This window comes from Alnus glutinosa, chromosome 3 (genome assembly GCF_958979055.1).
Source record: "Alnus glutinosa chromosome 3, dhAlnGlut1.1, whole genome shotgun sequence".
Classification (NCBI taxonomy): domain Eukaryota; kingdom Viridiplantae; phylum Streptophyta; class Magnoliopsida; order Fagales; family Betulaceae; genus Alnus; species Alnus glutinosa.
In genome coordinates, this window is record NC_084888.1 from 2825282 (window position 1) to 2896695 (window position 71414).

At 37.8% G+C, this 71414-nt stretch overlaps 5 protein-coding genes, 1 long non-coding RNA gene, 1 other non-coding gene and 1 pseudogene across 9 annotated transcripts; 5 read left to right on the forward strand and 3 right to left on the reverse strand.

Moving 5' to 3' along the window:
* The first annotated feature begins 2072 nt into the window (after positions 1–2072).
* On the forward strand, positions 2073–4607 carry LOC133862587 (uncharacterized). Its single transcript, XR_009899251.1, has 2 exons — positions 2073–3026; positions 3764–4607. It is a non-coding gene; the product is annotated as an uncharacterized LOC133862587 (long non-coding RNA).
* A 7511-nt stretch (positions 4608–12118) lies between these two features.
* LOC133862619 (protein FAR-RED IMPAIRED RESPONSE 1-like) lies at positions 12119–13648 on the reverse strand. Its single transcript, XM_062298462.1, has 4 exons — positions 12875–13648; positions 12502–12615; positions 12329–12412; positions 12119–12148 (listed from the first exon to the last, which is right to left on the reverse strand). The coding sequence occupies exons 1-4, from the start codon at positions 13646–13648 to the stop codon at positions 12119–12121; spliced, it is 1002 nt and encodes a 333-aa protein (XP_062154446.1).
* A 1912-nt stretch (positions 13649–15560) lies between these two features.
* Positions 15561–30964, reverse strand: LOC133862622 (G-box-binding factor 1-like; annotated as a pseudogene).
* Positions 30965–33091: 2127 nt separating this feature from the next.
* Positions 33092–36794, forward strand: LOC133864666 (dolichol-phosphate mannose synthase subunit 3-like). 2 transcript variants are annotated; one of them, XM_062301069.1, is made up of 4 exons: positions 33092–33153; positions 35212–35328; positions 35428–35535; positions 36435–36794. In XM_062301069.1, the coding sequence occupies exons 2-4, from the start codon at positions 35227–35229 to the stop codon at positions 36492–36494; spliced, it is 270 nt and encodes an 89-aa protein (XP_062157053.1). In that variant the 5' UTR covers positions 33092–33153; positions 35212–35226; the 3' UTR covers positions 36495–36794. The 2 variants fall into 2 exon arrangements, with proteins under 2 accessions (XP_062157053.1, XP_062157052.1); XM_062301068.1 differs by having other exon boundaries at positions 33099–33153; positions 35206–35328.
* Positions 36795–37698: 904 nt separating this feature from the next.
* LOC133864665 (mitogen-activated protein kinase kinase kinase 20-like) lies at positions 37699–39810 on the forward strand. The gene is made up of 2 exons (XM_062301067.1): positions 37699–38154; positions 38253–39810. The coding sequence occupies exon 2, from the start codon at positions 38275–38277 to the stop codon at positions 39439–39441; it is 1167 nt and encodes a 388-aa protein (XP_062157051.1). The 5' UTR covers positions 37699–38154; positions 38253–38274; the 3' UTR covers positions 39442–39810.
* A 5095-nt stretch (positions 39811–44905) lies between these two features.
* Positions 44906–52796, forward strand: LOC133862350 (uncharacterized). Its single transcript, XM_062298133.1, has 2 exons — positions 44906–45417; positions 51227–52796. Exons 1-2 carry the CDS (start codon positions 45170–45172, stop codon positions 52638–52640), a joined length of 1662 nt encoding a protein of 553 aa, XP_062154117.1. The 5' UTR covers positions 44906–45169; the 3' UTR covers positions 52641–52796.
* Positions 52797–62222: 9426 nt separating this feature from the next.
* LOC133862233 (uncharacterized) lies at positions 62223–65130 on the reverse strand. 2 transcript variants are annotated; one of them, XM_062298005.1, is made up of 3 exons: positions 64701–65130; positions 62762–62896; positions 62223–62683 (listed from the first exon to the last, which is right to left on the reverse strand). In XM_062298005.1, exons 2-3 carry the CDS (start codon positions 62885–62887, stop codon positions 62387–62389), a joined length of 423 nt encoding a protein of 140 aa, XP_062153989.1. In that variant the 5' UTR covers positions 62888–62896; positions 64701–65130; the 3' UTR covers positions 62223–62386. The 2 variants fall into 2 exon arrangements, with proteins under 2 accessions (XP_062153989.1, XP_062153990.1); XM_062298006.1 differs by lacking the exon at positions 64701–65130 and having other exon boundaries at positions 62224–62683; positions 62762–64005.
* A 328-nt stretch (positions 65131–65458) lies between these two features.
* LOC133865074 (U5 spliceosomal RNA) lies at positions 65459–65577 on the forward strand. Its single transcript, XR_009899609.1, has one exon. It is a non-coding gene; the product is annotated as a U5 spliceosomal RNA (small nuclear RNA).
* Positions 65578–71414: the final 5837 nt, after the last annotated feature.

Below are 71414 nucleotides of genomic sequence, written 5' to 3' on the forward strand. Positions count from 1 at the left end.
CAGTCAATTAAGAGGTTGTGTAGCCACTGCATAAACACATCTTTTTGAGATATATTTCTTAAACTACCCCACTTTCTTCCATCTATGAGGTTACTTCCAGATCTAGAGCCAAAAAGGTGACAATAATGTACCTAAATGGCTACTGTTTAGTTCACCAAAGCAATAGCATATTTGTTTCCCTAAACAGGAGCCATAAATATTGCCAACAGAAGATTACACAAGTATACCTTAAGAATTGGGCAAAAAAGGTGAGGGTTGAAGTCTGGAAGCTGAATCTCGAGCCCTGTCACCAACCATTTTCAATCTCACCAGGAGGAAGTACTTTATCTTCTAAATCAGGCATGTCTCTAAGCCAAAATGATGTCTGGAAGCCGACTTCTGTACTTTGCACCATGACAGCTTGCTTCAGCATCCATAGCCATATGGCACCAGTTCTTGCAGCTCCAAGACTAGAAAAGGTTACCATAGACAGACTTACCATCACTGGTCCAGCTTCACCATGCATTGCGAAAGGAAAAAAATATCATTGACAATTAAGTTTACAAGACTTTAAAGAGGCAACCAATTCCACACAAAGCCACCTCAGCTTGGGCCTGGAGCTCTTCCAAGAAATTGCTTATGAAGTTTTATGCAAATCACTTTAAAAACCATACATCATTCCAACTATCCAACATTTACAAAAACCATACACCACAATCAGACAACTACAGACTCAAAATCTTGTAACATTTACTAAAAGAACTAGCTCAAAATAAAAGAGTCCATACAGACAATCTAGCAGGTTCAATCGCTTAGTCAAAGAGGATGATACCCATATCCTGCAGCAAAACAAATTCGTAAGTTAGCAAAATAAATGAACATGTCTAAATTATAAGAAAATTACAACAAGAAAAGAAAAGGGAGAATAACAAGGACATAACAATGTAATTTGACAATAGCACGAGAAAAAAAAGAATCAATCTAGGTTCATATAAGCAAAACATTACATAATCAATAGTGCCACCACCAGAAGGTACTAATGCCAACTTCTCCCTCCCAATTGCAATCAACTTTGTGATTCCTTAAGAGCCCTGCAAGAATTTAATACTTTTGACTCTTACAAACATAAAAATCGATAAGAATAAAACATTCCATCAAGCCTAACAATTGTTTTGCATACATAAGTAACTACATTATCTTGAGTTCCAATTATATAACCATGTTTAGTATCAATTACCGAAGACAATGGAGCTTCACTTGTGTTCACTTCATCTTCTTGTGTTGCTCACAGGTCTTCAATTAAAAAATGTACCAAATGTGTTACAATACGCATGAAAAAGTTAGAATGTGGACATATTTTCAGTAAGTATAATTAAACAGGAGTAAAGGAGAGAAAAATAAGCAACCTGATTTTTTCTTCTCTTCTGTTTGGTATTGTTGTCACTCGGTTGTTTCTTTTTTGCTTGCAATATCTTCACCACATTTTCTATTGTAGGCACCTCTCTTTTAGATGGTGGCTTTCTTTTATTTCGAACCATGAGAGGACTAAGCACCTTATTATTTTTCACCGCCACGTCATCGATGGCTTCATTACATATAGAAGATGCATTTGGAAGGTGATGGGAAGGTGGACTGGGTTCAAACCTTAAGCCACATAATTTCAGCTTTAACATATTTATATGATGCATGACTTCCAAGTAAAGGTCCTCCCTTCTTGATGCGATTAATGCTAACTCATGAAAACTTTTCATCAAGGAGTCATATCTTTGTACATCAGGGTAGTCACTCAAATCATCATATTTTCTTCGATTCAAGTCTTTCCTCCATCGGTCAAGAATACATTTTCTTGGCAATGATCTAACATTCCTTATGTAGCGCCCCAGATTTTAAAACATATTAATATTTTGAGTAAAGATGGAAAATAATTATTTTGACACTTTATTATTTAGTATAATAAATACTATGTCTATTAAACTTCGTAATAAAATGTTTTCATTTATGAAACGAACTAGACTCAAAACGGGTTTAAAATGTTACTCTAATGATTTATTAAATTGATAAAGACCTAGTGTAAAATAATTACCTACTAAATAATTTAATCTACACCGAATGCTTTATTTTTCATAAACTAATCAAATCTATTCACATCCCCATCTTTGAAATACAACTCATTCATACACTACGGTAGTAATGATTCCATCCACTCATCACCCTCACATTTTTAAAATCCAACTTATTCTCCACTTTGATTTTAATATGCCTCCCTCATCATTTTGCCTCTTATTCTAAATATTTTATTACCCTCTTTTCTTCAACAACTTCCTTATTCTCGACTTCTTTCCATTCTCCCACCAACCTCTCCAGCTCCTACACTCATTACAGCCATTTACTCTCCAGCTCATGCACTCATTATAGCCATTCACAATTCCTGCCTAAGCCTTTTCGGGCCTTTATAACTGACTGCCTCTCTTCAGAAAAGACTGGCACCTCTTGAGTACTAAGCTCTTCCTTCTTCCTTATTTTCTCCTTTCTCCTTCTTTTCTATTCTGCTTCTTCTCTATTCCTTTTTGTTACTCAAAACCAAGAAGACCTGATTTGGGCCATGTTTCCAGTAGGCCAGAAGAACCTACAGATTTATCCAACCCAATCTAATCTGACCTGCAAGCCCAACCCAACAGCAATCCACAAACCGATTTCAGCCCAGACCCGCAAGCCCATCAACCCAGACCCAGCAGCCCAAAACCCATAAGCCCCACAAACTAGTTCTAAACCAGCAACCCACGGGCCAAACCTAGAACACTCAAGCCCATTCAGCAAGCCCGAGATCCATAAGCCCGAGACCCATCAACCCGGAACCCCGACCCGCCGGCAACCCGCCGCCGGCAGTTTCTCCGGCGACTTCTCCGTCGACTTTTCCGGCCACTCTCCGGCGACTTTTCCGGCGACTTTCCGGTCACTTTTCCGACGACTTTCCGGCCACTTTCCGGCTATTTTCCCCGGCGACCAAACTCACCGTTTCGCTGGATTTTCGAGTGGAAATCCTTAATGTGAGTTTCTAAGTTTTTAATTAGCCTAAAAGTATATATTTTCATAAAATCAAGTAACTAGTATATTAGAATATAACTTTAATAATTATAGAATTGAATATTCTTATTATAACTTATTTATGTATATTATATTTTGAAAAATATATATATACTCTAAAGTATTGATTATGTTTGATTATTGATAATTAATGAGTGATGTTGTTTAAACTAAGGGCTTGATTAATTATAAAACTCTAGAATTAAAGAACGATTTCATGAGTTTAATCATGTAATGCATTGCTTTAGAAATTGAGTATTATGGAAATTGAGCATGCTGTATTATTATGATTTCTCAAATATATTGGTTGAAATAATTGTTAATATGTTTTGTTAATTGGTTTGGTAATTGGATTGATGTTCCCTAAAAGTGATTAGGTTTTGTTAGAAAAATACATAGGTTTCTTGTTGGTTGATTTCTCTATACTATAGAGAACGATATTAAGAATTTTAGATTGTACTATAGTGATTACTTGAGACCTAGATTAGATGTTATTCCAAAGTATTGATTTGCTAATTGATTAAGTAAATATTAAGTTTTAACCATGTTGAGTGTTCATAAATGTAAGTGATTTTCCAATTAATAGATGATCGCTTCTATGTATGTGTCTATGTATAAAAATAGAATTCATGTTGAGGCATGAGTTTCTAGAAAGTAATGATATTGACCTTGTATGCACATGTATATGTGTTTGATGCAGATGATGAATTGAGACAGCACAAAAGGGACTGTAAGTATTTTTATACTTACTGAGGGTAGCACTGGATTTCAGTAATGTTGTGTTTATGTTTTATTTTAATTGGATGCGTGTGACTGATTATTGCATACTGTTAATAATCAACCTATTAATATTGGGCGCGACGTCTCCCAAAGGTTCATGATAGAGTTGAACCGGAAACCATAATAATCATATTGATTGGGACGGCTTTCAAAGTACTAGAGGAGGGAGGTCTCCAATAGTGCGAAAATCAGTTAATTAAAATGTAATGTAGAGGGGACGGCCTCGAGAAACACGATTAAACGGGGGGACGTGCCCTTACAAGAGAGGAGTGTAATCACTATATAAACTGTTAAACTTTGCATGAAAAACTATCACCTCATCATTATGTCATATCTGTACCTTAAAATAACGCATAAATCATGATGTTGTTGAATGACAGTTAGCTCACTTATGGAACTATGGGATTGTGGTTATAACCACCTTCTCATAGATGACTGTGCAGGCACAGACACTGACGAGTATCAGGATTATCAGGAGCCTTATGATGATTCTGGTTTCATAGATGAGACTGTCTAAAGTCTCATTCTTATGATAGACTTGCTGAACAGTTTATCTCCCATGTCGTTATTAGGTTTTATTTTATGTACTTTCTAGACATCTTATGCTTTATTTTATGGTTTGTAATATGACTACTATTACATAGAACGTGTGCCGTGGTGGCCCTTATGTTATTGCTTTTATGTGTATTTATTTGTAAGACCTTTTATTATTATTTTAATGTAAGTTGAGGTATTTAATTTAAAGGCTCTAATGTGTTATTTAATCCAAGCCTGTTGGATAAATTATATTTTCCGCTGCCAATTTATACTCTGATGATGTAGTAATGTCACGTGGAAATCGAAATTTTCACTTACGCCTTTTTGTAAAAGGCGGGGCGTTACACCTTATGTCCAATACAGTAAGAGCATGCCTACACAAGATTCCTCTAAATTCAAATAACCCACAAGTGCATTTCACTTCACATTTATCTTCATTGAAGTAAACACAAAATCTTATTTCTTTTATGTAGTCATCAATTTTAACCTCATCAGACACTTGATAGGTAGAAATTGCACCTTCACTTTTAAGAAGAGAGCAATTACGATACATGAACCACATAAACTCCTTCCGGACTTCTTTGAACTTTGCATTAGTGTAAACATCTTGAAATTTCTTCTCCATAGGGTGATCGGATACACATGGAATGGTGCAATTAAAAGATTTGAAATCAGCTGCTCTCTCATTCAAAACCTTTTTCCTCAAAGCATTATCAAATTGGTCAACAAATTCTTTTAACGTGCTCCCTGAGTGCACATAACTATCAAAAAATGCATTCATACTTTCACTTTTTTGTGTAATACTCATTCCTGCCCAAAATGTATCTTTCACATATGTTGGTACCCAATGAGTCCGCTCACTATATAACTCACACAACCATGCATTATCCCGAAGATTATAACTCTCGAGTAGACTTTGCCAATTCTCATCGAATTCAACACATGTTTGAGAATCATACACACAAGTTTGTATGGCACTCTTCAAGCCACAAGTGTATTGAGCATGTGATCCAAGCTTTTCCAAGAGTTTTCTCATAATGTGCCATAAACAAAATCTATGTAGGGCTCCAGGAAAAACTCTTGCAATTGCACTTTTTATAGCCATATCTTGATCTGTTATAATTGCTTTTGGAGCTCGGCCATTCATACATTTCAACCATGTTTCAAACAACCAAACAAATGTGTCTGTATCGTCACCTGATAGTAATCCAGCCCCCAAAAGTATTGACTGACCATGATGATTCACTCCCACAAAAGAAGCAAATGACATTCCATATATATTAGTCAAGTACGTTGTGTCAACTGTAATGACATCTCCAAAATACTCATATGCTGCCCTACTTCGTGCATCAGCCCAAAACACATTTCGTAACCTAGATTCATCATCCAAATCCATCACAGCGTAGAAGCCATCATTCATTTCTCGCATTCTAGTAAAATAGTCACGAAGTACTCCAGCACCTCCTTTGCCGAGTCGAAGATTTCTTGCCTTGTTAATAAAATTCAAGCCATCTTTCTCTATAAATGGAAGATTCTCATACCCCTCAACTTCAACGAGAGAGTTGAAGTTCTTCCTCGTACCTACTTCAGCTATATCATTTAGTTCATATTTTCTTTTCTCAATAGGAGCTAACTTCCTATTGCATCGAAAAGATCTTGCTTTGCTCAGGCTTAAGGCATGATTATGGTCAACCTCAACAGTAGTCAAAAACCACGCTCCATCAACTAACCGCGCATTAATCTTGGCCTTACACCCTGTTTCCTTTGTTGGATTTGGCTTACCGATATTACTTGTGTTGATTTTTGTCTTGCCATAACGAGCACATGCAAGGGTGAGGTATTTTACACTCCCACCTAGTTTCTTTTTAATTCCTTTATATATCACCCCAAAACCCACTTGCTGAGCATACTGCTTATAATATAAGAAAAGTTCTTGTTCGGAACTAAACCTCATTCCGTACGTGGGTTCTTTAACATTTTGATTGTACTGCACATCATTGTCCTCCTTATCATCCAACTGTAAATTACATTGAGTTTCATTTTCATCTATATCAAAAAGAAGAAAACAAAGTTTAGAGGAACTCATAACAAATGCTACAACCATGAATAATAACATTAACTAAACGACATTCAACAAATATTGAGTAAAATCTACTAATGAGAAAGAAACTCAATGATATTAAAGGAAGAGTGTAAAGCATAACTAACCAATTTGAGGGACAACTTTGAGGACCAAAGCATCGTCATTTGGAATCTGTGTAAGCACAAAATCATTAGGTTCATAACTTGCAACTTGGCCACAATTTACACGTAATATATTTTAACTTTTGAAGCAGCATGTATATACTTTGCATTTGCAGTAACGCATAATTTACACTATTTACATTTAGAATTGGAATGCAAAATGAGAACTTCAAGGAAATCCTTTAAGACTCATACCTGCATCCGCTGATCAGGCATTACATCTTTAGATCCAATCAAATGTGTTGATGAGACACCAGACAGATTTTGTCTCACTTTTACAGCTCCAACACCACTAGCAGATGCATTCCATAAGTCCATTCCAATATTCAAATTAGTTTCAGGCATAGAGACAGGCTTCTCAAGTACTGAAGCTTCAGCAATGGCCCCAACAGTGTTACTCTGTGCATTAACTCCTAAGGAGGTTATAGTGAGTACAAAACTATCACACCCAAAGTAAAACAAGCAAGAGCCATTTAGGTTGAAGATGAAAAATATACCATCTGCAAGCATATCGTGAAAAAATCCCTTCTTACTTCCAGCAAAATCCTACAGAGTTGGGAACGTTTTCATTAGACCAAAAAAAAAAAAATACATTATATCAACAGGTCAATGAAACTCCAACACTATAAATCTTTCAATAATTAGGACATAGGCATACATAAACCAGCCAACATGGTCAAGTGAGAAAGCAGACCTATTGATATTGATATAATGTACCTTTTGGTCATTATTCTCATCTCTTGCATCTGATGCACCCTCGATACCACTTTCAGCACTATTAACCAGAGGGGAAGATAAAACAGGGAGAAGCAAATTTCTGATCAAAATGTCGTGGGGATTTAAAAAAAAAAAAATTAACAAAAGAAAAAAAAACATTAATTTAAACCCAGTGCAAAGGAGAAATGATGCAAAAATAAGTCAAAAGAAGATCCAAAACTACACTAAGGTTGCTGAACCTTTGTGACGCACCATCATTTCCTGCACTTGAAGCTGCTTGTGCACTTTCTTCAGCCTTGCCTAAACTTCCAGAAGTTGATTTGAATTTTTTAGCAGACACTCGATCCTTTCCATAAGGGCCCTTCTCTTCCAACTGTGCATTGATCTGTATTGGGTTTGGAGTCTAGAGAATATATAGTAAACAAACTTAGATAACAAATTCATAAACTCTTAAGTATTTAACAGCAGCAGGGGTGTGCTTGTTAGACGTGTGAGCACATGCGTTTGTATAGTAAAATAAATGGTGTAAGGAAAATGAAAGTGACTAGGAATCTAGGATTACCGTAGTAATAATTGGATGAGCATAAACTCCCCATGGAGGATATAAACCAGGGTAGAGAATTGGCAACCCATACGGTGAGATCAACGGGTGCTGAAAAATTGCCAATAAGAATGAAAATAAGAACCTTTTATCTTATAGAGAATGTATCCCTCCACATGATCCAAAAAAGAGATATATTCACCTGGCTTCCCCATAGGTAGGGGTGGGGAGTTGGAGAAGCAACCGTTGAGACAAAAAATGGAGGTGGCATAGCTCCAGGACCATAATAAGCCTAAACAGGAAGCTCATCTATAAGCTACTAACATTGATTATCTGTATAACTAATCTATATAAAGTCAAAAATCAATTAAAAAATTCAAGGTAAAAAAACAATTGAAAAAAAAAAAACTAAACATATTCTCATCACGAACCTGCATAGAGCTTGACCAATCAGGATAAGGCGGTGTTGGTATTTCCTGTAAATAGAAATGAGAATGCTTTACAACCAAAAAAAAAAAAAAGAAATGTAAAAAAATAAAATAAGGGTTAAGAGGAAGACGAGGATACTTGAGCTGAAGAAGCTGGTTTGGAAGGCTTAGAAGGTTTGCTCTCTTCCCCTGTCCCCATCGAGTTGTTTCAAAAAATCCCCTTCAAGTTCTACATTTTATGACTAGATCGCTTCTATCCACAATAATATTTATGAAGCGCCTGAAAATCCCATATTGAATAACTAACAAACAAGTTGGAACAGGCCAATATTCTTTCAAATAGCCAACCACCACAAGCGTACAAATCTAAGTGCAACTCAACTCAATCTAATCCCAAAAGTATACGAGACTCTTGGCAACAGAACACGTAAGTACTAAGAACAAAATTATTTCGAAGTTAATCAAAGGAGCGGATGATGAAGAAGTGGTCCGGCGAATTAAAAAGTCATACAGGAGACAAATAAAAGTCTGCATGACATTGTTATCATCTGACCGTCCATTACTAGTTTCACGCGGAGATGCGAGACCCAATTGATGACGAAAGGGAGAAATGCTATACTTTCAATTTTTTTTGCGTCTTTTTGAATAAAGTTCGAGGTGTATTCTTAGAGGCACAGGGCCACCTCCATGTTGAAGTTTGCAACAGTTTCCTCATTATTTATTGTAAATCAAGTATTAATAGCTGGTTTTGTAAATAATTGGTTTTCTCTTGAACTATAGTGTTTAGTCACCATTGCTAAGTTCACCTCAGGACAAGCAAGACCGCGAGCAAGGTCCAACCTTAAGGTCAGGTACACTCCCCAACAACAGACAAGCACCTCAGAACACTGGCTCGTTTAAGTTGGATGGGATGGTTGGCGCTTGGCGGCGACAGCCAAAGTGAATTATTGACACCTCAAGGCTCGCCTCTTGACTAATCGGACCAAACCAGCAACAAGGGGTTTAGGACTTGTAGACCGGCAGCATTGCTCAGTTGCATATCTTGTTTTACTCTACTTTTTTTCTTCTTCTTTTTGAGGGGTAAGGGGTTCAGGACTTGTAGACTTTCTTACGACACCGAAAGAGGACCAAATAACCATCGAAAGAAGAATCCAAGCTCTGGTTTGAAAAAACTTTGCCCACAGTCCAATCATCAACACAACCCAACTCAACCCACTTCAACCACACAAGAATTACACCATGAAACAGTATATCTCATCAGAAATAGAAACACATCAGATTTTGAAGAGAAAACTCATCAGGCGTCCTCGACGGCAGCGTACCTGGCGGTGTGCTGTGGTTGTGGCTCGAGAGTGAGAGAGCTGGGGCTTGAAATTTGGGCGGAACTAGCGGCAGCGTCGCAATTCAGCTTACAGGTCGCCTGAGAATGGTGGTTGTGGTGGAGGAGGGGTCGCATAGGGAGAAAAATTAGAGCTGAGCGGGGAAGGGAAATATGGGGGGGAATTTTGTGGGGAGTATTGTTTTCCCGCGAATGAATTTTGGGAAGTAGCCTTTTTCCCGCGAACGAATTTTGTTTTTTATTTTTTTTAAGCGGTTGATGTGGCATGGCTAGTAGGCCTGCCACGTCAAATTCGTCAATAAAGGTCGTGTGAAAAGTAACATTTTTTTTTTTTTTTTTTTTAGAGTAATGATATCTTCCTTCGGCAAACAAATTGATTGACCATGATATCACCAACCATATTTGCCGGATATTGTTTATGTTACTTGATGAGTGACATGCTACAAGAAGTTCATCGAATCAAACAGAGATTTTCATCAATTTTATTATTTGAATAGCTAATAATTTAAGCAATAAATATGAAAGAATTAATATGAGACCCATTTATGTAAAACAGATGGGCAAGCGATCCAAAATTAATTTGGATAGGTGGGTCCATACCGACTCTCTCACATTTGCTAATAATCTGAACAACAAAATTGTTGAAAATCCGAATCTCATGGAAATGCTATCCAAGCCTAAGTAATTGACTCTCTCACATTTGCTAATAATCTGAACAACAAAATTGTTGAAAATCCGAATCCCATAAAAATGCTATCCAAGCCTAAGTAATATCTCCTGATTGGCCTATTAGCTTCTACCTTCAAGCAACTTGGCTCTTCAACCTTTGGATGGGCAATGATACACAAGAAAGTCTCAATGATGGTATATCCTTGGAAGTCAAAAATTATAGAAACTCGTATAACATTTTTTCTTCATTCACTAGGTACCAAAAAAAAAAAAGGAAGGAAAAAAAGTAAAGAAAAATACTCCTTGTATCTACCTTTGTGCATTTTTCATTTGGCATATGAGTTTTCGCAGCACTTGAGGAGTTTATTCTCACTTATGTTTTGATGTTGATCGATATTTGTAATTATCTCAATCTTAATTTGCCTCTTTACTTCAAAATTTGGAAAAATGATTCCCTTACAACTCTTACACAACCCTTTCTCACATTGTGTGGGACCCATATGCATGGGTCCCACACAATGTGAGAGGAGTTGGATGAGAGCTGTGTGGGAGGAGTTGTGCACTAATCACTTCTCTTAAAATTTGTCACATTTCTAAATGATATTCGGAGGTGGGCGTTGGGTGGAGATCTTGCCCCTCTTAAAAAATAAAAAATAAAAACCTTTAAAATTATGAATGCATGACGTGTTTTATCACTTTTAACCTACACCTTCAAATTTTTCTTTCTATCTTTCTCATTGTGATTCATCAAAGTGCAAGTTCTGTTAGTTGTTACAGTGTTACTCGATCAGTCTCTTCCATCGGACAAGGAAGAGCACAGGTGCAGCGAGTCGTTGACGTTCACTGCACGAGTGGAATACTACTTAGTCAAGTAGAAGGGCCAACCTAAGAGCGAGACAAGTTGGGAATGGGCTGAAACTTATGATTCGATGGCCAAGTCATTGAGTACTGGACGTCCGGCAGAGCGACTCTCAATGAGGACGCTGAGACTTCTCGAAAAAAAATAAAAAAAAAATTGGCTTTATCCGCCTTTACTAAAGATCTCTTCCAAGAAATTAAAAGAGGAAGGCCTTGGGGTAAAAAGTATTGAAACTTGGAATCTGGCAGCCGTGACTCATGAGACTCTGGACTGAGGTACGTAGTGCTACACTGTAAGTAAGCTTATTTTCATATAAATCTTCCCTCCTTTAACACATGGGAAGTAAACTATGTGTTAGTGTCAAAGGATATGGCGATGGCGGTGTTACTTGTTAGGGTAGACTAGCAGTAAGTTTGTTTGTGTTAAAAAAACAAATTACTTGTAACTGTGTAAGTTTCTAACCTGTAGGCTTGTAGCTGTAACAAGTAACAACATCCCCTTCTCTTTTACGGATCCAACCCCTAAGGTATAGCTAGGCTGCCCCATAAGCACTCGTAACGTTATTTCAATATTTTTTTTGCACTGAAGCCTATTTTCGATATGCTTGATATGCAAAATGTTATTGTATCGGCCTACAAAACACAAAGCCACCTCAGCTTGGGCCCGGAGCTCTTCCAAGAAATTGCTTATGAAGTTTACTGCAAATCACTGTAAAAACCATACACCATTCCAAATGTTATTCGCTTACAAAAACCATACACCACAATCAGCCAACTACAGACTCAAAATCCTTGTAACGTAATAAAAAAGCAAAAAGGCACAACCCAAGTACACAAAGAATATACAAGATAGAAGCCTAGCAAGTAGCGGATAACATCTCCTAAAAGCACTAGCTGAAAATAAGAGAACCTCCATACAAACAAACCAACAGGCTCAATCGCTTAGTAGTCAAAGAGGCTGAAACCAATATCCTGCAGCAAAACAAATTCGTAAGTTGGCACAATAATCAAACATGTCTAAATTATAAAAAACTAAAAAAAAAAAGAAAAAGAAAAGAAAAGAAAAGGGAGAATGGCAAGGACATAACACTGTAGATTGACAATAGCACGAGAGAGAAGAATCAATCTAGGTTCTTATAAGCAAAACATTACATAATCACTAGCGCCACCACCAGCAGGTATTGATGCCAACTTTTCCCTCCCAACTGCAATCAACTCGGTGATTTCTTGAGAACCCTGCAAGAATTTAATACTTTTGACTCTTACAAATATATAAATCCATAAGAATAAAACATTCCATCAAGCCCACTAATTGTTTTGTATACCCGAGTAACTACATTATCTTGAGTTCCAATTACATAAACAAGCTGAGTATCGCTTACCAAAGGCAATGGAGCTTCACTTGTGTTCACTTCACCTTCTTGCGTTGCTTGGAAAGTCTTCAATAAAAAAATGTACCAAGTGTATTATAATATGCCTAAAAAAGTCTGAATGTACATGTGTTTTTAATAAGCATAATCAAACACATGTAAAGGAAAGAAAAATAAGTAACCTGAGTTTTTCTTCTCTTGTGCTTGGCATTGTTGTCACTCGGTTGTTTTCTTTTTGCTTGTAACCCCTTCACCACTTTTTCTACTGGAGGCATCACCTTTCTTTTTAAAGGTGACCTTTTCTTCGAACCACGAGAGAACTAAGCACCTTATTACTTTTCACTATCACACCATCAATGGCTTCATTACACATAGAAGATGCACTTGGAAGGTGATGGGAAGGTGGACTAGGTTCACACCTTAAGCCATAGTATTTCACCTTTAACATATCTACATGATGCATGACATCCATGTAATGGTCCTCGCTTGTTGCTGTGATCGATGCAACTTCACAAAAAATTTTCATCATGTGGTCATATCTTTGTACATCAGGGTTGCCCCTCAAATCATCATATTTTGTTCGCTTCAAGTCTTTCCTCCATCGGTCAAGAATATATTTTGCTGGCAACGATCTAACTTTTTTTAGGTTTAATACAATAAGGGCATGACTACACAAGATTCCTCTACATTCAAACAACCCACAAGTGCATTTTACTTCACATTCATCTTCATTGAAGTAAACACAAAATCTTAATTCTTTTATGTAGTCATCCACTTTAACCTCATTAGACACTTGATAGGTAGACATTCCATCTTCACTTTTAAGAAGAGAGTAATCACAATACATCAAGCACCTAAACTCTCCCTGAACTTCTTTGAACTTTGCATTGGTGTAAACATTTTGCAATTTCTTCTCAATGGGGTAATGGGATATACATGGAATGGAGCAACTAAAAGAATTGAAATTAGTTGCTCTCTCATTCAAAACCTTTCTCCTCAAAGCATGATCAATTTGGTCAATAAATTCCTTCAACATGCTCCCCGAGTGCACATAACTATCAAAAAATGGATTCATACTTTCACTCCGTTGTGTAGTACTCATTCCGGCCCAAAATATATCTTTCACATACGTTGGTACCCAATGAGTCCGCTCACTATATAACCCACACAACTATGCATTATCCTAAAGATTATAATTCTCAAGTAGACTTTGCCAACTCTCATCGAACTCAGCACACGTTTGAGAATCATACAGACAAGTTTCTATGGCATTCTTCAAGCCACAAGTGTATTGAGCATGTGATCCAAGCTTTTTTGGAAATTTTCTCACAATGTGCCATAGACAAAATCTATGTCGGACTCTAGGAAAAATTCTTGCAATTGCACTTTTCATAGCCCTATCTTGATCTGTTACAATTACACTTGGATCTCGGCCGCTCATGTATTTCAACCATGTTTCAAACAACCAAACAAATGTGTTTGTATCCTCACCTGATAGTAATCCCGCCCCCAAAGATATTAACTGACCATGATGATTCACTCCCACGAAAGAAGCAAATGGCATTCTGCATCTATTAGTCATGTGGGTCATCTCAAATGTAGCGACATCTCCAAAATACTCATACACTGCCTTATTTATTGCATCAGCCTAAAACACATTTCTTAACCTAGATTCATCATCCAAATCCATCACAGCATAGAAGCCATCATTCATTTCTTGCATTCTAGTGAAATAGTCATGAAGTACTCCATCACCTCCTTTGTCGAGTCGAAGATATCTTGCCTTGTCAATAAAATTCTGACTTGCATTTTTTGGTGCGTGTGGAAAGAAAGGAATCGAAGGTGTTTTGAAAACTTGGAGGGTTCCTTGGAGGAGGTGTTAGAGTCTTTTTTGCTTACTTTGTATAATTGGTCGATGGCCTTTTTGTACCCTCTTTCAGTCAGCTATGCTGATTTTATTGTTCGTTTTTCTCTTTCTAGTTAGGTGTTTCCTTTTGTATACGTCCAGTGTACTGAGGGGCGCCTTACGCTTTCAATAAGACTATTATTACTTATCAAAAAAATAAAATTCTGACAATTTTTCTCTATAAATGGAAGATTCTCATAACCCTCAGCTTCAACAACGAGAAAGTTAAAGTTCTTCATCATACCTACTCCAGCTCTATTATTTAGTTCGAACTTTCTTTTCACAATAGGTGCTAACTTCCTATTGCATCGAAAAGATTTGGTTTTGCTCGGGTTTAAAGCATGATTATGGTCAACCTCAACAGTAGTCAAAAACCACGCTCCATCAACTAACTGTGCATTGATCTTAGCCTTACACCCTGTTTTTTTGTTGGATTTGACTTACCAATATTACTTGCCTTGGTTTTTGTCTTGCCATAATGAGCACATGCAAGGGTGAGGTATTTTACACTCCCACATGGTTTATTTTTACTTCCTTTATGTATCACCCCAAAACCCACTTGTTGAGCATACTGCTTATAATATAAGGAAAGTTCTTGTTTGGAACTAAACCTCATTCCGTTCTTGGGTTCTTTAACATTTTGATCGTATTGTACGTTATTGTCCTCCTTATCATACAACTCTAAATCACATATAGTTCATTTCTATCTATATCAAATAGAAGAAAACAAAGTTAAGAGGAACCAGTCACAAGTGTTACAACTATGAATAATGACATTCACTAAACGACATTCAACAAATAGAGTAAAATCTAGTAATAAGAAAGAAACTCAATGATATTAAAGTTAGAGTGTAAAGCCCAACTAACCAATTTGGGGACAACTTTGAGGACCGAAGCATCGTCATTTGGAATCTATGAAAGCAAAGAATCATTAGGTTCATAACTTGCAACCTGGCCACTATTTACATGTAATATATTTTATCTGTTGAAGCAGCATATAGATACCTTGCATCTGGAGTAACATAATTTACACTATTTACATTGAGAATTGGGATGGGAAACGACAAATACTTGAGGGGAAACCTTTTAAGACTCCTACCTGCATCTGCTACTCAGGCGTTGGATGGAAACCTTCAGATCCAATCACAAGTGCTGATGAGGTACCAGATGGATTTTGTGTCACTTTTGCAGCTCCAGCACCACCAGCGGATGCATTACAGAAGTCTATTCCAATATTCAAATTACTTGCAGGCATAGAGACAAGCTTCTCAGGTACTGAAGCTTCAACAATGGCCCCAACAGTGTTACTTTGTGCATTGGCTCCTAAAGAAGTTATAGTGAGTAGAAAATTATCACAGCCAAAGTAACTTATGCAGGAACCGTTTAGGTTGAAGATGAAATATATACCATCTGCAAGCCTCTGGTGCAAAGTTCCCTTCATATTTTCAGCAAAATCCTACAGAGTTGGGCATGTTTTCATAAGACAAAAAAATACATCATTTTTTTTTGTTTGGTAAGTTTTAATTTTTTTTATTTTTTTTGTAAGTACAAAAAAAAATGCATCATATCAATGGGCCAATGAAACGCCAACACTATAAATATTTCAATAATTAGGACATAGGCAGGGGCAGAAGCACGTATACCCTAGTCCCCCCAAAATTTTAAAATCTGTCACGGGTGCATTATTCTACGGCTAGTTTCTTCTACGGCTAGTTGGGAAGTGAAGTTGTTGGTGCGAAGGCTTGTGAAGGGAGCTTGATGGCAGCACACGTGGAGTCTATTAGTTGGTGGAGTGGATTACGCTAATGGCAGATGTGACGTCCCACATCGCCTAGGAATGAGGATGTGCTTATATGTATAAATGCACCCTATATGACACAACGCGTTTTAAAGCCGTGATGGCAATGAACCTATCAGAACTCCGCAGTTAAGCGAGCCGATGCGAGAGCAATTCCAGGATGGGTGACCTCCTGGGAAGTCTGGTATGGGGAGCCAAAAGCGGACAGTATTGTGTCATTGGGGGTGGATCGTTACAAATGGTATCAGAGCCATTGCCCAGCCTGAGATGGTGGGAGCGTGCACAAGCCCAAGAGGGTTGTCGGCGGGCACTCGCTGGGATGCCAAGAATGGGGTGATCCCATGAGGGTCGTCAGCGAGGACGCTGGGTCCCAAGGGGGGGTGATTGTGACGTCCCACATCGCCTGAGAATGAGGATGTGCTTATATGTATAAATGCACCCTATATGACACAACGCGTTTTAAAGCCGTGATGGCAATGAACCTATCAGAACTCCGCAGTTAAGCGAGCCGCTGCGAGAGCAATCTCAGGATGGGTGACCTCCTGGGAAGTCTGGTATGGGGAGCCAAAAGAGGTCAGTATTGTGTCATTGGGGGTGGATCGTTACAGCAGCTGTAATCCGGTTGAGTTTAGTTACGCACGTGTTAAGAATTGTTAGTTAGTTTAACTGTATTCTAGTAGTTGTTGTAAGTAATTGAAAGAAGCTTTATAAGCTGTAGTTAGCGTTTGTAATTGATATCTTGGATCATTGTTGTTCATTGAACAAAGGAGATTTGCACTCTCGAACGTGCCTGGAGAGTAGCCTTCTCGAATTTGGCTGATTCTATAAAATTTCAGAAGTTCATTCTTTTCTTCCTCAATTCTTCTTCTTTTTTACATTTTATACACTGATTTTTCATAACAGTTGAAGACAACTGTTACAAGTGGTATCAGAGCCCACTGATCTTATCACGCTTATGAGAACAAGATCTACGGGTATGGCAGACGAAGGACTGGTTTCAAAGGAGATGAAAGCTCTTGGGAGCCGAATGGATCAGATGCAGTCACAATTGTTGATGGTTCAGACAGTTGGTCAAACGGAGCTGCTGCAGCAGGTGCAGAAATTGATCGATGCGAACAATATGAAGCTCCAGGAGATGTGGGGAGCTACACAACGACAATCTCAGAAGGATAAAGGTGTTTGCCCAGATGTTATGGGGCAGAGTTTCTATGAAGGGGAGCCTTCAGGTCAAGAAGGGCATCATTCCGGTGATGGGTTCCAGACTAGGTCTATGAAGTTCGATTTTCCTCGCTTTGATGGGGAGGATCCGGAGACTTGGAGTTCTAGAGCGGGGCAATTTTTTGATTATTATTGCACACCTGATAAACAGAGATTGTCTATATCCTCATTCCACATGGAAGGTAAGGCTTTATCTTGGTTTCAAGAATTAAAGTCTAGTGGTAGTTTATCTTCTTGGGATGAATTTTTACGGGCCATGAAGATTCGGTTTGGTAAGGGGTCTTACGATGACCCCATGGAAAATCTCACCAACCTTAAGCAAGTTGGGTCCTTAGAAGATTATAAAACTCAATTTGACACCTTAGCCACTAAGGTGCATGCTTTGCCTGATTTTCATAAATTGAGTATGTTTCTTTGAGGGTTAAGGGATGAAATTCGGTTGCCTGTTAGAATGTTTAATCCCAAAACCTTAATCGATGCTTATTCGTTAGCTCGGATTCAAGAGGAAAATGTTAAGGCTAATCGAAGAGTCAGTAGGCCTGCTTGGCATAATTCCTCTTATAATCAGTCGTATTCAGGGGGAAATATTGATTTTATTGGGGGATACCCTAAAGGCAGTGGGTATAATGGCCCTAGAATGAATTTGTCTGTTCCACCAAGACAATCACATGGTCAGTCATGGGCTGCTAATCAGGGTAGCAAGGAGGGGGGTACTCAAGGGAAGCCTCAGCCCTTAGTCCCTATTCAGAAAATTTCCCAAGCCTAGATGGAAGATAGGCGTAAAAGAGGGTTGTGTTATACATGTGATTCTAAATGGGTTCGGGGGCATGTCTGTAGTGTTCCTAAGTTGTTCTTGATTGAAGCTATACAGGAAGAAGTTAATACAAATATTGGTGAGTTACCTCAAGAGGAGGAAGATCCGGGTGAATTTTTTTTGGAGGAATTTCCAGAAATTTCCCTCAATGCTATCATTGGGACACCTAGTCCCAAAACAATGAGATTGGTAGGCATTGTAAAGTTTCATAACTTGACCATCCTTATTGACTCGGGGAGCACTCATAACTTCTTAGATGTGAAATTTGCTGCTAGTTTGGGTTTTAAACCGTTGCAAGGGGAAGAAATTTCAGTAAGAGTAGCTAATGGTCAGAAGGTGCTTAGTCCAGGGAGTTGTAAGGCTGTGTGTATTAAGTTGCAAGGGTTCTCTTTTCAAACCGATTTGTTCATCCTCTCGTTAGCAGGGTGTGATATGGTTTTAGGGATTCAATGGTTGCAAACATTGGGCCCTATATTATGGGATTTTGTTGCATTAAAGACGCAGTTTTCCTTTCAAGGACAGCAGTATGTATTACAGGGTATTCAGCAAGGACCTCAAGTGAATATGATAGAGGCAGATACTTTTAAATTTCCTAGAGCCGAAAGTAAAGGGGTATTGCTTCAGCTGATGGCCACTGAACCTCTCTTGCATTCTAAACCTCCTGCAGTGCATGGACCTGTGCAGGATCTTTTACAGCAATTTGAGGACATTTTCAGAGAACCAAAAGGGCTGCCTCCTCTTTGGTCGCATGATCATGCTATACCTTTACAGGATGGTGTCACTCCAGTTTCTGTGCGCCCTTACAGATACCCCTTTTATCAAAAGGAGGAAATTGAGAAGATCGTCAAGGACTTGCTCAAATCTGGTGTCATTAGGCCCAGCCACAGTCCCTTTTCTTCTCCAGTTCTGTTGGTCAGGAAAACGGATGGTACGTGGAGGATGTGCATGGATTACCGAGCACTTAATAAGGTAACCATTAAGGATAAATTTCCTATTCCTATAGTAGATGAGCTGTTGGACGAATTGTGGGGGGCTAAAATATTTTCGAAATTGGACTTAAGGTCCGGATACCATCAAATTCGAGTGGTTGAGAAGGATATCCCCAAGACGGCTTTTAGAACTCATGAGGGACATTATGAGTTCTTAGTTATGCCTTTTGGCTTAACTAACGCCCCCTCGACTTTTCAAAGTTTAATGAACCATATTTTCAATCCATACCTTCGAAAGTTTATACTAGTATTTTTTGACGATATTCTAGTATATAGTAAGGATTTGAAATCTCATCTGGAACATTTGCAAGTTACTCTAGGGTTGTTGAGACATAATCAGCTCTATGCAAAGTTGTCAAAATGCAGAATCGGGGTGGTTGAGGTGGATTATTTGGGGCATATAGTATCGGCTGAGGGAGTATGTGCCGATCCGGGTAAAATCAAGGCTATGGTGGACTGGCCTCTGCCCTCTAACATTAAATCTCTGAGGGGATTTCTTGGCCTTACGGGGTATTATAGAAAGTTCATTAGAGGGTATGGTTCAATTGCAGCCCCCTTGACTGCAATGCTTAAGAAGAATTCGTATTCTTGGAGTGATTCAGCAAGGGCAGCTTTCAATGCTTTGAAGACTGCAGTAACTCAGGCACCTGTCTTGGCCTTGCCAAACTTTTCTAAACAATTCACTATTGAGTGTGATGCAAGTGGACTTGGTGTTGGGGCTGTATTGATGCAGGATAAACGTCTGATTGCCTATCTCAGTAAAGCTTTGAAAGGGAAGGCTCTTCACATGTCTACATATGAGAATGAGCTCTTTGCTTTAGTCACAGCCATTCAGAAGTGGCGTCCTTATTTGTTAGGGCATTCATTTGTGGTAAAGACAGATCAGCAAAGTTTGAAGTTCTTGTTAGAACAAAAGATTGGCACCACTTTTCAGCAAAAGTGGCTCACTAAGCTGCTCGGCTATGATTTTGTTGTTGAATACAAAAAAGGGGTCGAAAACCGAGTGGCTGATGCCTTATCACGGAGGGAGTCTTGGGAGCAGGATGTCTCCTTATTTCTGCTGTCCAGTCTTAGTGTTACGTGGGTGCAAGAGTTAAAGAATTGTTATAGTTCTGATGCTGACTTAAAACCATTGTGGGAAAAATGGTCTCTTCATGAGTTAGTGGTAGTCAACTCGACTACGTGGATTTTAAATTTATAAGTTTACCACTCGCAATAGTACGAATCGGTTGTACTATAGTAAGGGTGATCGAACCACAGAGAAATATTGGTTGTTTTGCATAATAGGATATGAGAAGAGCGTATCTAACTTAATTTATCAACAAAAGTAAAAACAAAAGTTGTAGAATTGAAGCTACAACGACAAGGTGAAAGAAATGCAAACGGAAATGAAATTAAATTAAAAGAAAACTTAGGGTGTTGATCATATCCAATCCTCAACCTATGCAATGCTTAAAGTCTATATGAATCTTCCTAACATGCTTGATATGAGCGCGTAATGGGCGTCAACCATTACGACGACCTCGACATGAAAATACTTTCGTTAAGACGTAATCATAAAGCACCTAGATTTACGTTAATCAACTCCACATAAAGATTAAACTATAATTGAAAACATTTTACTCTACCAAAGGTGTGGAGTGATTAATGTGCCCTAGCTTACTACTCTATAACACATCCTAATAAGTATACACAATACACGAAAACCCTAATTAGGCCACAATGATAAGATATCTAGTTTCACACCAAATCATTCCATATAAAATTAAACTACAATTAAAAGACAATTAGACTACCAAAGGGATGAAATGATTGGTGTTCCCTAGCATACCCTATAAGGTAACTCTAATGAGAAATCATACATCTGTCAAATAGCACCATTGAAAAAGACATCGTTCTTGTTTCCAAGAATGTTGGTTTTACTCAAGACTTCAAGGAAAACTCATAGACAAGTTAAACTCTTTTTCATGAATAAATTTGATTGGAATCTTGATACCAAAACCTTTTAGCATGGGTTTTGATATTCCCTAGCCCTCAACAATCATCAAACATCTAAAGAAAATCCTAAGAACATCAAGAACACTACATGATTTTGGATAGGACTTTTGATCAAACCCTAAGGACTAAATTAGCTAGACATGAATTGAATCTAAGTTAAGCATGAATTTAAAGGAAAGCAGTAAAGAAACAAGAAAGAAACGAATTAAAAACAACTATATTAAACTTAAAGAAAATCGGATTACAAGAAAGAAAGAAAATGAAGAACAAGCTAAACTAGAACTTGAAATTAAAGAAAGGGGACAAGCTCTCTGGAACTAAGCCCAGAAATCGTGCACTAAAGGAAACTAAAAACGCAAGGAATTGAAGTGATACATCTGAGCAAATCCGAAATCTCAAAAGATGCATGTTTTAACCTACAACCCTAATCTCATATATATAGAGAATTGGATTTACAAGAGATCATCAAGAGTGAATCCTACCCGCACAAACAGAGTTGGTCGGCGTCCATTTCTGTCCACAAAATCCAACTTTTAATTTGGATCGCACAAAGAATGAAAAGATCTGAAAATATCTGAACTTTCTGGAAGACACGAATTCGCTCGATCGAAATTATGTCGATCGATCGAGAAGTCGATCGATCGAATTTATTGCTGTACAAATAATCGATCGATCGAAATGCCTTGGACAATTTTCCATTTTCTCAGGATCAGTTTCGAGCTCTGGAAATGACCAAAATACCCTTGATGTATTTTCAGGTCTAATTCAAGTATTTTGAATTAGATTTCAACTAAGACCTGAAAATAAGAGAAAACACTAAAACATAACAAAACGTTATATATACAATACGAACTAGGTATAACAAATGCAAATTAAGGGGTCTTGAATTGAATAATTCAAGACTTATCAGTTAGACACAAGGAAATACTCTGTTATGGGTGGACTTATTCTCTACAAGAACATAATAGTTTTGGGCCAATCTCCTGAATTGAAAACTCAAGTCTTAATGTTTTTCCATAGTGATCCTCTTGCTGGTCACTCGGGTTATGAAAGAACTCTTCAACGGGCTAAAAAAGACTTCTACTGGAAGGGTATGAGGAAAGACTTAAAAGCTTTCATTCGGTTATGCCCTACTTGCCAACAGAATAAACATGACAATATGTCTCCTGCGGGTCTCCTTCAGCCGTTACCTATTCCTACAAGGGTGTGGTCTGATATTGCTATGGATTTTGTGGAAGGGCTGCCCCTATCTCAGGGTAAGTCTGTTATCATGGTGGTGGTTGACCGGTTGTCTAAGTATGCTCACTTCACAGCCTTGGCTCATCCCTACACGGCAGCTTCTGTGGCTAAACTCTTTATGTCTCAGATTTTTAAGCTCCACGGTATGCCCACATCTATAGTTTCTGATAGAGACCCGGTGTTTACTAGTTCTTTTTGGAGGGAATTTTTTCGTCTGCAGGGTACTTCACTCAAAATGAGTACAAGTTACCACCCGCAGACTGATGGCCAGCCGGAAATAGTTAACAAGTGTTTGGAAACTTATTTGAGATGTTTTTCACAAGATAGACCAACTCAGTGGTCTTCATGGCTGCCTTGGGCGGAATATTGGTACAATACCAGTTGGCATGCTTCAATTAAACTTACTCCCTATGAAGCAGTTTATGGGGTTCCTCCACCAAGGTTGCTTTCTTATGTTCCGGGGACGACTCAAGTTGATGCAGTTGAGGAAGTCCTTCGCACTAGACAGCAGATTTTAACTCTGCTTCAGCATAATCTGCAACATGCACAACAGAGAATGAAGAGGTATTCTGACTTGAAACGCACTGAGCGTTCCTTTGAAGTGGGTCAGATGGTCTACCTGCGGTTACAGCCTTATAAGCAGTCTTCAGTTGCTGCTCGTCGGAACCTCAAGTTATCGCCTCGTTTTTACGGGCCTTTCTCCATTATTCGGAAGATCGGGGCTGTAGCTTATGAGTTAGATTTGCCTCCTACCTCTCGGATTCATCCTGTTTTCCATGTTTCCCAGCTTAAGCTCAAGCTGGGATCTTCTTCTTCAGTGTTGCCTAAACTACCTCCGATTGATTCTCATGGGGTTTTTTCGCCTGAGCCCGTGGAGGTATTGAGTCGTCGAGCTCGGCCTCGGAACAATAGGCCCTTTATTGAGCTTTTGGTCCGGTGGGATGGTCAATCCAAGGATGATGCTACATGGGAATCCTATTATCGTTTGAAGGATACTTTTCCACACCTTGTGGGCAAGGTGTTTTAAAGAAGGGAGTAGTGTCACGCGTGCATTATTCTACGGCTAGTTGGGAAGTGAAGTTGTTGGTGCGAAGGCTTGTGAAGGGAGCTTAATGGCAGCACACGTGGAGTCTATTAGTTGGTGGAGTGGATTACGCTAATGGCAGCTGTAATCCGGTTGAGTTTAGTTACGCACGTGTTAAGAATTGTTAGTTAGTTTAACCGTATTCTAGTAGTTGTTGTAAGTAATTGAAAGAAGCTTTATAAGCTGTAGTTAGCGTTTGTAATTGATATCTTGGATCATTGTTGTTCATTGAACAAAGGAGATTTGCACTCTCAAACGTGCCTGGAGAGTAGCCTCTCGAATTTGGCTGATTCTATAAAATTTCAGAAGTTCATTCTTTTCTTCCTTAATTCTTCTTCTTTTTTACATTTTATACACTGATTTTTCATAACAGTTGAAGACAACTGTTACAAAATTGCCTCCAAATTTTTAAAATTTTCCTTAAATTTTAGGGGTAATTACCTTTTCCCCCCATGAACTACCAAAAAATGCGCGATGCCCCCATGAACTACCAACTCGACCAAAATAGAGCATTCAACTACCAAAGATAACCATTTTCCCCCCTTCCGTCAGTCACACGCCGTTTTACCCTCATTTTCTTCCTCTTTTCCCCCTATGAACTACCATCATCTTCCTCTTTTTCCCCCATGAATTACCATCATCTTCCAACATGCCCCCATATAAAACGGCACATGACCCGTTGACCGTTTGTTTTAACCCCTTTGACTGGCGGAAGGGGGGAAAATGGTTGTCTTTGGTAGTTGAATGCTCTATTTTGGTCGAGTTGGTAGTTCATGGGGGCATTGCGCATTTTTTGGTAGTTCATGGGGGAAAAAGGTAATTACGCCTTAATTTTATGATTTTTTTATGAAATGTGCCTTCAAAACTAAATTTTTACCCCCATACTTTTATATTTTAAAATTTTGTCCCCCTACCTTTAAATGTCTGGTTCCGCCCCTGGAAATAGGCATACATAAATATTTGATATAACTTACCTGTTGGTCATTATTCTTTTCGCTTGTATCTAATGTACCCTCGGTACCACTTTCAACACTATTAACCAGGAGGGAAGATAAAAAAGGGGGAAGCAAATTTCTGGTCAGAATGTCGCAGTGATTAAAAACAAAAAACTTGATTTTAACCCAATGAGAAATTGATGCAAAAAAAAAAAAAAAAAAAAAAAGTCAAAAGAAGATCCAAAACTACACCAAGGTTGCAGAACCTTTGTGAAGTGTCATCATTTCCTGAACCTAAAGCTGCTTTCGCACTCTATTCAGCCTTACATGAACTTCCAGAAGTCCCCTTGGATTTTTTAGCAGACGCTCGGTCCCTTCCACAAGGACCCTTTCCTTCCAACTCTGCATTGATCTGTATTGGGTTTGGAGTCTACAGATAGAAGATATAGTGAACAAACTTAGCTGACAAATTCATAAACTTCTCAGTATTTAACAACAGAAAGGGTGTGCTTGTGTCACACGTGTGGGCACATGCGTTTGTATTGTGAAAAAAAAAATAGTGTAAGGAAAATATAAGTGACTAGGATTACCGTGATCATATTAGGATGAGCATAAACTCCCCATGGAGGATATAAACCAGGGTATGGAACTGGCGTCCCATACGGTGGGATCAACGGATGCTGAAAAATTGCCAACAAGAAAGAAAATAAGAACCTTATATCCTGTAGAGAATGAATGCCCTGACGACCTACTGTAAGAATAAGGCTTGATAATCTGTTTGGTTGCTTGAACCAGAACAGAGAGTTTGTATGTATATATATAGCCAAGTTGGCTTCTAGCATTTGTACAAAGGTCTTTACAAGAGCTGAGAGATGTTACTACAAGAAGTTAAGGATCAAGGGGATCAACATGATCCGTAAAAAGAGAAAACTAAAGCAGGAAACATGGAAGGAAAAGGGGGGCTGCTATGCAGGAAACATGGAAGGAAAAGGGGGCTGCTGTATGCAGGAAACATGGACACATGTTTCCTTGCTGTCACATGTGGGGCTGCTATGCAGGAAACATGGAAGGAAAAGGGGGCTGCTGTATGCAGGAAACATGGACACATGTTTCCTTGCTGTCACATGTGCTTTGTTGACTTAAGGGTCTGAATTCACTTTAACACCCCCCTGCAAACTGAGAGGGGGTGGAGCAACTCTCAGTTTGTCACGGAGAAGGCAGAACCGAACGGCAGTATGCCCTTTGGTGAAGAGATCGGCAATTTGATCCAAAGTGGAGATATATTGAATTTGAATATCTCGATTTGTAACCTTTTCCCGGATGAAGTGGAAGTCTACTTCTATGTGTTTAGTTCGAGCATGGAAGACAGGATTGGAGGCAAGTGCAATAGCCCCGGCATTGTCACACCACAAAGTGGGAGGAGAAGGGAGTGAGATGCGCAACTCACGAAGAAGCATGCGAAGCCAGAACAAATCTGCAACGACAAGAGACATAGAGCGGTATTCGGCCTCGGTGCTTGACCGAGAGACAACATGCTGTTTCTTGGCAGACCAAGAAACCAGATTTGAGCCGAGGAAGATGCAAAACCCCGTAGTGGAGCGTCTGTCGTCAGGGTTACCAGCCCAATCTGAGTCACAAAAGGCATTGAGAGAGACTTTGCCTTTGCTGTAATACAAGCCACTATCAACTGACCCTTTAAGATACCGTAACACTCTCTTGGCTGCAGTCCAATGAGTTGTGGTCGGATTGTGCATGTGTTGACACAACTGGTTTACTGAGTATGCAAGATCAGGTCTAGTGAGTGTAAGATACTGCAAAGCACCAACTACATGCCGGAATGTCGTGGGATCCGAAAGAGCCTCACCATCGAACTTGGACATTTTAGAACCTGCAATGCATGGAGCACGATAGGGCTTGGAATCGGCCATGTTAACTCGTTGGAGGAGATCAATTGCATACTTGGACTGGCGTAGGTGAAGACCCTCTGAGTTTCGGACTGCTTGTATGCCAAGGAAGTAACTGAGGTCACCTAAATCTTTTATGGCAAAGTCAGATTGCAGTTTGTCAATAAGCAGAGTAATAGTGGCAGGATGGTTTCCTGTGATGATGATGTCATCTACATAGATCAACAGGAAAATATGAATTGAACCAGCATGATAAATGAATAAGGAATAATCCACATGAGATTCAATAAATCCATGCTCTAACAAGGCAGTAGATAACCTCTTGAACCAGGCTCTTGGTGCCTGTTTTAGTCCATAAATGGACTTATGCAACTTGCATACATGATTGGGAAAAGAAGGATCCACAAATCCTTGAGGTTGTTCCATGTACACCTCCTCTTCTAACACTCCATGAAGAAAAGCATTAGATACATCAAGTTGCCTCAATTGCCAATCAAATTGCACAGCCAAAGCAAGGAGTAACCGGATTGTAGCTGGCTTGATTACCGGGCTAAAGGTTTCATGGTAGTCAATTCCACTCTTTTGTTCAAAACCTTTGGCTACTAATCGTGCCTTAAATCTGTCCACACTGCCATCAGATTTTTGCTTCACCTTGAAGACCCATTTGTTTCTTACAACATTGTGGTGCAAGGGACGTGAGCACAAGGTCCAGGTTTGATTGGAAAGCAGGGCATTGTACTCGTGTGTCATAGCTTCAATCCACTCGGGTTTGGTGGAAGCTTGTTTAAAAGTGGAAGGTTCAAGGGGTGACAGTGCTGAGAGAAAGGTTGAAAGAGGGTATCGTGAAACTTGGTACATTTTGAAGTCAGGGAACAGTTTAGGTTTGAGAGTGCCGGTTTGGGATCTAGTAACCACATGGTTTGGTTGAGTGGGAACAGCAGCAGGGGAAGAGGAATTTGGTTGAGGAGATGAGAGTACAGTACTGTCAGAATCAGTTATAGAGTCTGCAGGGAAATGAGAGACTGTGCAAGGTAGTTGCTGTGATGGGCAAGAGGAGTGTGAATCAATTTGATGGTCTGCTGATTGAGATTGTTGAGTTGATGGGGTTTGAGAGTTTATTTGTGAGTTGAGACAAGATTCTGAATTTTGAGGAGTGGATGAGATAGTGAGCAAAGGGATAAGAGAAGTACCTGGAGAGGCCGTGAGCTTGCAGGGACTTTGTGAGAGAGTTGTATCCTTGGCAGGAAACCTGGATTCATCAAAAACCACATGGCGAGAGATGTATACTTTCTGAGATTGAGGATCAAAGCAACGATAACCACGTTGGTTAGCACAATAACCTATGAAGATGCATGGTTTGCTACGAAATGAGAGTTTGTGAGTTGTATACGGTCTCAAGAGAGGAAAACAAAGACATCCAAAGGATTTGAGAGCAGAATACTTGGGAGGTGTACCAAAGAGTTTGGAGAATGGAGATGCATTTTTCAACACTGGAGTTGGCAACCTGTTTATTAAGTAGACACTTGTTAAGAATGAATCAACCCAATGTTTTGATGGTAAACCTGATTGGGCTAGGAGAGTGAGGCCAAGTTCCACAATGTGTCTATGCTTCCTTTCGGCTATTCCATTTTGCTGTGAAGTGTGGGGGCAAGTCAATCTGTGGAAGATGCCATTTTGACTGAGATAAAGTTTGAATTGGTTGGATGTGTATTCACCTCCGTTATCACTTTGAAACTGTTTAATGGGAGTGTTAAACTGCTTTTCCACAAGAGCTTTGAATTTAAGGAAGCATTGATAAACATCACTTTTATTAAACATGGGATACAACCAAGTAAATCGGCTGTAATCATCAACGAAGATGACATAGAACTTGCAGCCAGTGAGAGATGGAATGGGAGAAGTCCAAACATCTGAGTGTACAAGTTCTAGGGGTACAAAAGTCTGCCTAGATGACTCACAAAAGGGTAGTTGCTTGGACTTGCCAAGCTGACACGACTCACAAATCCTAAGTTTGTCAACCGAACCAGCCAAGGGAAGGTGTTGGTGACTCAAAAGATGCTGGAAGACAGCAATGGAGGGATGTCCAAGTCTCTGGTGCCATACCATATCAGTGGTCTTGACTCCTAGGAGAGCTGCAAATCCCTTCAGTTTATTTTGAGAGATGCGGTGTAGAGGAATGGGGTACAACCCGTTCTCACTGGGTCCCTGGAGCAGAACGGTTCCCGTCAGTGTGTCCTTGACAGTAAAAGAGGAGCCAGTGAGTTCAAACATGCAATGATTGTCAATGCAGAATTTGTTGATAGATAACAAGTTAGCCGAAGCAGAGGGACAGAGAAGAATGTCTTTGAGTAGAAATTTAGATGAGAAATTTGCAAGATTAGAGTTAACTAGAGTTGAGCCAGTGGCTGTGATATTCAAACCTGTACCATTCCCCACTCCCACGGTTTCATTTCCTTCAAAAAGAACAGGATTGTTGATGGTATTTGGATCGGCAGTGATGTGAGTGTTGGCTCCTGAGTCTGCAAGCCAATCTTGAGTTCCAAGTTCAGCATTGGTCTGAACCATCATTGCTGCAAGTTGCGTTGGAGGATGCCTGCCTTGGTAGGCATAATCCATTCTGTGGTAACAATCCAATGCACTATGATTTGGTTTTCCACAAATTTGACAGAAAGTGCGGGTACCTTGCTGAGTGGTGAACTGAGAACCTCCTGGTCTAGGTCCAAAGTTGCCTTGATGTGAGTTGGTGTTGTTGCTGACATGTGGTGAAAACTTGGGTGAAGGATGGCTTCTGGGAGTGAATTTAGGCTTCCTGTTGGAGGGAACAAATGGTGTTCGGACAAATGGTGTTCGAGTGCTGTTGGGGTGAGCCGTGTGAAAACTGGTATTTGGTGATTTGTTGGTGTAGAGAGCAAATGATCCTGTTTCTGGGGTGATGGAGTGTTGTTGTTGGTTTTCTAGCAAAATTTCATGACTTAGTATTTCAGCCTGAAAATCTAAGAAACTCATTTCTTTGTCACGGCAGGAAAAGTTAAAGATGGTAACAAAAGAATTAAAGGCAGGATTTAAACCACTTGTGATGAATGAGATGAGGTCATCATCATCCACAGGTTTTCCCCCGGCAGCCAGTTGGTCTGCCCACTTCTTTGCTGTATTGAGATACTCAGTGCAGGTTTTGCTTCCCTGCTGCAAGTTTTGGAGCTGCCTCTTGAGGTGTGAGATGCGGGACTTTGATTGAGAAGCAAACCGGGTAGCTAGAGTAGTCCAAGCTGAGTGGGAGGTGTTTAGCCCGTACATGGAGGACACCAAAGATGGTGTTAACGAGCATATGATCCAGTTGAGAAGTTGCTGGTCTCTTTTCTGCCATAAGACATAGGCAGGATTCGGCTGCTGTTCTTGAGTGTTAGCATTGGTCAGTGTTTTTGGTGGACAAGGCTCAGAGCCATCTACTATCCCCAAAAGATCATTGCACCGAAGGATGGGCAGAAATTGAGACACCCAATCAAGGTAGTTGGGGCCATCAAGCTTGACAATGTTGAGAGATGTTGAGTTAGGTAAGGTAAATGCTAATGCAGTAGATTCAGGGGAAGGAATGGTGGTGGTTGAAGAAGAGGAGTCTGCGGAAGAAGTGGCCATGGAAGAGCGTTGGCTTGTTAAATGCTCTGATACCATGTAAGAATAAGGCTTGATAATCTGTTTGGTTGCTTGAACCAGAACAGAGAGTTTGTATGTATATATATAGCCAAGTTGGCTTCTAGCATTTGTACAAAGGTCTTTACAAGAGCTGAGAGATGTTACTACAAGAAGTTAAGGATCAAGGGGATCAACATGATCCGTAAAAAGAGAAAACTAAAGCAGGAAACATGGAAGGAAAAGGGGGGCTGCTATGCAGGAAACATGGAAGGAAAAGGGGGCTGCTGTATGCAGGAAACATGGACACATGTTTCCTTGCTGTCACATGTGGGGCTGCTATGCAGGAAACATGGAAGGAAAAGGGGGCTGCTGTATGCAGGAAACATGGACACATGTTTCCTTGCTGTCACATGTGCTTTGTTGACTTAAGGGTCTGAATTCACTTTAACACCTACATGATCCAAAAAAGGGATATATTCACCTGGCTTCCCCATAGATAGGGGCGGGGAGTTGGAGAAGCAACCGTTGAGGCAAAAAACGGAGGTGGCACAGCTCCAAGACCATAATAAGCCAAAACAAGAAGCTCGTCTATAAGCTGCTATCACTGACTATCCTTATATTCAAATTAATGTATATAAAGACAAAAGGCGATTAAAAAAATTCATAAAGTCAAAGCAATTAAAAAAACTAAACATATTCTCATCACAAACCTGCATAGAGCTCGACCAATCCTGATAAGGTGTTCTTGGTATTTCCTGTAAATACAAATGAGAATGCTTTACAACCAAAAAAGAAAAGAAAAGTAAAAAAAGAAAATGAGGGTTAAGAGGAAGACGAGGATACTTGAGCTGAAGAAGCTGGTTTGGAAGGCTTAGGAGGTGTGCTCTCTTCCCCTGTCCCCATCAAGTTGTTTCAAAAAAGCCCCTTCAAGTTCTATGAAGGGCCTGAAAACACCATATTGAATAACCAACAAACAAGCTGGAACAGGCCAATATTCTTTCCAATAGTCATATACTATTCTTAAAGAAAAGCCAACCACCAAAAGCGTACAAATCTAAGTACAACTCAACTCAATCTAATCCATTACTAACAATCTATTTGTGCTTAAAAGTATACGGGGCCCGTGGCAACAGAACACGTAAGTACTAAGAACAGAATTATTACGAAGTTAATCGAAGGAGCGGAAGATGAAGAAGTGGCCATGCGAATTAAAAACTAATATAGGAAACAAGTCTGCATATAGGACATCGTTATCATCTGACCGTCCTGGTCCGTCCATTACTAGTTTAATGTGGAGATGTGTGACCTAATTGATGACAAAATGGTAGATTTTCAATTTTTTTTTTTTTGCTTCTTTTTTAATAAAGTTTGAGGTGTATTCTTAGAGGCATAGGGCAACCCCCATGTTGAAGTTTACAACAGTTTCATTATCAGGCATTGTAAATCAACTATTAATTGCTCGTTTTGTAAAAAATTGGTTCTCTTGAATTAGTGTTTAGTCACCATTACTAAGTTCACCTCAGTACAAGCAAGGTCGCACGCAGGGCCCAACCTTAAGGTCAGGTACACTCCCCAACAACAGACAAGCACCTCAGAACGCTGGCTTGTTTAAGTTGGATGGGATGGTTGGTGGTGACAGCCCAAGTGAATTATTGACCCCTAAAGGCTCGCCCCTTGACTAATCGGACCAAACCAGCAACAAGGACAAAAAAAAAATATTAAAAATTAAAAATAATAATAATAAAGAAGCTTAAACCAGCAACATTAGGCGACAAAAATGGTCCAGTTTTGTGAGGACACATTGCTCAGTTGCATCATAGCTTGTTTTATTCCTTTTTTTTTTTTTTTTTTTTTGAGGTGAGGGATTTAGGACTTGCAGACTTTCTTACGACCCCAAAAGAAGACAAATAACCATCGAAAGAAGAGTCCAAGCACTGGTTTGAGAAAACTTTGGCCACAACCCACAGAAATCTACACAACCCAACTCAACCCACTTCAACCACACAAGAATTACACCATGAAACAGTATATCTCATCAGGAATAGAAACACATTAGGCGTCCTCGTCGGCAATGTACTTGGCGGTGTGCGGTGGTTGTGCCTCGAGAGTGAGAGAGCTGGGACTTGAAATTTGGGCGGAACGAGCGGCGGCATCGCACGTCAGCTTTCCGTCCTCCTGGTGTGACGGGTCGCTTGAGAATGGTGGTTGTGCCGTTGTGGTGTAAGAGGCGTCGCACAGGGGGAAAAATTAGGCCTGGGCGGGGAAGGGAAGTTTGGGGGGAAATTTAGAGGGGTGTTTTCACGTGAATGAATTTTGGGTAGTCTGTGACGCGTGAATTTGTTTCCTTTATTATTATTATTTTTTTATTTTTTTAAAAAATTTACTTATAACCCATATTTTTCATCTATTTTATAAAATGATATCCAAATTTTTTTAAAAAAAAGAGTAATTTAAGGTATTTATCTTCTAGTTTTTTTTTTTTTTAATTTCAACATTTTGTTATAATTTTTCGTTAAATTTTATCAAAATTTTTAAAATACCTATTTTATACATCTATATGTGGATCTGTATAACTAATAGTTGATTTAAAAAATAGATTATATAAGATATGTAAGAGATGTAAAAAAATTTCTCATTTAGTTAAATTCTCATCGATATTTAAATCTTAGTTTGAATCCTATATATCTAATTGTTGATTTAAAAAAAATATGTATAAAAAATATAAAAAAATAATTTCTTATTCAATTAAATTTTGACCAATATTTAAATCTTAGCAATTTTTTTTCAAAAAAAAAAAAAATGAATATTTTGAAAATTAACATAATTTAATGAATTTCTTAATAAATGATTGAAATCGAAAAAAAAATTTTAAAAGTTTTATTAACACATTTTAAAGTTTTGCTATAGTTTTCTTTTTTTTTTTAAAAAAAAAAAAAATAGTGACTGACGTGACGTGGCATTGTTTCCTTTATTTCTCTCTTTTGTACGAGGTTTTGATTTGTTCATCATTTTCATGGAAGTTCTCTAGGTTTTTCTCCGCAACACTTATAAACCCAAGAAACCTTAACGAAGTATCTTTTGTTGGCGGCGCTGTAAGTTCACAATACTTTTCTCTTTCACTTTGTTTCCCATAATTTCGTTTCAATTTTCTCTCTATTTTTCTATCTATCTGTCTCTCTCTCTGTTTGGTTGCTGAAAAAACTGTCGTTGGTTTAGAAAATTTGAGGAAAAAAACCGGCTTTTTTGCAAAATCGAGGGGTTTGCGTTTAATTTTTGGATTTGACATGTTTTAAGATCTCTGGGGTTTGACGATCTCCAGAGCCATCATTGTTTGTGTCTTATGAGTTTGTTGATGTTTCTTTGTATGGGTTTCTTAGATTAAGTTTTATTTGTCTGCTTTGAGTAGCCTCTGTTTGGTTGCTGCCAAAAAAAATAAATTAAGAAGTAAAAGGATGGAGGTTTTTTTTTTAAAAAAAAAAATGCGCAGTTTATTTGGTTCCACACTTCCACATAAGCGAGTCTGTTCCTGTTTATATTCCATTTTTCCAAATAATCAAGTAAGCTGGTGAGTAAGGTGTTTCTTACGTGGCCAGAAGAACAGAAGAAAATGTTTGTTCTTTGTCATATGCGGAAAAAAAGAATCTGATTGAATTGGTTTTTTAATTTTGACAAAACCCATTGTTGTTTTAATGGAAGAGGGTTTTAAATAGGTCATAATCGAAGGTTGATGACCTCCCTACGACCAGAACATCATCTTCTATCTTTGGATCCTTCAGGTTCTTACGAATTTCTTGGATTTCATTTAACTTAATCCCCACTTTCACTGGCATCACTCCAATGTTTTCCATGCTTAACCATGTTGAAAATTCATGATAGAAGAACTTGCAAACCGTTATAGTGCTGTGTGTTTGAGTTATTGCCATATACTTTATTTACCAATTGCATTGATTAAGCAACTTAGATTGAAGGAATGAGTGATTCCACTTGAAACTGCCGGATGATGTTGGGACATTGCGCAAGGGCTTTGAGTTCCATTTCACTCTCACATTTTATTGGGACAATGAAATAACTTCTATGATCCATCCCTTCTGATGGCCGCATGTGATAGACATTTTTCAGTTTTTTGTTCCTTAATAAATATTTTCAGGTCATGCATCAATGCATGCTCTACTATACATGTAAGTTTTAGTTTACTGAAGTTTAACTATGCAGATAGGTTATTCTAAAATCTGGAGGATACACTTGTTTTAGTTAAGAATGGTGGTCTCTGGATGTTAAAAGTTCTTTAACAAACATATATAATTTCCTCAAGAGGTTGGCTCAAGTGTTGTAAGGGCCTTGGTGGCATTTCCTTCATGTCTAAAGTTCGAATCTCCTTGGGTGCAAACAATTCCTTGGCACCAGTCCGACAGTGAAGCCAGAGTATTACCTAATCTATGTGGAGGGGACACTTTGTATGGGTCCGAGGTTTACCAAACAAGGGTGGGTACACGAAGTGACCCTCCTTTGGAGGGGTTCCTCGTAATTAAAAAAAAAAAAGGGGGAATGTTTTCCATTGTTAACGTGTTGAAAATTCTTGATGGAAGAACTTGCAAAATGTTATAGTGCTGTGTGCTTGAGTTATTGCTATTTACTTTATTTACCAATTGCATTGATTAAGCAACTTAGATTGAAGGAATGGGTGATTCCATTTGAAACTGCCAGATGATGTTGGGACATTGCGCAAGGGCTTTGAGTTCCATATCACTCTCACATTTTATTGGGACAAGGAAATAACTTCTATGATCCATCCCTTCTGATGGCAGCATGTGATAGACTTTTTTTTTTTTTTTTTTTTTTTTTTTTTTGTGTTTTGTTACTTAATAAATATTTTCAGGCCATGCATCAGTGCATACTTTTACTATACATGTAAGCTATAGTTTATGGCAAGTTTAACTGTGCAGATAGTTTGACTGGATATTTAAATTTCTTTAACAAACATATATAAGTTCCTCAAGGGAAAAAAATTGAGAAAAAGGGAATGGTAATATCTGTTAAATACCTGTCTTAGGTATTTCTTGTCAAGCAATATCTGCTCTTAACCATCAGAGCTGTTGCCTCAACTATATGTTTTTGCTCTGATAGTATTTTGTGTTGTTTTCAAGCCTCAGCTTTATTATAGATCAATGAAGCACATCGTGAAGATTATGGCATTGCTGGTTGGCATCTCTGCCTCATGGTTTGGCCTCTTGAAGACATCTATGGTTCCAAGTAGCCATACTTTGTTAGTGAGTTAATTTTCAGATTTTTTTTTTTATTAATCTGTTTAATATAATTTCTCCAATGTAGACAATGTTCAAAGTGCCCTGTTTCCATCTTCTTCCCAGCTACCTATCTATTTTATCATGTGCCTTGGATGCTACGGCCTATTAATGGTTGGAGTTGGTCTGATGCGGTTTCCAACTTGTCCTCAAGAAGCATTGCTTTTGCAGCAGGTATTTTTCCTTTTTTTTTTCCTCATTCATTTAACATTGCCATATCATATATAGTGTATTTTGGTAGCATTGTTGTTATGCAGATCTGCTTTCTTTCTTTTAGCTGTAGATATGTTGAAGATGAGATTTCCACTTGTAAGTGTTGGGTTTTCTCACAACATTTGAACAACTACCGCGGCAACTATACAAAGACTTTGTCAAGGATTTCTTTGATTTTCAACTTTACTGCTTGAATATTGTTTAGAGTTTTTCCCTTTTGTTTTTATACAATACATGCATAGCAGCTTTAAAGTTGCTTCTGAATTCTGATACCGTCCAAACTTGATACATACCATAATGGAAATCTCAAATTTTGTTCCGACAAGTAACGTGAAAACCAGGATGCAAATTGTGAAGTAGCTAGTCGATGGACTTTCATTATTATTTTGCTGTGGGAGTGCTCATCTGATAGCTGAGAAACGCAAGAGTTTATTTGAAGAATTTGTATCAGTTCACCATGTTTAGCAACAAATTTGAAATTGTTGACTGTTAGATGCATATGATTGAGTTTTTATTTTTTTTTCCTTTGGTGATAATCAGCAGCCTGAAAATGAGCATGTTATGATTCTGATAAGCAGTCATCTGTGTGCAGGTATTTTGGAATTATGATGATATTTTTGCATTGCTATCAAAATGTTTAAAAGTGCCTTTTAAACGTAATTTGTTGGTCAAATAAATAGACTGTCCTCTAACTAAATATTCAGTTATTATTATCCATAAAAAAATATAAAAATCATTATTGTTGTTATTATTACCATCATTATGATCAATCACCGTCTGTATATTTTTTATATCCTTGAATTAAGATCATACTTGTTTTCATGCTTTGCAGAGTCGTAATTGTAATGTTTCTTTTGTAGGACATCATTGAGGCCAAGGATTATTTGAAGCCAAGAGGGGTTGACGTGGGTTCGGAATGATTCGAGGATCTTTGAACGTTGTTCAATATGCCAGTGGAGTGGGGAATTGCCATTTTCAAACAAAGATAGGTCTGCCGTGTCTCCCTAAAGCTTATCTGTAGCCCCTGGACTCGGCTTCAATTGCATTTCTTCACTTATTTTGCAGTGGCATTTTTTTTTTCTTGCACAAAGGAAAAGAAAGAAAAAACGAATCACACTATTGGGATATAGTTGTAAGAATGAAAATTTATGTCAATTTCCCTTTTTTCGGTTGTAGTAAGTACAGAGAAAAATAAAGAGGAAGGGAACCTTTTTTTTAAATATCTTTATTTCTTGTATGGTAAATTTCTATCCAAATCCCACACGCAAAATATTTTTTTGAAAATAATTTTTACGTTGAAAACGTTTGGTGCAGACCAAAAAAATAGTCAATGAAAATTATTTAGAAAGGCAATAAATATCAAGGAATCTAGGGCAAAAATCTGGCCCCCTCGATTTAGTGACAAAGCGTGTAATTTTTTTTTTTCATGAAATATTCTTTGTGCGGTTATCTTTTTTGCAATCTCCCTTGTAAAGTTTTAAAATTTTCAATGTATTTGATGTATCGAATTTTCAATTTTTTGCAATCTCATATCTTCCGTTAAGGTTTGTAGTTCAATCAAACAGTCAAATGGTAAAATTACTCTTATGTTCCTGTAATTTTTAAAAAAATACAAAATTACCCTTAAAATTACAATTATTTTTTTAAAAAAATTAAGGGTATTTTGAAAATTTCTCATACTTGCGTTAGGATTTAACGGGTTGATGAAATTGCAAGCAAATTTTAAACTTTGATAGGGGGGAGATTGCAGAATTAATGGAAGTTCAAGGGAATTAATTTAAGTTTTTTCAAACTGCATTTTCTTCTTACTTCCACTCTTAATAAACCATACATTGAAAAAGAAGTGTTTAGAAATGATCTTTTATTTTCTTATCCCTTAAAGTGAACCAAAGATGATATAAACCCTCCATCACTAATAAAAGTATGATTTGGCTTTGAATCTCACATAAGTGTTACGAAAATTAACAATGTAAACTCTACTTCTAGATTACATATACCAGCATCCAACAAATTATTTAGAAGTCAATTTTGATGTGGCTATTTCAAATGGAAATATTATTTGAGTGTAAAGTGACGGATGACTTATTTGAAATATGAAGATTATATTTCTTGAAATTGAAAACTCAACGAATAAATGCAAATCAAATTAAAACAAAGGAGATAAATATAACTTTTCCCACTTCTTTACGTAGTTCATAGTAAGCATATTCCCTTAGTATATATATAGGGGTGTGTGTGTCTATAAACAGCTGTACCTTGGAAAGTCGGTTTCAAAATAAGAAATTCGACCGTTGAAACCCTAAACCTTTCTGCTCTCCCTTTCTCTCTACATTCTACTCATTAACCCTAAGTCCTGCAAATATTGCGGTCCAACAAAACTCTAGGTATTCTTGTCAGAAAGATCAGAGGGAAATCCTAAAAGATACTCTACTTTCCGATTCCCCCTCTGATTTTTCATTAGCCCTAGGTCTCGGAAATATTCAGACAATCGAGAATTATCGGCATTCTTTGTGAGCAATTCCATAGAGAATTGAAGAGAAAGGCGGAGGAGATAGCCTGATTTGTTTCGAAACCCTAAAGGTACTTTATTTTCCAATTCCCCCTTCAGATTTTCCATTAGCCCTAGGCCTTCGAAATATTGAGATCAACCAAGAATTTTGGTTATTCTTTGTGAGCAGCGCCAGAAAAAGGAAAGGAGAAATGAAAAGGAAGGCAGAGGAGAGTCTGTGTGGTCATGGAGAAAGTTGGGTGAGAGGGCCAATGATCGGCAAAGGAAGTTTTGGGTCCGTGTTTCTTGCTACTTCAAAGAAACCCAGGTCACGGTTCTCTTGTTTTCCTTCGGCCATGGCTGTGAAATCTGCAGAGGTCTCTGTTTCGGCTTCGCTTCAGAAGGAGAAAGAGGTTCTCGACAACGTCAAAGGCTGCCCTTATGTGATTAGCTGCTTTGGGGAAGAGACTACGACCCAAGAGAACGGTGAGATGGTTTACAACTTGTTATTGGAGTATGCTTCTGGAGGAACCCTAGCCGATTCAATCGAGAAATCTGATGGTTGTGGGTTGCCCGAACCCGATGTTAAGCGCTACACCAAATCGATTCTCAAAGGGCTTCGTCACATTCATGACTGCGGTTATGTGCACTGCGATCTGAAGCCTGAGAATGTTTTGCTTGTGCCCACTATTAATTCTAGTGGTAATTTTGTGGCAAAGATCGGGGATTTTGGGTTGGCGAAGAGGTCAGCACAGAGTAAGAAGAGAAGGTTCGACTCGGACCTTTACTTGAGAGGCACTCCGTTATATTTGGCCCCTGAAACGGTGATTGAGAGGGTACAGGAGCCTTCCTCTGATATTTGGGCTCTGGGATGTGTTGTGTGTGAGATGCTTACTGGAGAATCCCCTTGGAATAGGGCGGAAGAGTTGAACACAGAGGATCTTTTACGTTTGATTGGTGATGGGCATGAACTGCCTAAAATTCCGAGTAACATTTCTGATGAAGCAAGGGGTTTCTTGAAGGCGTGTCTTGTGAGGAAACGCATGTTCAGATTCACGGCTGAGATGCTAATGGATCATACATTTCTGGCCAGTGTAGGCGAGCATGATGATGAAGTAAAGGATAAAGGAATACTGGCTGTTCGGGATGAAGAACTAGTGGCTGCTCCTAGTTTTTCATGGCCCGAGACTGATTCTGAGATTAGTGGTCCTTCTTCTTCGGGTAATTGGAGCTTGTATTCTGATGATGCTTCAGCCTTTTCTTCTTGGCCAGAAGAAGATGAGGATTCGGAAGTGCAATTCATTGAGAGCTCTGGCAAAAAAGTCTCTCTTGTGGGTTCTTTGAACTGCCTGGCTTCAACCATTCCTATTGGAGCTTAGCAGCGACTATAAAAGAATATTGGAGCTCAGATAAAAGATGGTCTCTTGGCCTCGCTTCAACCATGCTTATTGGAGCTTATTGGCGGTGACTACGTAATACGTATGAAGTTTCCAATTGTACATTTTACAGTTTCCTTGTATGCTATTTCTAGCTAGCTATCTAGTTACACCAATATTTGGAAAGTAACAATTCCAACAACTATACATTGCATGTTCTGTCTTGCAAGATTTTGTATGTACTATCTCTGCCGTGACTTGGCTATATTAGTAGATTAGGAGCTCCCTTTACTAGAGGGGAACTATTCTGTTGTGGCTCAACTTAACATGTTGAAAATTTATGACAAAGACTAGCAAAATTTTATAGTGCTCTGTGTTTGGGTTATTTCTATGTACTTTAATTTACCAATTGCATTGGGTGAGCCACTTAGATTGAAGGAATTGGCGATTCCACTTGACACTGCGAGATGATTTTGAGATATTGCGCAAGGACTTTGAGTTCCATTTCACTATCACATTATAGTGAGACAATGAAATAACTTTCTATGATCTATCCATTCTTATGGCAGCATATGGTTGTCTTTTTTGCCAAACTACATGTCTGTTTCTATCAAAATATAGTTCACATATTGAAGAGAATTGGTCTGTTTACTCCCATCAAGTGCTAAACTATTAGACCAGATATATCTTTATCTCCGGATAAAGATAAATCTAACAATAAGTAGTTCTATTATGTTTCTACTACTACAAGTTGTATAGTTCTCTTATGTCTAAACTATATAACTTATAGTAGTAGGACTGTACAATCTTTAGATAAGAAACCTAAACTATATAACTTATAGTAGTAGAGACATAAGAGAACTATACAACTTGTAGTAGTAGAAACATAATAGAACTACTTATTGTTAGATTTATCTTTATCCGGAGATAAAGATATATCTGGTCTAATATAAACTAGATTCAATCTGTTGCTTTCTTTGATAAAAAAGTGTCTTCTTGTTGACACCAAGAGCTATATCTTTTAAGCCTTAATTAGAAAATACTGATATCAATGACTGATTCGGAAGGAAAGGAAAAAGGGGGGGGGGGGGGGGGGGGAGTGCGCTTAGTATTGTCTAGGTACGAAAAAAGAAAAAGAAAAAAAGGCGTGTTCATCGGTAAACAGGTGAGCAAAGAGGTTATGCTTCTACCTGTGCTTAATATTCCTAGACAGTAATGCTGCAATTAGTGGGGCATGTATGAAGGAGTGCCTTGAACCGAGTGGATAGCTTTTCTTTTAGCTATTACAACATACTTCAGACATGAAAATTACTTTCAAAAAACGTGTGTGTGTTGATTTAAGTTGCACTTTTGGCATTGTTTTCTTGTAAATTTATTCATCACACTGGCCCTTAGATTTGGGGTTTTTAGACATGAAGAACTCTTGCATACTTCCCTACTATTATTGCATGTGGAATTTTAACTTTAACTTTCTATTTTAGAAGAATAAGATGAGGAAGCAAAATTATGGGGAAAAAAAAGGAATGCAAGAACAAGGAGGTTCTTTCCCAAAAAAAAAAAATATGGAAAAAGAATGAATATGCTTGAAAAATAGAAGCAAAGGCATAGATTCTAAATTATAATGACATTACAGAGGATAGTGTCCTCTAGAAAACAGCTGACAGAATTTGCATATTTTCCAATTCTTTGAAGAGATAAGCAGGTCTCTAAAGCCTCCAAGGTTATTCTGTGGATCCAGATTGCCCCAGCAGAAGAGGTCTGTTAGTGAGTTAATTTCAAAAGATTTATTTTTTCTTGTTAATGGGCTTAAGATAATTTCTTTGCTGTAGATAATGCTCACTTTGCCCTGTATCCATCTTTTTCTCAGTTACCTATCTATTTTATCGTGTTCCTTGGATACTATAGCCCATTAATGGTTGGAGTTGGTCTGATGCAATTTCACAAGACGCATTGCTTTTGCAGCAGGTATTTTGTGTTTTTACTTAACATTGCCATATCATATCTAGTGTGTTTTGGTAGAGTTGTTGTTATGTGTCTCTAATTTGTCTGTTTGCTTTTGGTGAAGACTCCTTTTCTTTTTTACTTAAAAAAAAATGACTCTCTCCCTTTTTAACAGTTTAAGTTTATGAAGTGAACATTGCTGGGGGCAGAAGTATTATAGCATGAATTGGGGAAGCAAGGCTGACAGAGTTATTTTGAGAATACAATGAACTCTTGGACCCTTGGTTATATGTCATTGCAGAATCTTTATAAAGCTCATTTGTTGTAATGCAGAATCATGGGAGGCAAGTTGCATTTGCTGTTAATCCTTAAGTATTTCTCAATCCATTATACTGTGCTACAAAGATTCCTACAGAAATCTGCATTCTTTTCCTTAAGCCGTAGATGTATTGAAGATGAGATTTTTACTTGAAAGTGTCGGGTTTTTTCTCACAACACCTGAACAAATATGCTGGCAACCATTTATCTCATTCTTGTTTAAAAACATTCCGGGAAAAAGGATTTTTGAGGGTTTCTTTGATTATCAACTTTACTGCTTGCATGTGATCGGATTTTTTCCTTTTTATTTTTATTTAGTACATGCATAACAGCTTTGAAGTGACCTCTAATACCGCCCAAACTTGACACATACATAATGGAAGTGTCAAATCTGGTTCAATCGGATGATGTAGAAACCTGGATGCAAATTTTGAAGGAGCTACTGGATGAACCTTTAATGATTATTGTGTTGTGAGACCGCTCATCTGATTGATTGGAAACATAAGAGTTTGTTTGAAGAATTTGTAGCTGCTTTTTTTTTTTTTTGATAAGTGAAGCACATAATGAGTGAATTTGTAGCAGTTCATCATGTTTGGCACAAGATTTGAAATTCTTGACTTTTAGATGCGCTTGATTGAGGGTTTTTTTTTTCTTGGGTTATAATCTACAGCTCTAAAATATCGGCATGCTATGATTCATATTTTTGCATTGCACTTCTGAAAAATTTGTTTTTGTGCATATTATACATGAGCTGTTAGTTAAATAAATATAATGTACCCTAACTAAATTTCCAGTTAGTATCATTATTGTTGGCATTGTTACTATCATCATCATCATCATTTTATAGACAAAAAATTTACACATACTTTTCCTCCTTTTTTTTTTTTTTTTTCCCTGTTGGTTTTTAGTTGGAATATCAAGCAACTGATGTTTCATCCTTCATGTTCTTCACACTGTGGAGCTATATATCAAAAGCTTTGAGCGGATTTTGTTTGGTTTTTATCTCCTTGAGTCAAGATCATACTTGTTATCATCTTTTACAGAGTGGTACAGGTAACTGTAATGTTTCTTTTTGTAGGACATTGTTGAGGGCAGGGAATATTTGAGGCAAAGAGGGGTTGTTTGTACAATAGTTCTTCATGTTCTACACTCCTTTTGTTGTTTGTGAACTATTGTATATTATATATAAATTTAGCTTACTATACGTGAGGAAAAACATCTTATAGGCATTCCTTGGTCGTTGTAAATCCATCTCAGCTGTCCAAATGATATTAAATGAAAGTTTTCTCTATCGTAGTAGTGCTTTTTAGCAAGGGAGGATCTTAAAGACTTATCCTAATGCCTGAAAGTATCATTAGGATTTTTAGAAAATCGCCCATACAAGTACCATTAAGTTCTAATCATATGCACTAAGTAAGACCATTCATCTATGGAAATCAGATCAAATGATTTGGAGAGGATCTGGTTCTCATCCATGACTACAAGCATGACCTTTTAATACCTTTGTAGTATGTTTTTTATGGTGTCTGGCATTCTTTAAAGAGTAATGTTACTCTTTATACTTATTTCACACGCCATATCAACCATGTGCGAAGAGTAACATTACTCTTATTTCAATCCAAAAGTGATATACTCAATCATTCCAAGCTAGTTTGGCCTTTAAAATTTCAGGTTAGCCTTTAAAATTATGCGTATTTAAAAAAAACTCATGCATGCAATTTGAAAATGCAAATTTCTGCATTTTTCAAATCGCAATTTTTTAAAAATACAATTCTCAAACAATTTATATTATGTGATTTGATTTTAAAATTGTACTTTTTATCTATAAAATTGCAATTTTAAACATACTTTTAACAGCAATCCAAATAAGCCCTTTCTACCCCCCATTATTGAGTCTTTGACTCTTTGAGAGAATCTCATGATAGAGTAATTATTGTGAGTACGTCCAAAAACACTCATATTTATCTATTTATTTTTTATTTTTATCAGGCTATGGAGGAGTTGAGGAAAAAAAGAAGAAAAAGAAACTAATAGTGAAGAAGTCCCTTCAAGAACGGAAATGTAATTAACATCAAAGAAAGGAAAGAAAGATTAGGATTTTTAATAATTATTTGTTCAAATTTAAGCAGGTAATTATCAAATATTATTTATAAAACTTACTTGACAAAATAAAAATAAAATTTTTTAATTATTTATCCGATTAAGCGAGTCTCATAAATAATCTCTCCAAATCCTCTCAAATTCAAACCCAATTAATAATAAAGTTTACGAGCTAAGAAAACGTGAAGTAATAATTGTAAGTATTTACGCAAGCTGTAAGAATCGTGTGAAGCTAATGTGGAACATTCTGGTCATTAAATGTCCTATGTCCGGGATTTAGGGCCATTTTATGAATTTAGAGAAGTTGCTAATTACATTTATGCAATCCTGTCAGACAAATATTTTAATGCAATTATTGTTTCACATGCTTTCTCCCCTCTTTTTAGCATCCAAAGAATGCATAAACAAGGAAAGCAATGCTTTAAATAAATCTAAATTCACTACATTGATGAACACATCCAGTGGGTAGCAGTTAAACAACAGCTGCTTGCTGTGAAAGCAGATCCTGTTCTCCATCTTCTTTTGTTTTTTTTTTTTTTTTTAAGAAAATAAAATTAATTTTTTTACATATATTATCATCCATTCATTCAGATAAAATGGTTTAATCAATCAAATGTTAAAGACAGTTTTTTTTTTCTTTTTTTAAATTAAGTTGAATATATGTCAATTTAATAAATTAGGTTGATTTTTTTACTGACGACAAGTATAGATTGGATTGAAAAAAATTCTTAGAAACAATTCTCTGTCAAAAGTAAATAATGCAATCGACTCAAATTTCACAAATATTTTATGATTATAAAAAAAAAAAAAAAAAAATTCCTGGCTATTCACATAAAGGGTTTCATTTTCATTTGAACTTCCAAAAGATATAATAATTGACCCTTTGCACAACATCAAAGCTATCTATTTTCATTTTTCATGCGTTTTATTGAATCAAAAGCAAAGAATAATTTTGGCGAAAATAGAATAAAAAGTAAAAAATTTGTTGACCCCAACCCAACCACATGGCACGCCTATGACTCCAATGAACACTATCAATGATAACGCTAGTCATCCAAGAGTGTCCCCCACTTGTCCATGTCCAAAACATGTCCACCGTCCCTCTTTCTCTACTCCCACAGTGATTCTCTCTCTCTCTCTCAGACATTTTCTTCTCTCTTTCGTATTCACCTTAAAATCCAGCTCAAACATACCCAACAACCTTTACTCATTTCACGACCATCTCGTCCCCCCCTCTCTCTCTCTCTCTCTCTCTCTCTCTCTGTGTCTGTCACTCTAAAGCATACCCATTTGTGGCCTTATGCTCACTGCAATGCCACGCTTGCTAGATCCGCCATTCTGAGCGAGACCCATTGCTCAAAGCCATCCCGAAATGGGCGTTCTGGGAGACTCTTGGTGTTTCTGCAAAGGCGTGGGAAAGTCCGAGAGAATGAAAGCCGCCATTTTCTCTAACAAAGCCTCCGCCATGGTCAGAGTCTCCGGCGCCGGCACCGGCACCGGGTTCTTGATCCATCGGAATCTGCTCTTGACCACTCACGCTAATTTTCCGTCCGTGGCAGCTGCCGAGAGTTCCGAGATCTGGCTCCACAACAGTGTCTCCGCGAGCCTTGTTCCTCATAGGTATTGGTTAATGGGTTCTGCTTGTTTCTTGAGAAAATGTAGTATTTGCCGAGTTTGTTTAGTTACGTTTTTTGGGTACCTTTTTTTTTTTTTTGGGTGATAAACCGTGGTTAAAAATGATGGAAGGTTTCCATTTTGTTTTGGGTTCGTTACTGAATAGTTTGAAAGAAAAACCATCAAGTGAGCAAAGTAGTTACTAGTTGTAGTAGGTGCAGTTGGAATGGAGGTTTTCATTTTTGTGGGTCCCAAAGTTTAAAATTTATAGCTTCATTATTTTCGAATTAATGGAGAAATAATTGTTTATTAATTGATTCTGCGTTCTGTGTCGCATGTGATGCTGAATTACTGGCTTTGTTTGTATAGAATTTATGTTAAGCCATGATCTCTGTCATTTTGTGAACTGTAAAACCAGATTCTAAAATGATCTGCTTATCATAAGGGGATTAAAAAAAAATTGTGAAAAGTACTACTTTTGAAAGAAGAATGGAAAAGAAATAGAAATAGATGGAAGAGGATTGAAAATGCAATTAAAAATTGGGTTTAGGCTTATGGTAATATGAAGAGAAAGAAGATGGGTTTCTTCATTGTTTGAGTAATTGAGTGCTATGACTATGACTTTTGAATTGACTTTGAGCTATTAAAAAACATTTCCAATTCTGACTTTGTATGACATACCTTTTAGTAAGTGTTTGAATTTGAGGTGGATTAAAAGCGATTTGCAATGAAAACTACTATTAACTTGCCACTGTTCAGGACTTTTCATCTTTCGATATATATGTGTAACAATTTTAAAATTCAATAAATGAAGGATTCTCCTGTTGTTAGGGGCATCTTACTGCATAGTTTATTTAAATGCCTTAATCAAACTATTGCATTTCTTAGGCTATGTTACATGGGCTTAAGTATAAGGATAGGTGCTTGTATGTGTCTAATTGTTGCACTCATCCAATTCCAAAATCTCTAGTCATGGGGACATTTCTGAAATTTTGTAGATTTTTCTTTTTCTATACCCTTTGATATCACTCACAAGCATGTCTTCATGGTCATTAACTCTGTATATCAATATTCCCTAGGAGTGGAATGTAACCATCAATTTGTATCTTTTACGCTCAAGACTGTGCCTAGACTATGTTGTATGACTGTTTGTGTAGCAAGACATTTCTCATCCCATTCTTTTTTCTTTTTTATAAGCATAGAGCTACTATATAGATGATAGTAGGATAATCTTAAGTAAATACCTTACAAAGGGGTCACTAATTGCACCTTTTTATGTAAGTGTTACCTATTGCACCTAGAACATACCAAAAAAAAAAAAAGAAATCAAAAGGAATAAGTGAAGTTACCTTTTACATGAAATAATTTTGATCTAGTTAATTTATTTTAGTAAGCCATTGCTATTTATAGAATTATGATTGAACATTGTTTAGAACTCAAACTTGGGTAATTGACAGACAGTTGCCTAGGTGACTTCATTGTGGACAAGTGAAAAAAAAAAAGTATTGGGATTCAGATATTAGATGCTTGGGTACAAAACATATTTTCCTTTGTTATCTAAGCTTTTCTATAAAGGATTCTTATCTTTGAGTACATGCGTGTCAGGGTGTGTGCCAAAAAAATTCTTATCATGCTATTATGCTAATGTAGTAATTATCTACATCTTTGTGGATTGGTGTGTTCTTTTACCCATTTTCCCATCTGGCGATCACACTGCCATGCCTTCAAAGATATAATAGCTTTTAATGCTTGATATAATACATACGTAAGTAAATATTTATATTCGGAAAGTTGGTTGGAGATTGAGAGAGAATCTGACTCTTATATTTAAAGCTTTAGTTGGCACTGCTGCCACTCTATTTTCCACTTTGAAATAACACTGCTATGCCTTCAAAGATATGAGAACTTTGAATGCTTAATTTGATACACACATAAGTACATATGTATATACAGAAAATTACTTGTGGATTGAAGGAGGGGCTGTCTCTTGTTACAAGCCTTCCTTGGCATCACCACCACTCTAATGTTGGCTTCCTGGCCCTACTGCGACTACCACTCTTTGAACTTCTCTCACCATCTTCTTGACAGAAACAAATGCAACTGCATTGTTCACTTGCTGTCTGCTCTATTTACTATTGTAAAGATTAGGTTCAGTTCTTGCTTGGATTGGAGAGAAGCAAATCTAGGTTTGACTTGTTTATCATATGATCTTTGAAACTAGTGATAAATGCAAGATAAAGAAGCCATAACTGCAACGTCCCAGATATTATACCTATTACAAATCAATATCTAGGCGTGCTACTCTACCTCCTTGCCCTTTAGGAATACTTTTTAACATATTGCAATGGGAAAATATAAACTAAGAGACTGGAACAATGGATAAATTTAGAACTTTTCTATTACGTGCATTCGAGTTCACTAGAGATCTAATCAGCTGGAAATCACGATGAGCATTACATAACTTGTTACATCAATATTCCTTTCATGATAATCCTCGTACCTATCAGCTATACACATCATATTGCTCACTTGCAATTCTACATAAATTATATTGTGTTTTATACCTTAGACCTTACTACCGTTAGCTCAAAAATTCCTGACCTTTGTCGTTGTTGTCCCATCGTCTTATACTGCTCTAACCTGACTCTGTAAACAATGTTTACAGGTAGATTGATGAGTTCATGACTCAGTAAGCAAGCAAGCTAGCTGGTGCTAGTGCGTGACTGTGTGAACATATCATAACTCAATCATGACATAAATACTTGTTTCTAGAAATCTTTGCAACATTTTTCTAAAAACCTTCATTTGTAAACACTTTCATATTTTTGCTGAAATCATAAAACCGCTTTGCTAAAATCATACTTTAATAAACCTTTTTTGTAAACATACCTTTCTTAAAACACATCTCTTTTATCATAAAACCATCTATATCTCAAACAAATCCATAAACTTATATCATCACATAGAAATCACGTTACTGCTAAACATTACATATTGCTATAACTTTAAAACATGGTGGCTTCTGCGATTTATTTTCTTTACTATATTTATATTCTTTATACTTTTCCTTATCTTTTAACTTTACTCTTTTTCCTTTTCCTTTTCTTTATCATCGCTCTAATTAACCCCTGGAGTCAAGGTTGGACTTCTTGCGATTAGCCCCTTTCAGCAAGATTGACCCGCTCAACCCCTCTGTACGTTTGCCCTGTGCACCAACCCCTTTGCTTAGGGCTCTGCGTGGGAGATAATCCACCACGGGGCCACACTCTCTGGCACACTCTCTGGAGTGTTGCACTGCCCACTTTTAGAAATTCATAAACATTTTTACACACGCAGTATTGGTGGTTCATTTCCTTTACTTTCTTTATTACCTTTTATTTCCTTTAACTTTTATACATATACATAGTTATAAAACCATTTTACTGCTTAGCCCTTTTCTTATCTCATAAACCTTAGAAAACATGCATATTATAACACATATGAAAACATTGTAGTAAAACATACATCATTCGTAATAACATTTGTAAACCAGTTCTCCCCACACATTTCATGCATAAAACATTTTCATCATTTCCATAAAACATAACATAAAACTTTGTTCAAATAACCCAAGTCGACATTCATAAAATACTAGCACAAACGTAGACCCGCTTACCTCAATTGCTTAATCCCCTCTATACCTTAACCGCGCAGCGCATTGTTCCATCGCTCATGACTAGTCCCTTGAATGTCCCCTTGCTTGAAGATCTACAATAGCGTCACACAATTTTCTTAATATATAGGTCCCATTTAAAATCCTAGCTTTCAAAGACACTCTAATTCTTTAGTTCCTTTAACTGACTTTCCCAAAGTCATTATTCTTATTTTCATCCCTATGTAGTTTTTCTCACTTTCCTTAAAACTAGGGTTAGGCTTTGCAGCTAAACCTTTGTTGCTTTACTTATTTCCCTTACAAAAACCTACCTCACTTCAACTTCAAACTCTCTTTCTTTTCACAGAAAACCTTCACTTTCCATTCCTGAGTAATCCCGTTCGAACAAGGTTTGAACGAAACTCTTAGAGCTTTCCTCATTTGAACAGTTGGCGATCGCAGTTGCGATTGGGGCTCCTTGGAAGTGCCTTGTTCGAACAGTTACCCGCAGAACACAAACTCTCCACATGAAATCATTCCCTTTCTCCAAATTTTCACAGCACCTTATCAACCAACATACCACACTCATATATCAATTCCATGCCCAAAATCCAGCCTTTGATCCAACCACACAACACATCCAAACTTTACTCCACAACTCCAACTAAAACCTCGAAGTAAAACCATAATCATTTTCTCGCGCTTTTGCCTCGCCCTACCACGTGGAGATTTCTTCTCGTTTGAACGGAGCACTTGTTTCGTTTGAATGCGGTCAACCCAAACTTAGTGAAATGTGGAGATTCCTTTTGTTCGAACACGCCTATTCTCATTCAAATGCCATGCCACTGATCCGAAATTTCAAAGCCTCTAACTTGGAAATTCTTCTCCGTTTTAGATAAACCTACGAGCCTCGATGTGCTCTATCTACTTTCACCAAAATCTATGTTTATTTTATCGTTTTTATTTATTTATTTCAAATTTCTATTTTCCGTTATCATTTAACTTGCTGGGTGTTACAATAACTGGATCAAGGTTTCAAATTTCTACAATAACTGGATCCAATTTAATCGAGGTTTGATTAAATTTGATTCTTCTTGGACTTTGATCTATATTATAGACAGCACCTTGATTGGAATAATTGGGGGGACCTCCAAGGCTCCAACTTTTTTCCCATCAGTGATACCATGCTATAGTTAATGAATGGGCGATTTTTTTTATGACATTTTTTTCTTTCTAATTCTTATGGACCAGTAGATCAGGCAATATGTAACGTTTAAGTTCTTTATTTGGTTGCATTATTTTAATCAATTTCAACATTAAATTAATTTTCTTCTGGTGAATTACTCTTCCTCGACGTCATTGAAACATGCGTAATATGAGAGTGATTGACGTGCTAAATAAGGTGAGACCTGTGGTGATTTAAATCCCTTGTTTATCCTTTTTTAATTTTTAATTTTTTAATTTTTTAATTTTTTAATTTTTTAATTTTTTAATTTTTTTGGGCAATCCTTTGTTTATCCAAATTGAAGAACCTTTTTTCTTTTCTTGGCCACACTTTCAGGTAAATAGGCTAACTATGACATATTTTACACTTTTTGGCAATATGCAATAAATCTGCACCGTGGCCCTAAATGTAGGTTGGAGGTAATCCTTTCTCTACTTTGCTTGTAGAGTCAATGGGAGAAAGGAACTCTAGAATTCAAGGCCTAGTGTTCAATTGGGAGACTTTGGGGCTGGGATTCTAACATTTCTTTGTACTAGGTTTATTTTCTAAATTTGTAGTTACCATCTGTTATCTTGGTTGGACCTTTTATCAATGAGTAGCTAGCTATGTCATGGTGCACCTCTAGGATTGGTGTCCCACACCCCTGGATCCCTTAAACAAACTTTTATTATCAAAACAGGATAATTAAAAAGCAATAAGAACATTGTTATCATAATGATGCAAGTCTCTTATGTTATAATTTGATTCAATTAACATCAGATTTTATGTTGAGTATGATGAATGTGTGATTCTCTTATTGTAGGCTAATGTAAGGAATGAGATCTAGCGACTTTCCTCTCCTATAATATTTATTTATTTTATTATATTTTGGTGACTTTCCTTCATGGATTATGCTAGGCTTTGTATTATTAGGAATTCTCTAATGCATTTATTTTCTCGTGTTCATTGACTGATTGCAGGTTTTTCATCACCAGCTCTGTTTTAGATCTTACAATAGTGGGTTTAGATTCCATCGATGGAGATTCAAATGCCCAGGGACAGCAGCCTCACTACTTGAAAACATGTTCTAAACCAAATCTGGATCTGGGAAGTGTGGTTTACCTCTTAGGCTACACAGAGAAAAATGAATTGACAGTTGGTGAAGGAAAGGTGGTGATCGCCACTGACAATCTCATAAAATTGTCAACAGATGGAGTAATATGGAGCCCTGGGTCCGCTGGATTTGATGCACAAGGCAATCTTGCATTCATGATCTGTGATCCTATGAAACTAGCCACATCTCCAAATACCAAGTCCTCTTCAACTTCATCATCATCCTCGTCATCTTGGAAGAAGGATCCTCCTATGCAACCTCCTATGCAATTTGGTATACCTATTCCCATTGTCTGTGACTGGTTAAATCAGCATTGGGAGGGCAGCCTCGATGAACTTAACAAACCAAAGTTGCCTATCATTCGATTGATGTCTGCAGGCCAAAAAAGTGAGCATTCTTGTGCTTCATTCACGGTGCGTCAAGTTTTTAAGTCAACAGAAGCCGATTATGATGGAACCCCTTCCTCATCAAATATAATCTCAAAAGCTAGGGATCAGCCTGGGCCAAGCTGTTCTGCTCCAGCTAATAATGTTGAAGGAGAAACCCGGACAAATGATTTGCATGCAACCCATGTGCAGGGAATCCCAACTCCGGAAATATATGAATCACCAAGGTTAACTTCAGTTCCTGTTAGGAAGAACGAAAGTGCACAAATCCAGCTCTTGGATATTAATTTTCCTCCAAGGGTTGTGAAAGCAGCAGTACTGCCTCAGCCAGCCAAACGGCGGCCCCATAGCTCAGATGAGAATTGTGTCAAGGAACTTCCTCCAAAGAGCCCATTAAGAGAAGACCAAATCAAGGATGAGGGAGTTACCTGTGCCCGTGCAGATGCTGAGGTTTCCTCAACAGGTTCTGTGAATGGGGCACAAAGTGAGGTCCAGTCTTGTTCATCTCCGATAGATGTTTCAGAGGTGCAGAATGGGTATAGCAGTGAGGGAGAGACTACCATGTACTCTGCAGAAACTGCTGAGAGTCGAAATTATACAAGTCCTAGAGAGGGAAAGTTTCAGCCAGTGGGACGGAGCCAGAGTTGTGTAAGTTACAATAGATCGGGGATTGTCCAGAGAAACTCGGTGGCTCGGAGAGCACTACTAGAGAAGCAGAGGAGCTTCATTCATGGAAGGAAGATGTATTCACAAGCAGCAACTTCTCAAAGGAGCAACGACTATTTCAGCCCAACTGTATCCTCAATCATGAAGAAGCGGAACGATTTGGAGCAGCCCAGCAGACCCCGGCAAAGGCAAAGTGCCGTTCATTCTTCTCCGAGATGGATGTTTTAATTGATTCTTGACTGGTATGATACCCAAAAAGAGGTCAACAACAAAATTATAGTGTTTTTACAGTGTTTAAATCAATGTCCATTTAATCTGCCACTTTGGTATATACTGTGACTATGTGCAGTGGTGAATAAGAAAATTCAGTCATCTTACTAGTTCCATGTTGCATTTTCTTTTTTCTTTTATGGAGATTAAATTCCAGGTTGACAGTTCTTGCAAGAAACTTCAAGGAAAGATGACTGGTTAATGCAAATAGGATAATATGCAGTGCTGATGAATTGTCTACTCCTCCAAGCTTTGTATTTGAAATGCGCCTTTGAATCATTTTTCCCTGAATGTAAAATTCACCACCTTGAAGCATAACAGAGATGCAGATCCGGATGCTTCACAAGATCTTGACAAATCCTGCTTAAACAATCCTCTTTAGGCAATTGGTGCATATGGGGGGGGGGGGGGGGGTATGCAACATGCTATAAAGTAACTTGGAATTGGAATGTTGAGAGAACTCAGGAAGTTGTTAGGTGCTTTAAAGTTGAATAGAGCAGATGATTGGAAACAAGTTGTTGGACTGAATGGTTGCACCTCCCGAAAGGGAAATGATTTTTGGGGGACATTTTACGGTCCCCCAACCGCCATTTTAAATTAAAAAATTATTTTTGTTTTCATAAAAAGCAACTTTTGATGTGACCATCAAAAGTTGCTTTTTGATAAAAAAAAAAAAACCGTCTTTTAATGAAAAGTAACCCGTTCCCTGTTAATCACTGCTCCCTCTTGAAACCTTGGTGAAGCCCAAGGCCAGGTGCTTCAAAATTTACCTAATCCATTAATACCCAAAATTTAGCAAGTCTAAGAAAGGGGAATCGTAATTCATCTATCTCATAGTGGAATGATATCAAAAAACTTTAACCATACCCTCATTTCTCAAGAAAGAAGGAAGAAGAAGAACTTCAACCATACTATACTGGATAGACTGTAGTTTTGCAGGATTGAAAGGAGGCAATAAACCTACCCTACAAGAGTTACGAGGCCAAAACCATGGGCAGTTTTAAGAGGATTGCCTTTCTATATATTGTTTTGTTGTTGGCCGGTGATTTAGGTATTACATTCAGTAAAACCAAAAGAATTTTCAATTGTGGCCTGAAATAAAGGTGCATATGTCCCAAATTTCATTCGCTGTCAAGGCAGTCTGTTTTGCATGGTGAAGTGATTAAACTTTCAAACTGGTCAATTTAAGTGAAGTTACATCTTTGAGAGTATCTGAATATGTTGCTTCTTCATTTGCTTATAATTATTTTTCAATGCATTTCTTTACAATCAGGCACAAAACTAATTTTTATATTGGAAATCCAGATAAAACTCTAAAATAATTGGTTAGGATTAAATCTTTATATAAGTTCCTGCACAAACGCATGCTTTTTTATAGTAATATTTATATCCAAAAATTAAAATGTTATTCAAAGCTTATACAAAAATATATCTTGTCAACTTTAAAGTGGACAAATCGGATCAATATTTTGATTAATAAGTGCCCAAATTTAGCTATTGCACACAATAACAAAATAATAATAATAATAATAATAATAATAATATTTTTTTATTCTTCATATTTACATAAAACCTAACGAAGTCCTACTTTTTTCTGTCAATTTATCATATAAACAGAGTGATAAGATTTTAAACTTGACCCAAGGCTTTTGTTTCTTTGTTTGAATATCCCTCTCTTTGTACTCAAGTACAAAGAGACTCTTGGAGCCCTTTCCTTCAGAAAGCCCGTCTCTCCTTTTCCCTCCTTACGTAAGTTTCCCTCCCTCTCCCTTCCTTTTCCCCTCTCCTTCACTGGATCTCCACAGATGATTCCCTTATTTTGCTTATGGAGACCCAAAGATCAAGTTGTAAATCGAGTTGTAGTGTCCGCCAAGCTAACTTCGTTAGGTTCCTCCCTCACCGGAGAACGTAGCAGTGCTTCTCTTTGGCGACTTCGATCTAGCCACCAGCAGTGCTCATCTCTCTGTTGTGGTCTCAAGTTTGCTTGTTGTTGCAATAGGTGCCGTTTCAGACAGTTCAATCTCTGGAGTCTGGATTGTTCCTAGAAATTGCTATTTTAGGCGGCCTCGTTCTTGGCCCGTGTGCCAAGAATCTATTGGGCCGGGACATTCATTTGGCCCATTCCAAATAATTCTTTGGTTTTTCTTGCATTGTTTTGTTGGACTAGGTAACTAGGGCTTCTGTTGTTTAAACAAAATAAATAAATAAAATAAAATAAAATCAAAAGCATGATTAAATATACCATAATAAATTTTCTGAGTACTCGACTGGAAAAGTGTGAAATATACCAATTTTTTGTTTTTAAGATATTTGAAGGGCAGTCCATTTTTCGTTGTCATGGCCTCCATTTCTTTCTACCAAAAATCACCATTTATTCTCTTGGCCCACAAAAAGTACGACCAAGAGACCGTAGATTGAATGAAATCCATTTCGGCCTTGTTTGATTCCCACCTTCCCTCTCCCCCCAAAATTTCCCCCCACCCCCGGGCCCACACCCAGCTTACCAAAGGACAAGGCAAATGACCAAAGGACCCCAAATTTTAAAAGCCCCTGTAATTTTCATCACTTCATCCAGCTTTTCTTGAAGACTTGTCCAATCCAACGCTGCCTTGTACAGGTGTGTCTAAAAGACCAATTTGCCCTCCATCTCCATAGCATCCCCATACCAGCATTCCGGATGGGTTCGTCTTTCTCCAGATTTGAACCTTCTTCGTCTTTCTCCAGAAGAAATCATCCACCTTCATCTTCTTTCCTCTTCCATTTTCAGCCACCTGAACCTGTGCAACTTGGGCAGAAATCCTTCCACTTTCAAGGAGACCCCCCGTCCTCCTCCAATATTTTCAATTGCAGATGAATTTGTGTATCCCTTTCCTAACAGTAATAAGCATCTCTAAACAGTTTGATTCTTCTGTGGCCTAGCATTCAGTCTACTCAAATCACGTGGGAACCAAACGCTCCATCAATGTAGTCTGGCCTGTCACCTACTCGATTTCAGAGTGTCATAACGCTCACTTTGGTCAGTTATTTTTCGAAACCCAAATCAACCGTGCGATACGCTGCAGAGCTTTGGCTCACCCATCAGCTCACCCATCCGCTCAACCTGTTGAATTTCGATTTCTACAACCCCACATCACTCTCCTATAAGTGAATCCATCATCTTCCATAAATCACCAAGTGACGATGGTCATAACCCATTTGAAGGAATTTTCCCCTGAAATCGGTCATCTCCGACCCAAGAGGAATTTCCCCAGTGTTGCATCTCAACCCAGGCCCTCCAAGACGCAGACAACAACGGGTCCAATTACCAGATCACAGACAAAGGTAAATTTCATCTTCTTCGTTTATGTCTCGATTGGTGTATATTGTGGTCTGTTTTTTTAGTCTGTTTCCTAATATTGTGGTCTGTTTTTTTGGTTTTAATTGTCATTGATGGGCATGTGTTTGAACCTGTGTATGGCTGCTGGGAAATGGTTGAACTTTTAGAACTATTATGCAGGAAAAAAATCATGATTTCAATCTCTTACAAAGTCATATTTTCATTCATACCAAATATAAAACATTCTGACACTAGCTTGTTGCTTTATTGGCAACTATCAAGTTTTCAGAAATCATGTTTTACACAAAATGTGCCCTGAATACCTATAAGTTAGAAGCCTTTGCACACATGAATATCGAGTAAACAAGAATCCCATATAATTGTAGATCAAGGCCTCTTTCACCCTAGTGTAGCTGACACTTTCTGTACACGGACCAATGCGTGAGTAATGAAGGAAGCTTATGGGGCTTTAAGCAAAACTACCACAGCTTCCATTTGTGCTTCCTTCATTACTCAAGTGTTTGCATAAAGCCCCCCATAAGCTTCATATCTCCACTAAGGACAGATGTAGTGTACTTGTGCACATCAAAACATATGTGAAGGAAACCCAAAATAATTCATTAGGGATCAGGAAAAGGGCCAAAAAATGTACACTATATCCAACATCTTTATGCCATTGTTGTAACGTTATTTCAATATTTTTCATGTTTAACCTTTTCATACCTGACATATACTGATTGATAACCAGCTTCATTTCAGTGCGGCCTGAACCCATTGTTGATTACCTCTTTCAGATTCCTGCAGCCTAGGACTTCCATTCCCTCAAAAACTTGATATCCTAAAGATTTCTCAACTGATTTTGGAACAATACATTGTTTGTACCCCAGTTTTGCCACTGTGCCTACTCTTTTCTCGATTCTAGGTACCTAAGATATTGAAATGAAAATGTTTAAAGAATCAAAAATCCCGTCTAAGCAAGAAAGAATAAACAAACAAGGAAAAAATTATAACACAGACATATGTTAGGTGCAAAGCTAGCAAATTTCTTATATTGTCATGCACAAGGCAGAATTATTTGCTTTAGTTAAAGTATGAAGAACTAACATGAGGTCAACGTGTAAACTTTGATTTCACATCTTTCAAAGGAATTCTAAACATCAATCAACAATGTTCTATAATGTTTCACAAAGGTACAATGTCCATGCTGGGAATTAGATCCTGCCTAGCTCCAGGCTCACAAATATTAGAAAGCTTCCTTGGGCTTTGCCCAACTTACTCAACTAAGATTTTTGTTAAGAGGTTTGTATGAAAAATATTAGAGAGAAAGAGGAGGTTTATTCTTCATACGTAGCCTACCTCACAATATTATTATATAGGTTTTGAGAAATATAACAATGACTAAAATACTCCCAAACCCTAATACACTCTTCTAACACTCACCCTCAAGCTAGAGCATAAATATCATATAAACCAAGTTTGAAACAAAATTCCACTCCCCCCTCTTGATGACCAAGAAAGTAAAAAAGTAAAAAAGTTGCCCACTCTAATTGTTCTCTGAGTGAATTTTTTTGCGTCTGAGTTGTTTATTATAATTTTTTTTTTTTTTTTGCTAAAAGCAAAATGCAGTCCTAAAGATTATTACCAAACGAGCCTGTCACATTTTCTTTGCCTTCTTGTCTCTTGTATAAGGCTTTCTTTGTTTTTTTGGTTATTTTTTACTAGGGTACTCTTTACTCTTTAGTCTTTAGCCCTTACAAATTTGTCTCTTTATCAACCTCGTGCCCTGTTCAATTTCCTGAACCGAAATACCATGTGCATTTCTTAATTTCCTGGAAGTGTATACGTACAGTTTCCAAGTCAAACGATTTTATGGGAAAGCATTACAGATTTACAGTAAATAAGGACAAGTCAATTAGAACAGAGTGCTAATGACAAGTCAATTATGCACACTACTACAGTTGAATTATGCAAACTACAGTTGCAGAAATCCTTTCAAATCATGATTGTTGTTTGTTAATCCACCCTTTTTTTTTCTACTAAAAAATCAAAACATTAACAAATTAGTTTCAACACAACATACTCGCACCAAAAAAAAAAATTGCCTATCATTTATCTTTATATCATTTATGTTGGGAATCGAACCTTATACGTAGTCCAATTCCTTAGTTGAGTACCAAGAGGCAGAGATGTTCATTACAATCTTAGACTGGTCAAAATATCATTAACTTTTATGTTCAATGCTAATTAAAATTGTGATTCACTTTCGTACCATAATTTTGTCAATGTCCACTGCAGCACGAACCATACTATTTGCGCACACGACAGACGAACCGAAAGGTATGTATATCTTTTTATATCTTCGCCTCTACTGCAATTTCCTATATTCATGCTAGAACATATTTTTTATAATTTTCCTACATTTGTTCTAACCACGTCCTTAAATAGATGTCATTTTCATCAACCCCCCGGAAGTCTCCAAGAAAACACCCTTCACCATCCCCGTCCTCTTTTGGGGTGCATTTGCCGCCCCCCAAAGCGGTATGGACCCCCGACACTGAGTTAGCTTTAGTGTACTCCCTCGTAGATCTAACCACAAGAGGAATTTTCCCGCCTTATGCGAGGCATTTGGCCACAATTACTGATCATTTTAATAATGCTATTCAAGTGGAAGGGTTCCATTACACCCAGAAGCAAGTTGGCAAGAAGATAGAAAAATTCAGGAGTGATTGGAAGGATTTCAGCGAACTCCTCGATGGTAGCGTAGTCACCGGAGAGGGTTGGGACGATGTGAAGAATACATTGTCATTACATGCACATCAATGGGAACAACTGAAGACGGTAACTCTCTCAATTGACAGTATATAATTACCATTAGTAGAGATAATGAAATCTACAATTTCTCGATTTTGTATATAAAACTTATCATTATTTGCAATTTCTGCAATTTGAATATTACCTTGTCAATTTCACAACTGCACTTAACATTATTTGACAACCTCAGTCACCATGTTGTGCAGACATTCGGGCCTCAAAAATATTACAGATTCAAGAAGGGTGGACCCCCGAACTACGCGAAATTGAATGACCTCTTCACAGGGACGCGAGCTACAGGGCAGTTTAGACATGCCAGCACAATGGACTTGCCAAACGATGACAATGTCGCCGTGTTCGACCTCAATACTGTATCACCAGCAGTAATTGACCTCACTGAGCCACAACGGCCTCCACCGCGCATTCACAAGAACAAAGGTAAAAGGGTTGCATCCCCGACAAGCAACTCACCAAGGTCGAGCAAGCGGGGGTCCAGAGGTGAGGAGGTGATGGTAGGTCTGACCAACACTTTCTATGAGATTCGGGACCAGTTGCAGAGTACCATGATCAAAAGCTCGACAGCCAGTTCCGTGGGCAATGTTTGCCCCGACACCGGTCGTCCTCGAGATTGGTTAATTGAGGCAATGACGCAAATTAACGATCTATCCGGTCAGATGGGGTTGTCTACAAATGCAATTCTTAGAGCGTCTACCGCCTTGAAGGGGACTCATGAGGCGAAGTTGTTCATGTGCATGTCACCTGCAGTTCAGAGAGCCCACCTAATGAGTTTCGTTTTACCTGGCGATAATTAGTATAATTGACTATGTTTATGTGGGGAGGGCACCAGACTTCGAATATTTATGACTTCTTTATGCACGGACTTCGTATATTTATGTTATTATTTATGCACGGACTTCGTATATTTATGCTTTTATTTATGCACTTACTTATGAATGTTTGCGTAGAGGATATTTAAATTATGAATTTGTAGTGTAATGATGAGTATGTTCATCGTACTCAATTTTTGGACCTTTGATGCAGGTGGTATAATTCAATATAATAGTACTCAACATGGATGGCAGTGGAACGTCCGGTATTAACTCAGACTATGAAAACTGGGGTGATACCCCTGACGACCCCCAATATTGTGCCACTGAGGTACCTTACAATGAGTATGACGAGGAAACTAACACGGACCCGGACTATGCTGAAATCTTGAATCTTTTCGAGAGTCTATTTAGGGTGATTGAAGAACTTCACTTCAACATGCAACAAGCTTCTCGAATTGTGCGAATTCCGCAACGCACATCCCCTTTGACGGGTCATATGTGGATCTATTGGGTCCTGACGAACCCCAACCGTACTACATGCTACGAGCGCTTCCGGATGTATCCCTGTACCTTCATGAAGCTATGCAGCACATTAAAAAATAATGGCTATCTAGGGAATAGCCGATATGTTAAGATCACTGAGAAAGTAGCAGCATTTCTCTTAGTTGTTTGTCAAGCGCACTCACAGAGGAGTGTGGCCGACAGGCTGCAAAGATCGACTCACACCATAAGCACATACGTTGGTCAAGTATGCAAAGCCTTATGTAGATTGGGCAATACGTTGATACAGCCGTGTGCCACCGAGATGCCTCACCCATACGTTGCCCGTGACAGGCGATACTACCCCTGGTTTAAGGTGCGCAACCTTCTTAATACTCTTGATAAGTATTACATTTTATTTGCTGCAATTGCTATTTCTCATCTATATAGTTTTATTTAATTTCAGGACTGCATAGGTGCCATTGATGGCACACATATAATGGCCTGCGTAACCAAGCACAACGTGGTGCCATTTATCGGTCGCAAAAAAACCCCGACACAGAATGTTATGTGCGTGACGGACTTTGACCTTTGCTTCACGTTCGTTTGTAGTGGGTGGGAGGGCAGTGCGCACGATTCACGAATTTTCACATCCACTATCAACGATCCCGTGATGCGCTTCCCAACACCGGCCGAAGGTACTATGAAATCAATCTTTTGTTGTTTGTCCAAATTCAATTCTAATGTATTCTTTATATAATGGAATACTCAGTTATATACATTTAACTGTGTAGGATTTTATTATTTGGTGGATTCTGGATATGCTTGTTCTAAGGGGTTCTTGCCCCCGTACCGCAACGAACGATACCACCTACAAAACTTTCGAGGCGGTGGAGCCCAACATCGGAGGAAGGAAGAGTTGTTTAACCATAGACACTCTTCACTACGATCGGTGGTGGAACGAACTTTTGGGATCTGGAAGAATCGATTTAAGATTTTAGAAAATATGCCACCATACGAAATCCCAGCACAACGTTTAATGGTGATTGCATGTTGCACTGTCCATAACTTCATCCGTAAGGATTGTGCAGACATTGATCCATTATTTAGTTCCGCTCTGCAGGAGATGTACGGTGAATCTTGGATCGATGTATCGCAACGGCCTCTTATGCCAGGTGTATCGTACGTATCACCTGGACAACGACCTGATCAATCCGAGGCAGGCACAAGGTTCATGGGGATGTATCGGAATTCAATGTGTTATGATATGTGGCGCGCGGTTCATGGCGAGTAAACCGTAGCTAATTTTTAGAGGGTTGTATTGAATGATGTGAGCTACTACTCTTTGTTTTTTGTAGTGAGCATTGTTTAAAATTTGTTGTTGAACCGGTTAATTAGGTTGTTGAACCGGTCAAAAAAGTTGATCTAAAATTAGCTACATTGCTGGGACTATATTCAGCTCTTTCAAGGAAGTTTAATTTATATTTTTAGTTTAATTCTTTTTAGTTTAATTTATATGTTTCTCTTATCTTTATTTTTTTCATCAATTATAATCTTAGAATTCTATCATTCCTACATTTTTTGATATTTTATATGTTATACTTATCATTAGGTGCTGTTGGTAATTAACTGGTCGCTGGTGGACCAACACTGTACATCGAGCATACATTAACAGTTACAAGACGAACCCTTTGTGAAAAACAGATGAAAACTGACACTGGCAGTCAATGATTTATAGAAGTTGATGATTATGAAATGTTAAAACCAATATCAATTCTTATATTCTGCAAGTGCTTCTTTTGACCCCGTTGGAAGTTAGGAACTGATGAAGATGGTTCTTCGGACTCACATAAACAGATGGAATTTTCACCGTTTTAGCCTTGTGCTTTCCTAATCTCAAAGTAGAAATATATGGATTCTGATAGGCTTCAACAACGGTTGGCAGATGGGTCCACAAGACCATATAGAATAGACAAGTAACCTAGCAAAGCTTGGAACTTTGACTCAATGCAAACAAGCCCATATAGTTATATAAATAAGATGAAAAAGAATACAGAAAACACCAATTGCCTATCACACAGCTCCAGATCATCTCACATATTTCAAAGCAAAAACAGAGAAGCAAAAGAAGAAGAAACAGGAAGATCAGATTCTGTTTCTTCTGAGATTCTCAATATTTACATCTAATGTAAACAGGCACATAAAAGTAACCACCGCATAACACAAAAGTCCTAAGTACACGGTACGAATAATCTGTTCCCATTAGCTCATTCTAACATCAAGGATGAGCGACCTCTGGAACCACTATAACCAATACAATAGAAGACTAACAACAAAATGAGTAGTAATGCCGTAGCCCGGAAAGAAGTAATGCTTTTTCGACCAAACCCTAACTCCCGCCGAATGGCGTCGTAATGGGCCTTACATTTTGCTTCAACAAGGTCATCAACTCCGTTATGAAAAGCATTCATTCTCTTCTCCAGTTCGTCAACACGTTCCATCAAGATCTTCTCGGTAGCGGACATATTATCAGACCACGCAAAATAATCACAATCACCGATTTTCTGCATGCAAGCATAATAAGTAAAAAGGTCCTACAACATTTACGATGAATAATATACTACAATCTTATAGGAAATTACCTTGTAATGTATACATCCGTACCACTTTCTACCCGGGTTTTTCGACGTCCTAGAGTGCCTCAGCTGTGCTGGAACTCCACAATGACACAGTGGCGGACCACTGGACACGTCACTGGCCGTAGACATTTACTATCCCTAAATTGTATATAACATTAACAATTCTCAAAGACAAATATGTATCTTCCACCGGCAGTGACGTGTCAATCGAAAACAATAAGGAAAAGCCAAATCTGTGGGTCACACTACCAGAAGAAATCAAAAAGAAAAACGAGAGAAAAGTCACCCCTTAATTTGGAACTCATCGACAGTACCCAACAACACTCACCAATTGAAACCCATAAGCTCATAAGATTTCAAAATCTCAGAAGCTCAAACAACACGGCCATAGTAATAACTTTTTTTTTTTTTCTACATTTAGGGTTCAAAATAAAATTTAGAGAAACTGTTGCTAATATTCTTATATTTATTGCTTGAATTGCTAACCATCTGAACTGTAAATGAGTGGATTCGGTTGGGGTGTTATTTCTCTTTCTCTTTTACTTTTTCTTTTTTTTCTTTTTTTCTACATTTAGGGTTTAAAATAAAATTTATAAAAACTGTTGCTAATAATCTTATATTTATTGCTTGAATTCTAACCATCCAAACCGTAAATGAGTAGATCCGGGTGGGGTGTTATTTCTCTTTTTCTCTTTTACCTTTTCTTCTTCTTCTTCTACATTTAGGGCTTAAAATAAAATTTAGAGAAATTATTGCTAATAATCTTATATTTATTGCTTGAATTGCTAACCATCCAACCCGTGAATGAGTGGATCCGGGTGAGGGTGTTATTTATCTCTTTCTCTTTTACTCTTTATTTATTTTTTTATTTTTTTTGGGAGGTAATCTTTGTAATCAATGATTTCTCTTTTGAATGTGTTTCTGCCTCCCCCCTTTTGTTGTCTATGTTTTTTCCTTTGACTGTCTTTTTAATGAGTAGCTTAAACCAGTTTATCTTTACACTGTTGGCATCAAATCTGCCCCCGTGATTGAACAGGGAAAAAAAAGAAAGATATATGTTTAGCTTAGGATGATTGTATGTATAAAAAAATTAACCTGTTTAAATTGATAGAGAAGTGAGTTTAAAATGGTTTGATCATTGATATACAAATAGGCCAGGGTTCAATAAATTTTAATTAAAATAAAAAATTCACATCAGTTATGTGATTTATTATGCAATCCAAAATTCATTCTTTTATAAAATTTCAAACATGCATGAAAACTATAATTTTGGACATATTAAGATAAGATAGCTCTTAATCTTCGATTATCTTGATATTTTACAAATATGACCAATTATATATAGATTCGACAAAAGTAATAACTTGTATTACTCAAACCTAACATAGACATGTACTGATGATTATCCTTAAATGTGTCTTTTTGTATATTATAAATTTCTTTAAAGTATGGATACTTTAATAGATATGCATAAAAGTAACTTTGTAAGTGTGTGAGTGATGAAAATTTTGTTATATTATTTCACAAAGCAAACCACATGCCACGTTGAAATTAGGATATATGCATAGGATGAGGGACAAAACTATGCAGGTTAAAAATATTGATAAAACTTCACACAATCTGGGAATGAAAAGGAAATGAAGGAAAACTTGGAATAATGGTTTGATCATTGATTTAACCAAAACTAGACTTCAAGAAATCTAAGTCTTACAAAGAACTCGCACCTAAACGGCCATCACCCGAAAACCCACTCTGATTCGGCCAAGAACAACAAAGACAGCCAACCAAAAAAAAAAAATCATACCCATTCTGATTCACCAACAAAAATCCAAATCTGAAAACCATTTTTAGAAATAAGATGTTTTTTAAAAATAAGAAAAAGCCAAATCTGTGGGTCACACTACCAGAAGAAATCAAAAGGAAAAAAAGAGAGAAAAGTTACCTTTGTAGCCGGTGGTAGCGTTCGGTGGTGGCGTTGCTGGGTCCGGTTGGCCGTCGGTGGCGTCAGTGGTTGCCGGTGGCCGCGGGGTCTCCTTGAAAGTGGAAGGATTTCTGCCCAAGTTGCACAGGTTCAGGTGGCTGAAAATGGAAGAGGAAAGAAGATGAAGGTGGATGATTTCTTCTGGAGAAAGACGAAGAAGGTTCAAATCTGGAGAAAGACGAACCCATCCGGAATGCTGGTGTGGGGATGCTATGGAGATGGAGGGCAAATTGGTCTTTTGGACACACCTGTACAAGGCAGCGTTGGATTGGACAAGTCTTCAAGAAAAGCTGGATGAAGTGATGAAAATTGCAGGGGCTTTTAAAATTTGGGGTCCTTTGGTCATTTGCCTTGTCCTTTGGTAAGCTGGGTGTGGGCCCGGGGGTGGGGGGAAATTTTGGGGGGAGAGGGAAGGTGGGAATCAAACAAGGCCACGTGAGTTGAGTTTCACCTCTATCTGTGTGGCACAAAGTTAGAAAACCAATTCCGCAATGTAGCAGATAATCACATGGATGTGATTGCAGCCGTCTGATCTGGAAGAGAAATATCTTAAGGCGTGGGGAGTAGGAGGCACTGTAAGGCCTATCTGTGTTCCGTCTACACGCGCGCACAGGTAAGTGCGTTTCTTATTGTTGCAAGTCCCACACCGGGAAGAAGCAAGAAAGTCATTACAAAGAACTAGTATAAGTAGGGAAATGAGCCCCTCTCACAAACCACGCAGCCGCGCGGTGAGCACAAAGCGAACTATTCTTTCGCCTTTTACTAAAGAATACCGTGTGCGCGCCGCAAACAGCGGCATACGCCAATTTTTGAAGGAGTTCCCCTTGCAAAGAGGAGCTCCACATATCAATCCAAACTTTTGTGTTTAATATTTCAGTCCATGTAGTTCTCCGTAATTAGAATAAGGAATGCTAGAATTCTTTTTATTATAATTTAGTCCCTTTTTTATTATATTTATGTCGAACTTTAGCATTTCTCAATATGGGAGCCTGATTTTCTGTGCGCTTAAATTACTATGATAGGGATTTTTGTTGTTCTCTTTTTACTGTACAAGAAGGTGGGGCTGGTTTCTCACTTTCTCTTGTGAGGGGAGAGAAATATAAGATAGAGAAGAAGCTAGAAAGAGAGTAGCTGTGAAAGAATTGAGTCAAATTAGGAAGCTAAAAGAAAGAAGCCAGAAACGGCAGAAAGGGAGAGGAGAGGAGAATTTTTTTTTTTATTTTCTTTTCTTCATAATTTTATTCGATCAAAGTATGTCTTCATTGCAATACTAAACATTCTTAAATAGATTTCGACTAAACCTCATGGAAACACCCATTTATTAACTTAACTAATATAGTTTTATTGACTTACCTAATGCCTATTATTTAATTACCCTAAATAATTTAGGGCAACACTTAACGTGCTTGGCTCTCGAAAAATAAAAATATTAAGGGAAAATTTTCATCTTTTATCATTTTTGCAATTAATTACACAAATTTTGATGGAAATATGAATACCATAAATTGATACTTTTTAAAAATTTGAATACTTAATTGTAAAAGTAATGAAAAATTAAGGGTTATAAATGAAGTTTTTCCTAAAATTGAATGCTAATAACTCGTTCCCATCACAGTGACAGCTTGATCCTTTGAAAGTGATTCTGGGGCACTACGATATATAGTATTCAAAACCACTGTGACGCAGCAAAAGCCCAAGTTATGCAGGAAAACACACACTCACACGTGAACAGTGTTTAGGAATATAGAATTAAACGGTGAGGAAGTCACACATTCAACACACACCACAATGGAGTCTCTGACTCACCATTGACAAAGGGAAGTCTCATCTCAAGTTACTGGAAAAAGGCCATTTCATTCATATAACACTACTACCCGCTTATTGAAAAGATAACGATACAAAGAAAGGACAAAAGACATACAAATTAATGATAAGATAGAATAAGGAGATAAATTGACTGATAAATAATCTGCTGCATCTAAATCTTCAGAGTTGGATCATGTCCCAATAGCTTTAGGAAGCTGAGATCTCCCACGGCCACCAGCACTCTGCTACTGCTACTGCTACTGCTACGCTTGAGTACCCTGTTGCGGATAAGGATTCTTCTAAAATACCAATTGAACCTATCTCCCTTTTTTCATATCCATCACATGTACTTCAGATCACCAATGTTAATAAAACAGTAGAACTACGACTTCAAAGAAGAAAAAAAGCAAAAGCTCACTGCCGTTGACAACTTGACAATGTTTGTGTCACTACAGCATCGATCGATAACAATGGCATAATTAGTAGGATCCCCATGTGTGTTTCACTGAGCTCATCTCAGGAAGGGGCAGACTGACAGCTGCAGTTGACTGGAACAAACCAAGCTTCTCAATGAGTTTTCCCAACAGGTAACCTGCCAAGTAAGAAATCCCAGAGGCCCCAACCCCAATTGCAAGGTAGTGCAGCACAGTTGTTATGTACTTGGAAACCGGTGGGTTTTGGATGGCAGCCTTGGCAATGGCAAGTACTATGATGCATGAAAGAGAAGCTGCTGCAACTGCTGCGAGCTTAAGGTACTCGTTGTCGCTCTCATAAAATGAGAAGCCATACACCAGTGGAGGCACTAAGCCAAAAACAAGGAATGATAATACTGCAACTGAGGCATGAATAATGAAATTCTTTTTCTGCCCCAATATTTCTTCATACCGATCCGCTTGTTCACCTTCTTGATTCGAGACCGCTCTAGATTGATCGTTCTTTAATTCCCTAAGCTGTAGTTTGATTCAATAAGTTAAACAAACTGAAACAAGTTCCATACCACATGGCATATTTAATTCAACAAGTAATTAGTTAAATACTCTCTAGGAAAATTATGTCAAGTTCTGGAGAATGTCTAAATGCATTAGCAGAGGCAATGTTGCAGCCGTTGTGACATTCTGGAAAGTTAGTCCCACATTGAATGGGTGGATCAGAAAGGTGCCCATGTACCTTGACTAGTATTTTTGGAGTGATAAGACAACCTGACTAGCACTTTTTTAGTCATTACAGTTGTGTTTAGGCTAATACATAACCAATATATGGAATGATACAGCAGTATTTCACAACGGCCTGATGAGCAAAGCTAGATCCATCAACAGTTGTATTGTTATTCTCAAATAGTGATAATTCATCTTCAAATGTCTAACTTGAATGACTGAATAAAAAAACGATGGAACTTATGAAAGGAAAAGTTAATTGCTCTGGGTATTTGTAATCCCAAAAAGGAAGGAGGGTTGGGTTGGCCGGATGGAGTGGAAGACTGCAACAAAAGCACAGCTATATTACGAGACAATAGGCCTATTTCCTGCTGATTCTTAACTGGTTAAGAAGGCAAAGCTGTACTCTTTCAACTTACAAGAAGAAGCTTTAAATGATTTCTAGTATGACTTTCATCAATGTTATACAGAGGATTTGATTCTCAGCTTCTATATAATCTCAATGTTCTTTGGTTTGCAGGTAGAATGGCCTAGTAAAATCACAAATTGTTGGAGAAACAAGACAAAACATGTTCATGATGAAATAAAGACAGTGAAAAACGAAGACTTTGTATGAATTGATGCATTTGTGAACTGCAATGAAATTTTTGGCCAAAAAAATAAACTCACATTATGACCAATGACGAAAAGTCCTCCAATCAGGTTTGCCAGTGCCAAGGCTACAATGTTCACTGCAATCAGAAAAACTTTTAACGCAATATGTTCTGGTAATCTTTGTGCCAGGATGAAATGTTACCATACTTGAGTCAATAAACACACACACTTACATGTGGCAGTAGCAGAACTAGCTGCAGATGTCACAAGAGATAAGCTTGTGATTGATTCAATTAAACCACCATAGACGATACTTTTAAGGATTTCCCACTTTATAGGACTTTTTGGCGATTTTTTAAGACTTTCTTGCTTCAAATAATCATCCTCAAGAATTACGACATTGGCTTCTAGGTTTGTTCTTAGTGGAGTTGGTAGTGGACTAACAAGCGACTTTTTAAGACTTTCTTGCTTCGAAGAATCATCCTCAAGAATTTCAACATTGCCTTTTGGGTTTGTTCCCGGTGGTGTTGGTAGTGGACTAACAGTCGACTTTTTTAGACTTTCTTGCTTCAAAGAATCATTCTCAAGAATTTCAACATTGGCTTCTGGGTTTGTTCCCAGTGGTGTTGGTAGTGGACTAACAGGCGACTTTTTAAGACTTTCTTGCTTCAAAGAATCATCCACAAGAATTACAACATTGGCTTTTGGGTTTGTTCGTGGTGGTGTTGGTCGTGGACTAATAGGATCCTCTGGTTTCTCTCTAGTGAACTTTTGAAGGAACCAACCACCTGTCAAAGTGAGAAAATGTAGTTAAGCTCGCTGCCCATATTATGAGAGATCAGCCAAGAATATTGTAAAAAAACAAGAAGGAAAATGTCATGGCATGGCAAATCATATACGAATACATGACAGAAGAATATATAGGTTCCAATCATCCAAACTTTCCCCATAATGATTTAGCTTCATAGTAAAAGACTTAACCATGACACAATGTTGGCATATTTTAATCTAAAATTGGGGATAAATGATAAAATCAAGGTTCGAGGCTCAGGACCTTAGCTTTGATGCTATGTTAAATTAAATTATCAGTTATCTTAAAAGTTGAAGCCGATAAGAAATGATAAATATTCTCATACCATTAGAATGTGAAAGTACCTATAAATTTGACACCCTCCAAGCATGTTGGGCACCTCATATCCTCTTCATTGCGAATAAGGACCTTCTCGATACAAGCTTTACAATTAGGGCAGTAGAAATTATAGTTCTCCCGCCTCGTGCAAACTGTGTCAAGATACAGATCTTCAGGAATAATTTCGCCACTACTTTGAATGCCAGATTCTTTTGTTGGGAGATCCAATATGACATGTTCAGGACTTGTCTTAGAATCATAAAAATTAGCACCTCCATTTCCATTCTTCAATGCAAAAGATCCATAAGAGGATTCACCTGAAACCATGCAACAAATAAGCATTTTCTAATTATAATTGAATCATATCCCAAAAGTTTGAACTTATTTGATGAATATTGCAGGAACATGCATTTTTCTAAGCTAGCAATTAACCAGAGACAGAATATTAATGATCGATTCTGCGTAGTGATTTTCTAAGTCAAACTACAACCAGGGAAAGATTAAGGTACCGTATTAAAACAGTTAAGAATATGGTGCATGTGCCATGTATGGGATATTAAGATAGCTAGAAAAAAGAAAAAGAGAGCTTTACCAGAAAAGAGAGAGAGAGAGAGAGAGAAGAACAAGAAGACAAAAAGGAAAAAAACTCCATGATAATGATGCATGCTTATATCATTAGAAAACTCAAATAGAGATTATTATCTAAGTAGAGTACGTAAGTGGTTTTACTAATTCTTTCCAAGAGTATTTATTTATTTTTGTCTTCCGATCCCTTACCTTCTTCTTCTTCACAAACTAGAAGCTTAGCTGATCCATTGGAATAATGCTTTGAGGACAAACCACTACCAACTGTAGTAATTGTGGTGGTGGTAGAGTTGATGATATCTTGGCCAGCTGGCTGCCATCCTCCGTTCAATTCCTCCTTCACTGCCTCTGCTCTTCTTTCCATGTGTACCTTTCTCTAAGATCGAAAGCCTTGATGTCTACACTCTACATGTCTTTGATGCTGATTTCTCAGTTCTATTTATAAATGGGGGTTAAGTCAATGGTCGATCGTCTTAAAAAAATAATTAACTACAATCTGAATACAATTAAACAATATGCATGCACAAACCAAGCATGATGACTTTACTGATCATGACATCAACCATGACTATATTGACCTCATGGGAGCGCATCAAAAGAAAGGAATCATATTCTGTCTAGTTTCTTATTGAAAAATCTTTTTATAAGAGCTCTTCTATTCAAAACGTTTTCTCTCTTCAAGGGTAGATTACATTTTTTCCATCCTAGCTAAACTATATATAGATGCATTTATAACCTGCTAGCTAGTAACTTTAAAACTTTAAAACTGTGTGACTATTTATATAATGTCCCCCTATTGTTAAATTATAAGGGGAGTAATTTTGACTTCCTCTTTTTTTTTTTTTTTTTTTTTTTTGGACAATTTTCGGTACGGTGTGAACTACACGTTTTTCACGCTTCTCAAAACCGATGCCTAAATTAGCTTCTTAGATAAAAGTATGTTCAATACATAAAATAATCGGTCTGAACATGGGGTATGAGCCTATTTATAGGCAAATAGGTAGATGTTAACCTGAATAAGGTTTCCTACTCCTTGATCTAGGTATGTTGTTAGAGTAGTTTTACTTGGACTTTAATTCTTTATTAAACATATGATCTGATCATGGATTTTTCAGGATCAAATTTGGACTATAAGTTCTATCCCGATTCCACCGAGAATAGGACTACTTATCGGATTAGACTTAAACCCGAACTATGATTCAAACTTCAATTCTACTTGGAGTAGAGTCCTAATTAGGATTTTTTTGAATGACTGATACCTGGGAACATGTTTGTCTCGGGCTTTGGCTAGCTAAGTTGACTTTCGGTCATATGTTGTCTGCATTCTCGGGACTCAATCTAAATTTACCTTCTGTCGCGTATTCTTGGGAATAACTGCTTGGTGTCTCACTCCCGGGATAAGACTTT

Bases quoted from the DNA above. Each gene is read 5' to 3' on its own strand.
- LOC133862619 (XM_062298462.1), bottom strand. From the start codon at position 13,648: ATGAGTACTACACAACGGAGTGAAAGTATGAATCCATTTTTTGATAGT. The intron at 12,616-12,874 runs GTGCTTAGTTCT...TTTTTATTGAAG, and splicing joins TGATAGTGAAAAGTAATAAG to ACTTTCCAAGCAACGCAAGA. The intron at 12,149-12,328 runs GTAATGTTTTGC...GTTTTGCTGCAG, and splicing joins GTGGTGGCGCTAGTGATTAT to GATATTGGTTTCAGCCTCTT.
- LOC133864666 (XM_062301069.1), top strand. From the start codon at position 35,227: ATGAAGCACATCGTGAAGATTATGGCATTGCTGGTTGGCATCTCTGCC. The intron at 35,329-35,427 runs GTGAGTTAATTT...TCTTCTTCCCAG, and splicing joins CAAGTAGCCATACTTTGTTA to CTACCTATCTATTTTATCAT. The intron at 35,536-36,434 runs GTATTTTTCCTT...TTTCTTTTGTAG, and splicing joins AAGCATTGCTTTTGCAGCAG to GACATCATTGAGGCCAAGGA.
- LOC133864665 (XM_062301067.1), top strand. From the start codon at position 38,275: ATGAAAAGGAAGGCAGAGGAGAGTCTGTGTGGTCATGGAGAAAGTTGG.
- LOC133862350 (XM_062298133.1), top strand. From the start codon at position 45,170: ATGGGCGTTCTGGGAGACTCTTGGTGTTTCTGCAAAGGCGTGGGAAAG. The intron at 45,418-51,226 runs GTATTGGTTAAT...GACTGATTGCAG, and splicing joins GCGAGCCTTGTTCCTCATAG to GTTTTTCATCACCAGCTCTG.
- LOC133862233 (XM_062298005.1), bottom strand. From the start codon at position 62,887: ATGTCTACGGCCAGTGACGTGTCCAGTGGTCCGCCACTGTGTCATTGT. The intron at 62,684-62,761 runs GTAATTTCCTAT...GCTTGCATGCAG, and splicing joins ACGGATGTATACATTACAAG to AAAATCGGTGATTGTGATTA.